This window comes from Lactuca saligna, chromosome 1, assembly GCF_052625555.1.
Source record: "Lactuca saligna cultivar CGN05327 chromosome 1, ASM5262555v1, whole genome shotgun sequence".
Lineage (NCBI taxonomy): Eukaryota > Viridiplantae > Streptophyta > Magnoliopsida > Asterales > Asteraceae > Lactuca > Lactuca saligna.
Window position 1 is genome coordinate 153,608,952 of NC_136417.1, and position 72,089 is coordinate 153,681,040.

Below are 72,089 nucleotides of genomic sequence, written 5' to 3' on the forward strand. Positions count from 1 at the left end.
GATTAAATGTTTTAGGTACTTACGGTGATCGTGAGAACAGGAAGGCATGACTGTGCACACTCATCTACAACTTTCATGTTTTGATAATTTGTGTTTATTTTATTATACCATGATTTTGGGATTACAACTTATTGAACAAATGGCTTTTATCAATATTATAATATATGGATATAGGTATTTTATCTTATTTAATTGAGACTTTATACGTTTCATGTGGTACATATACGATGGTTCACGTACGACCAAATTTTGAGATGATTAGGTCTCTATTTTCCAAGTATGGTTTATGTTTACTTATCTAACATGCTCTACTTGATCATCATCCCTAGAGGAGACCTTGGGAGTCCCTTAAGAGATAAAGGTATAGTTTAAAAGTTAGAAGTGACTTAGGGTTTTGTACATGTGAGTACATATCATGCATTGTATCCTTAACATTGTTATTATTTGATGAATTGTTCTATCCAACGTACTATTGAGACCTGTGTACATGTTAGAATCATGCACTACAACACTAATTAAGAAGACGAGATAAGCCACGTGAATATAAAGATGATGATTTTGGGCTTCAGATAACTTACAAACTTACTTGATAAATATTTGTCTTCAGGTTTAATTACGATTATCCCTCATCTACTTTTAAATTATTTAAATCTTTTTGAAAGCTTCTTATATATTGACACCTATACCTTAGATTAAAGATTTTTATGCTATTTTAAATTGGCCATATACAAGGTGTGTTACATACCATTTACATTGATCATGATGTTGCAAAGCAAGATCGAAGACAACCTCTAAATATAGGTTTGAAGATTTAAGCAAATGTCTATAATATGCATCTAAAGTTTAAACTAATTTTTGTTTCTCATATAAGTAAGAAAATCATTAGATTTTTTCCTTCTTTCGGTAACATATACTGAAACATGATAGAAAATCCCTCTTCGATAAACATGTGGCAACTTAACCTCTAATAGGTTGTTTGTTTCTTGTCTGCAATCTACATGATCACTTTTGTTTGCATCTTGGAGACCATGCACATACATATGCACTTGCAGACTGTTTGTTTTTTTGGAAGTGCACGGATCTAAAAACGTCAGTGTGAGGTCTTCTTGGCACAAACATGGACCAATGTCTTCTAACATCTTCACAACTCATTTAACCCTAACCAAAAAACAAAAAGAAAGAAAGAAAGATTGAACATGCTCTTTTCTTTTAGTGCCTCTATATCTCTCCTCGCCATCAATTATTCCTCCACCGGTCGTCCTCCCCCTTCCGACCGACCACCAGAATCATTGTCCACCATACGCACTAGAATACCGACGATGCTCCAACGGTCAGCCACACCTTTGTTTCCGACCAATGCTCACCCAAACCGACATCTGCTTGCCTCCTTATCCGTCCACTACGAGAAATTTGTTCTTCCCTGAAATCAGATGTCGTTTTTTTTTTCAACGTCCAATCTGATTGAATAATAATCACGTGAGTTTGGGCATGTGATATCCTTCTAATTTTGTTTTTTGCTCATTTGAATTGCTTGGTTTTGGTATGTGAAATCCTTCTAATAATCAGGTTCATATAGAGTTGATTTCATATTACATACCAAGTGTTTAATAAAAGTCTTCAAAGAAATCAAAAGTTTTATTGGTCAAGAACAGGGGCTGATGAGCATCTTTAACACATCCACGTGTTTGGAAAACCTCAAGTAGTGTATACAGAGGTGTATAAAGAACGGAATACCGCTTTTGAAATTATTAGTAGATTATCTATTTTAACTCAAGTTCTTTGTGAAAACAAGATAAGAACCTCCTTTTGAATCAAATTATGGTGTTGATGTCATGTTACGTGTCAATGACAATGATAACAAATGATTTCAAAACACATAGATTGATTATCAAGATTGCTCAATGCTCAAGCAAGAAACTAAACTTTGTTAATGACAATTAAATAAATGACCATATTATGCTAGATGTTGCAGTTGCATCTCAGAGAAGAAATAAGATCAAGAGGATGGATTTTTAAAGTTGTGTCGTTGTAAAAATATTGATAGCATATGATTTTGTTTGTTGTAGTTATTTATTATTATCTATTATAAATATTGATTATATATGATTTGTTTATTGTAGCATTTATTTATCTATTATGATGAAAAATATAATTATACAGATGCTGTAAAACTTAAATAAAATGTTGTAAAATTAGTTTATTTAAAGTTCAGTTTATTTCAACAGCCTGCAGACGTTAAAAAATAAACAGACTTTTTATTGTAAACTACAGATGTTTGGTTCACATCTTTTGTTACAGATAATTGCAGATGTGATCTACAAACTGCAGACATTTTAGCTTTGGAAAAACAAACACCATCTAAGTAGCAACATACAAGCTAATCTTCTCACATAATAAAGAGAAAACTTTACATCTCCTTGATCGATAAAAATTGATCCATAAAATGGAATTTTCAAAAAAAAGAAGGTGACTTTTTCGATAACCGACCCAAAGTAGTTGAATTTTTTATGTGGCAGCAAACCACATATCTAGAATTCTAGATCGACCTACAAAAATGCCAAATTTAAGATGTTTGACACAAATATTTCACAAAAGGAAAAAACATATAACAAAATAACAAACCAAAAATTTCTTCTTCTTTTTTTTTTTTTTTTTTTATTTTTTTATTTTGTCCCATAATATATATAACCACCAACTTGATAGGATCTATTTTGGTATAGGTTAGGCCGAAATCCCATTTCTAAAGCAGAATTATTTTACATTAATGGGGTATAATCTTTAAGGCCAATATGTATCTAGAACACCAAAAGTAAAGCCATAACAACAGATTTTGCAGCCCTTGAGAGTTGAAACCCATTAGCCATTGGCCAACTAGTGGCCTAAAGCCCAAATTTTGCAGGTTCTTACATAAATTCCCAAGGTTGCTGACCTGTTTTCGGAACTTCCAAAGCTCTCCAACGGCACACACAAAGACAGCGATATAATTCAGCTTAGTTATTATCGAAGCTTTATTACCATATATAACCAACCAAGGTGCAAGTAGAGGAACTCGAAAGATTGATTGATTGTGCAAGGTTTTCGCAGATCAGATAGGTCAGTGACACTCGACCCTTGTTTCTATTCGAAAATTGTCCTTCCGATTTGGTGCATTGCATTTGATCGTGGTTTTACTTTCATAACTATGCGAATTTATTGTTACCTTGATCTAAGTTCAGGTTTATCGTTGTGGGTTTTAGGGTTTAACTAAACGTTGATGATTTTTATCGGTTTTTGTTCCTGATATCAAGTTGTTTTCTTCGAATTCAAAACTGAAATGATTTTGACTAAATGCACCACTCTGAAATGAAATTTATGATCTTGAAAAGGGCGAGTTTTGGTGAATCAAAGCAGCTCAACTGGCGTTTTCAAACAGAAAACAAAACGGAGTTTTTTCAAGTTTATGTAACGAATATTTTGCAAGAATGATGTTTTCGATACTTGAAGTTGAATCCGTGGTCTTTTGGCCACAAACGAAGATTTCAAAGATATCAAGTTTGATCATATTAGATCCAAGAAATATCAACTTACCTTCGTTTCTTCCTATTCCAACATTACAGTTTGAAAATTTTATACAAAATACTTTCATGGACAAAATGAACCATTTGAATAAAAGTAAATGACCATGTTACCCTTCTTTAACACCTCCTATAACAATTCATTTACTTCCATGACTGCAGTTTTTGATATTCAACATATAGTGAAATGGCAACTGCGACTTCAAACATGCATGTTGCTATAGCAAAACCCTTCACTTTTGCTTCATGTGAAGTTTCAAAGCCAAGTGTTGCAGTTTTCAGCAGTGGGATTAAAGAGGCGCCATGGATGAAGCTTAAGAGCTCTTGTCACATCTCTTCAACACATGTAATATCTCAGAAACTTACAACCAACACCCTGAAATTTAACCGAATTGTCACAAAAGCAATGTCTGAGTCAAATGACACAAAACCCCTCCCTGGATTGCCTGTTGATCTCAGAGGTTAGATTTCCAATCTTGTTTTCTTTTGGCTAAATGCAAGAAAAAGCAATTTGCTTTCTTTTATTTCTTTCTATTAAAAGCATTATAGTTCCAATTTTATTTATTTATTGAATGAAAAACATGATTGATTTTAATTTTTATGAAATTATTTGTAGGAAAAAGAGCATTCATTGCTGGAATAGCTGATGATAATGGATATGGATGGGCAATAGCAAAATCTCTAGCTGCTGCTGGAGCTGAAATCCTTGTTGGCACGTGGGTCCCGGTAAGAATTTATAAAAATTGGTTAAATGCAAGAAATAACAATGTACTTTCATTGATTTTTTTTTTTTATTGTAATTGAAAGCATCCTACTTTCATTTCTTCCTGTTAATTTTGCATCAAAAATTATAGCAATTCCATGATCTAAATACAAAGCTAATTTCATTTCTATGATTTGTAATTTTTTCAAAGTAATAAGAAAAAAAATATGTTTTAAATTGTTGTTGATGAATGTTCATTTGTTGTAGGCACTCAATATATTTGAGACAAGTCTTCGAAGGGGAAAGTTTGATGAATCACGTGTGTAAGTCTCTACTTTCTACCAATTAATTTTAATAAATATAATTATAAGTTTTTTTTTTTTTTTGTGACTTAATACAGAATGAATGACTTAACAGAGAAAGTCAAGGAAATGAAGCTTTCCCCTTTAAGCCTAACTTTTTACAAATTTGCCCTCATTTATTTTTCCTTCCATTACACCATTGGTCTTTTCAATTTTTCTCTTATTACTAATAAGGTTGAAAAATATCCAATTACACCATTTTAGCACTGAAATTTGCTTTGTATGAATTGCTAAAATTAGTAAGATTTTCAAAGTACAGTTGATGTAATAGGAAGAAATGAAAGTAAGACGCTTTAATAAAACAAATCAACAAAATTTTATTGCTATTTCTTGCATTTATAACAAAAAAAAGGTCTAAAACAAGAGTGTGATTTCGTAACTAACTAGAAGTTTTATTTATTTATTTATTTATTTTTTGTTTTTTTTAGGTTGCCAGATGGATCTTTAATGGAAATTACTAAAGTTTATCCCTTAGATGCAGTTTATGATTGCCCTGAAGATGTTCCTGAAGATGTATGTTTAATTTTCAAGATAATATTCCTCCAATTTTTTGGCATTATAAGCATCATATCATATATTTATATATGTATCTATTTATATTTTATAATAATACTAAATTATGCAGGTAAAAGCAAATAAACGTTACGCTGGATCCTCAAAATGGACTGTTAAGGTATGAATTCCCCTATTATCTATGATGAGGATGAGGAAGGGTATTTACGTCTTTTTGTTAAAACTTGTTGAATAATTGGATTTTGTATTTTATGTTATGCAGGAAGTTGCTGAATCTGTAAAAGAGGACTTTGGCACCATTGATATTCTTGTGCATTCACTAGCTAATGGACCCGAGGTATTTTCTAATATAATCTTATTTTATTATTATTATTATTATTTTTTTTGTAAATTTCAAAATTAATTAATTATAATTAACAAATGTACAAAGTAGAGTTAAAATTAAACATTCTATTTACATGTAATATAAAATTTTCTTATGACAAACCCTTATTTTTTATCCATTTGCTTGTTCTTTCTTGTATTAAGTAATAAAGAAACAATAGTGTTGAGGGTATTTTGGTAATTAAACAATTCACAAACAGGTTAGCAAACCACTATTGGAAACATCAAGGTATGGGTATCTTGCAGCTATCTCAGCATCCAGCTACTCTTATGTATCTTTACTCCAGCATTTTATCCCAATAATGAACCCAGGTATTTATTTATTTATTTATTTATTTATTTATTTATTTATTATTCTTCAAACTACAAATATAAATAAAAAAAAGTTATATATTTCTTACATTTATAGTTGATATCTTTTATGTAAACAGGGGGTGCTTCAATTTCTTTGACCTACATTGCATCTGAAAGAATCATACCAGGGTAACTAACAGCTTATTATTTACAAATTTGCCCTTATTTTGTTTTTCCTTAAATATTTTTAACATCATTTATTTGTTCAGAGAACATTTTATAATTGTATTTTTCTTTTTTATGATGCAGATATGGTGGAGGTATGAGTTCAGCCAAGGCTGCTTTAGAGAGTGACACAAAGGTTAATAATTTTTTTTATTTTTATTTTTTTTTTAATTTTTATAATAATGGTGGTGTTTTTTTTTTTTTTTTTTTTTTATAGAATTCCATTAACTGTGATTGGTCATCAATTTATTTTCAGGTACTTGCTTTTGAAGCTGGAAGAAAACATAGAGTCAGAGTGAACACTATATCTGCAGGTAATTACAGATTTACATTTTTGCCCTTTTATCGATTTATAGAATTACAATAATGCCCTTTTCCGACACCAGGGTAACTGAGAAAAAGGCTTTTTTTTAATCGAACAAAAAAAGTATATAATGGTTTAATGACTACAAAAAAAAAAAAAAACAGTTTGAGTAAGTAAATCAATAAAATAATAAAAGTAAGTTGTTCTTTTGTGATATTTGCCATTTTATTATTGTTAATTTTATTAAATAATTAATTAAATATGTTTTAACAGGACCTTTAAGAAGTCGTGCTGCTAAAGCTATCGGATTCATTGATATGATGATTGATTATTCATCCGAGAATGCACCTTTAATGAAAGAGCTATCTGCAGGTCAGTTTAGTTGTGTTAAATGACCATTTTACCCTTATAAGTATGTTGCTATTATGGGTCCTATTTTTAGTCCGTGCTTGCTAAGCACAAGCACAGTACAACTTTTTCTTCCCTATTCTTGCTAGGAAAATGACCATTTTACCCTTGTATGGTTTTGAAAAATTAAATGTAAGTAAATGACGATTTTACCCTCGCGTAGTGATAAAAAAAAATGGAATTAAGCGCAAGCAGATGCATAGTACAACTTGTTCTTCCCTATTCTTGCTAGGAAAATGACCATTTTACCCTCGTATGGTTTTGAAAAATTAAATGACGATTTTACCCTCGTGTACTAATAGTGATAAAAAAAGGGAATTAAGCACAAGCACATGCATAGTACACTTGTTATTCCCTAATCTTGCTAGGAAAATGACCATTTTACCCTCGTATGGTTTTGAAAAATTAAATGTAAGTAAATGACGATTTTACCCTCGCGTACTGATAAAAAAAATGGAATTAAGCGCAAGCACATGCATAGTACAACTTGTTCTTCCCTATTCTTGCTAGGAAAATGACCATTTTACCCTCGTATGGTTTTGAAAAATTAAATGACGATTTTACCCTCGTGTACTAATAGTGATAAAAAAAGGGAATTAAGCACAAGCACATGCATAGTACAACTTGTTCTTCCCTATTCTTGCTAGTAAAATGACCATTTTACCCTCGTATGGTTTTGAAAAATTAAATGTAAGTAAATGACGATTTTACCCTCGTGTACTAATAGTGTGATAAAAATGGAATTAAGCACAAGCACAGGCATAGTGTTCTTCCATAATCTTGCTAGTAAATGACCATTTTATTACCCTCGTATGGTTTTAAAAAAGAAAATTAAATGTTAAGTAAATGACGATTTTACCCTCGCGTACTAATAAATGGAATTAAACAGAGGAGGTGGGAAACGCGGCTGCTTTTCTGGCATCCCCATTGGCTTCAGCCATCACAGGGACAGTTCTGTATGTGGACAACGGTCTGAATGCAATGGGAGTTGGAGTCGATAGCCCGGTGTTTAAGGATTTGAACATTCCAAGAGACAACAACAAAAGTTAGAAAATAGCGAGTCAACTCATTGAGAGCACATTTATGTTTTCGCTTTTTTTTTTTTATTCAAGTAAAACTTGTGTAATGGATTTTCGGATAGTTGAGTTGTGTTGAGTTGAGTTGGGATTCTCATTCGGAGATATTGGTGTTTAAACTTAGCTACTCTTTCTTGACTTAACTCGGTAAAACTATATATGAAGAGAGTATCCGTTTAAATAAAACATAACATTTAGGTAATGCATTAAGATATGTATTTTGAGCTTTCATATGAGAAAAGTAATTGCTCATTCGTCTTATTCTCTTATTAAGATAAGACAACTTGAAATCCATTGAGGGACAATGTGCGCTTTAATGGTTGTCTAATGCAAAGTGATAAAAAACGAGAAAATCATGCATAATAGCAAGAGGTATTTTTGGTTTCATAGCAATGAGATGCTATAAAATCCTCAATAGAGTTTAATGGGTCAATAATATTAAGTTTTATCTGTGAATGAAGTTCTAAATGAGTTAATTTTGCAATCCATAGAGGGTTAACAGTAGCCTTGTTGTTAGTTTGTCTCGATGCAATTTATGCATTTGGATTAAAATTAAAATACTCTCTCATCTTCTATAAATGTTGATCTAGAGTAATATATCTCTCTACTTGCAAAACTCTTAACACCTAGAAAATCATTACCATTATGATCAAATTGCAAACTCTATACAAGCAAATGTTATGCGATCATATGAATGAATTCTAAGTCGTTTAAAATTGGGGAACAAATTAGCAAATACCTGCCTAAATAAAGGAAACTACAATTAGAAAACGTATCATTGACAAGCCTCGAAGTCGCGTCTATTTGTTGTATCTCAAACAACAAACATGTCACCTAATTCCTTAGCCATTGGCAAATCCAATATATTGGATGGACCCCACTTGGAATTGGATTTCATCATATATTTTACTTAGAGATGAGCAAAAGGACCGAACCGGCCTGAACCGGACCGGAATCGGAAACCGGCTTCGGCCAAAATCAAGAACCAAACCGGCCCGGCGGTTCTACCGGTTCTTGTCGTGTCTTCAAATGTTGGAATCGATCTTCGAAAAATAGCATCATACGGTTCCGGTTTTTGCCGGTCTACCGGTTTTTACCGGTTCTACCAGTTCCGGTAATATTGGTTTCGGTTCCTACCGGTTCCGGTTCCAAAAATCCACAAAAATAACATCCCGGCCCGACCCGACCCGACCCGACCGGTTCCATCGGGTTCCGGTTCCGATTCCGGTTCCGGCCAATTCCCCGGTCTATATGCTCATCCCTAATTTTACTGAGCTAAACTCATCTTTTCGTAAAATAATATGAGTAAATTACTGAAATCGTCCCTGTGGTTTGGTCAAAATTGCACGTTTGGTCCCTAACTTTTTTTTGGACTCAGATCGTCCCTATGGTTTGATTTTGTTGCGTTTTTCGTCCCTGTGGTTTGATTTTATTGCATTTTTCGTCCCTTACATACATAAAGTTAGGGACCAAACATGCAATTTTTACCAAACCATAGGGACGAAAAACGCAACAAAATCACGAGTGCAAAAAAAAAAAGTTAGGGAACAAACGTGTAATTTTGACCAAACCACAGGGACGATTTCAGTAATTTACTCATATAATATTTTTGTTCACTCTATTTTGCTGAAAACCCCTCTTTTGCATCATTTTTTCCCCTGTAAAAACCCAAAAAAATCTCATACTTTCAAAAATTAAAATAAAGTAAGGTCCCGTTTGATAGTTTCTATCTGGGAAAGTGCTGTCTGGTAAAGGACTATTTGGGAAAGTTTTCTGACTGGGAAAGAAACCCTACTGTTTGATTGTACATCTAATTGATTGTGCTGAATGATGAAAAAAAGTAATAATTCCATAAAAAATAAATTTAAAAAAAGTTATTTAAAAAATTAATAATCCAATAAAGAAAGAAAGAGATGGGGTTTAGTGTATAATTGTCTTTCCAGCCAATTCAGCCAGAAAGATATAATTTTGGGGTTTTCTGGGAAAGACATATCTTACCGGGAAAGACCCATTCTTTGGTGCAAATCAAACAGTCTTTTCAGTCCATTCAGTCAGAAAGATTTGTTTGGACCTGAAAAGATGAGTATCAAACGAGGCCTAAAATCTCTCGCGTAGCCACCGGTAGCTTCTACCTTTGCTTCATTTGAATAAGGAATCACAATTACAAAAAATCCAAATGTCAATTTTGGATTTTCAAATTTTTTTTTTTCACAAAATATAAAATTTATGCCCTCCATGACATATATCTTAATAGTTTCAACAATAGAAATCGAATTGTCCATCAATATATTCTTGAAAGCAATTGTTTCTACGATAAATCTACAGAAAAGTCTCAGTATTTTGGAAAAATTTTTAATAAAGTCATAAGTTTTATTTTTTGAATAGAAAAGTACTGACTTTTTAACTTTTTGAATAGAAAAGCTCATGAAACCGGTTAATTTATTCACTTTAGCCATTTTTGACATGTTCAGCAGGTCATAGGACCAAATCGTTAATTTCTCCAATACAATATGGTTTTTCTGCAGATTTCGTCAAAACTTATATATAATGTATAAACGTATTTCTTTTACGTATTTATATCTATTATTACGTACTTTTGTATTTTTTAAGTTTTTATATGTATATGTTTACGCATTTTCATGTGTTTTAAATGTATAAACATATTTTTTTATGTATTTATATATATTTTTAAGTATTTACACAATTGTTTATGTATTTTTATGTATTATGTATTCATTTATATTTTTACATATTTATGTCTTTTGGTAAGTTTTTATATGTATATGTTTACATTGTTTATGTATTTTACATTTATAAACATACCTTTTAACGTATTTATATGCATTTTTAAGTATTTTATAGATTTGTTATTTATTTTTATGTGTTATTGTTATATATATATATATATATATATATATATATATATATATATATATATTATGTATTTATGTATTTTTTTTTTAAGTTTTTTATATAGATGTTTATGTATTTTTATGTATTTTAAATGCATAAACGTATTTTGTTACATATTTATATGTATTTTTAAGTATTATATATATATATATATATATATATATATATATATATATATATATATATATGTGTGTGTGTGTGTGTGTGTTTTTATGTATTACATATTTATATGTATTTTTATATATTTATGTATTTTTTTTAAAGTTTTTTTTATATTGATGTTTATGTATTTTAAATGTATAATTGTATTTTTTTTTTATGTATTTATGTATTTTTTTACTTCAAGTTGTCTTCACCATTTCATACAATTCATATGACTTTTTCGAGTATGTCTAAATGGTTTTCCTACATACCCATATATTTTAAGCTATTCCCATTAACTTGTCTTGAAATTAAACATTGAATGGAAAAAGCTTAAAATATATGGGTATGTAGTAAAACCATCTAGACATACTTGAAAAAACTGTGCGAATTAAATGAAATGATGAAGATGACTTGAAGTAAAAAAAAAATACATAAATACCTAAAAATAATACGATTAAATATGAAAAATACATAAAAATCTATATAAAAAAACTAAAAAAAATACATAAATACGCAAAAATACATACAAATACATAATACATAAAAAACACATAAAAACACACAAAAAATATGTAAAATACTTAAAAAAACTACATATAAATAAGTAAAACAATACGTTTATACATTTAAAATACATAAAAATACATAAAGATCTATAAAAAAAAACTTTAAAAAATACACAAATACGTAATACATAAAAATTACATGAATGGTCCCTATGATTTGGATTAATTTGCGTGTTTGGTGCCTTAACTTATTTTTCAAACTCAGAAAGTCTCTACTGGTTGTTTTTGTTACATGTTTGGTCTATATCTTATCTAAAAAAACTATTATTTAAATAGAAAAAAAATAATAGGATAGGTAAAGTAAGGTCGCGGGGGGGGGGGGGGGGGGGGGTTGAGGGTGTGTTTATTTGAATAAATTAAAAAATCACTGACAAAATACTTTTTTTAGGTAAGACAGGGACCAAACACGTAATAAAAACAAACAGTAGGGATCTTCCGAGTTAAAAAAAATAAGTTAGGGACCAAACACGCAAATTACCCTAAACTGTAGTGATTTATGAACATGGTTTGACATGCGGAATTAAAGAACACACAATGAACATAGTGATTTGGGTGGTTAAGAGATGCATTCGATTATGTATGGTGTTACACAAAAAGGGATCTAGATTTAAATCTACATAAATAACACACACACATACACGCTCAATGTTACATCTCTTAAGCACCCCTCTACAAGTGGTATGAACCCACCTTATATAGAGGTGATTACATGTCTCTCTCTCTCACTCTCTATCTCATAAGTCAAAAGACTAATGCACCACATGCAAGTGGATTTTACAAAAATCAGCACATTTGCAAAGTCATACATAGATAACTTTGCACCCAACATAAACCATAGGGACCATTCGTGTAATTTACTCAAAAAAATATGTAAAATACTTAAAAATAGATATAAATACGTAACAAAATAACACATAAAAATACATTAAAAAATATGTAAAATGGTTAAAAATACATATAAATAAGTGAAAAAAAATATGTTTATACATCTAAAATACATAAAAATACGTAAATATATACATATAAAAACTTAAAAAGTTACACAAATACGTAAAAATAAATATAAATGCATAAAAAATATGTTTATACATTATATACAAATTTTAATGAAATCTGCAAAAAAGTTCCATTATATTCGAAAAATTAACAATTTAGTCTTATGACCTGCTGAACAGGTCAAAATAACCTAAAATGAATAAATTAGCCGATTTCTTGGGCTTTTCTATTCAAAAAGTGAAAATGTCAGAATTTTTTTGTTCAAAAAATAAAATTTATGACTTTATTAAAAAATTTCCCAAAATATTAGGATTTTTTTTTTTAGATTTCCCTTGTTTCTACATCACTATGCAATATCAATTATCTTTCAAATATGGTCTCACAACTCAACTACTATATATTTTTAACAATTTCTTAATTATTGAATAATAGAATAACATGAATATAATTATTTATAATTTAAATAAACAATAATTATTAATATCTATTATTCAAATAATAATAAATTTTTAATTAAACTAACTAAACATTTCAAAAAAGTTAACATCGGAAAAGCACTTTATCTTACTCTTAGTTATAATATATAAACAATTGATTTTAAAAATATAAAACTTAAAGGATATCTAATTTATAAATACTTTTATATAATAAAAAGTTAATATATTAAGTATATTAAATAAAAAAATAAAAAGAATTAATATTATTACAAGTCTTTCAAGTTCTAAAGATGTAATCATAAGACCATTCTCATCATCTCTTTCAAACATAATTTGCAATGACACAATGTCACTAAGCAAGTATTTAATGTCATTTAGTACTTCATCTTTCTATATCTCAAAGACTTCGCAAGTGCTTTTATATTATTATTTTAATCTAATAATCATATTTAAATATTAAAAACCAATCTGTTTTGCCATTATTTTCTCTTCCTAAAAATTAAAGATACGTTGAGTTGGCTCACCATTTGCTCAATATTATTACTAGTCTTAAAGGTTAAAGACAGAGATTTGGTTAGTATAAAAAATAAACAATTTTAAACTTCAATTCCAATAATTACCAACCTTGTATCGATATATTTTTCGCACGGTTGATTGCATACATATATATATATATATATATATATATATATATATATATATATATATATATATATATATATATATATATCGTGTATCAATTTTTTTTATTCAATTTATACAACAAAATAATGTTCATAATCATGCTTCGAAATATTATTAAAATAATATGATTATGTCTATGTTTGTGATGCATTGGACTGAGAGTAAAATTAATCTCAAGAAAACAAATATTACAACTTTTGTCCACCCAAATAAATAATTTTTAAAAAAAAAACACACACACATACAATCTCGCTTTCTTTCCAATATGTGAAAGACATAAATACCCTTCTCACCTTCTAACCATCAAATATTGAAAGTAACACTCAACCATTTTGAAATCTAAAGTGGATAAACAAGCATCAATTTCCATATTGTATAGCCAACAAAGGGTAACCCCCAAAAAAGACTTAGAGAAAATTTTGTTTTAGTATCCAACAAATTTGCTTGTAATAAGCAAAAGGATGATGTTATTCATACAAGAATCCAAGAAACATGTTTTTATTTGAAAACCAACACATAAAACAAGACTTAATCATGGGGATTGAGATGTTCATTAGTAGTTGGAATTGTAGAAATTTTTGAGAAATGGAGATAATCCTTCATCCTTTGTATCCACATCTTGAACAAGCCCTTTATTACCAACCACATATTGGCCAATAATATGATGTCGTTGCTTTGCATGTTCTGTTATGTTGCTCAACTCTTCCATTCCCTTGAATAGCAGCATATCAATCACCTACAAAATGACCATTTTACCCTTACATTCCCAATCAAAACAAATGTCACAATATTCATCAATTTTAACATGAGAGGAGTATTATGTTCAATTATCAATAGATCAAATAACTTTTACTTGAATAATTTTTGCCATTTGGACTTTTTTATTCGGAATAAATATGATAGTCATTTTACATTAAACAATTATTCTAGATAGATGCGTAGATCACTATGAAATACCTCAACATAGGTTTTTGAAAGAAATTTCTCCAAAATGAGTTTCTCAAAATTTAAAATTTTTGTTTTTTCACGTTTCATTCAACATGCATTTCTCAAATTTTCATTCTTTCTCTTTTCAAAAGAATTTCTCAAACAAATCAAGGAAGATGAGGTTTTTGGAAGGATCAATTAAAATAAGTTAATAAGAATTATACACGAGTAAGTATATAAAAAAATAGATAGATTAGGTAATATGTAATGATAAGATCATAAGAATAAAGGGTTAAATCATTAAAGAAGCAAAAAAGAGATGAAAAGTACTTATTTTGGGTGTCAAGTTAGGTTCTTTTTTTGTTCTAATGATTTTTAAGTTTTTGAAGGAGATGGAGGATTGGAGTGTAGTTTTGTTTGTTAACGAAAGAAAATTTTGGTTGTTTAATGGAGGGAAAAAAAAAACTAAATATGAAGCTTATATGTAGAGATATTAATAGGAGAAAGAATGGAATGGTTGATTCCAATAAAATAGTCATTAAGTTGACTGAACTCCCTAAATGATTCTTAGGCTTCATACTCCCAACAAATCCAGGATGATAAAGATGTTGCAACAAAACCTTAGTGAGCTAATTTTCATTTAAATGATTTTTAACAGGAATTTGTAAGTAAATTACTTGAAAAGGACCAAGAAATGAGAAGAGTAGAGGATAAATCTTTTAAAAAGATGTATACAACACAGCATTCTAGATGGCATAACCATTAAAACCCTTTAGGCATTTGACAAAATCTATAAAAGCTTCAAGACTCTTAAGAAGTGAATAAACAACTTGATGTGTATTTATAAACGAGTTTCTTCAACTTATAGCAAAGCTTTAACTTATCAACTTAAAGCTAGAACATTTTACATACACGATTAGTATAGCTCAAAGCGACAATGACAGAATTTGACTGAAGTCCAGTGGGAGGAACATTACTCTAAATCCCCAAAACACCAAAACCCCTAGAGAATTTTGAAATCCAAACATACCCATCAGATAAATAGCTAGAACGACAAATTTACTTAGTCTCTTACCTAGATTGGAGATATACAACAACAAAAATGAAATTAAAGGCGATATGGGGTTAGGAGATACCTTAGGGTTAGTGATATGGGCGTTCTTGCGGATTTGGGCAGCGATGGTGGAGCGAAGCTCAGAAGGGTTTACAACATCGTATAGGTTATAAATATCCATGATCGAAGGAATAGATCTGCAAGCTGCACGGAAGAAATCAAAGGTTCGATGCCTAGCTTCTTGTAAATTCGCTGAGTTTGGTGGAACCTTCACTCTCATCGCGAACGCCATTTTCTCTTTCTTGTTTACTTTCGATTCGTCGCTCCAAACGAAAACAAAGCAGTGAGGAGGCGGATCAATGTGGTGTTGCAAGGCTGATCTTCCAAATGGTCTTTGTTTGTTATATTTACCTTAACAGCCCTTAAAGTTTCTTTGTTGTGCAAAAATACTTCTTCTTAATGAACTTAATGCAAACACCCCTTCTTTTTTCAATTATGTCTTTTCTTTTGCTTGCTGCAAAATTCCATAAAAACCACTATCATTTTATATTTCTTTGTTTAACTACTGAGAAAATATTTTTTTTCCTGATTTAATAATTCAGACTTTGGAATTAAAAAAAAAACCCACAAAACCATGAATTTTGGAGAAACTGACTAAAATTTGCAATTGTTAACCGTCTAATATATATATATATATATATATATATATATATATATATATATATATATATATATATATATCATTTAGCCATAAAAATTATAAATAGCGTGGGGCCATTTTAATTTTAATAAATAATAAATAGTAAACGATAAATAAATAAATTAAAAATTAAATTATTAAAGAATAATAGTCTTTTTTATTTCATGGGAAGAGGAACAACGCAACAAAAGCAATACCATATGAACTATCGATAAAGAAAACATTCAATGCTTTTGTTAAAATTATTAAATCAGGGAAAAAATATTTTCTCGGTAGTTAAAGAAATATAAAATGACAGTAGCTTTTATGTAATTTTGCAGCAAGCAAACGAAAAAAGGCATAGACAAAATTGCAAAAATGGTCCTTGTGGTTGGCAAAATTCTGCAGATTTAGTCCAAAATTAAATGTTGGTGCACCATTGATCCAATTTTAGATACTTTGTGTGGTTTTGGTCCTTATGGTTGATATTTTGTGTGTTTTTAGTCCAAACTCAACCTAAAATGACGAATCTGCCCTTTAATGATTCTTATTTATTTATTTTTAACTTTTTATTACTATTTTCATTAAAAAATAAAAAGAAAATAATACCTCTCTCTCTCTCTCTCTCTCTCTCTCTCTCTCTCTCTCTCTCTCTCTCGCTCTCTCTAAAAAAAAACCCAAATCTTCACTTCATCGGTTTCTTTATCAGTTTATCTTCTTCATCAGTTTCTTCATCAAATCACATTTTCAGCCTACCATCCCACAATACCTAAATCTTCACTTCTCTTTGTCCCTATTTCGTCTTTTTCTCTCTCTAAAACAACAGTCTGCATATTTGGAAGAATTCTTAGCTCATCATCGCTTTAGTAAGGATTCACACACACACACACACACACTTTTTGAAATCAATTGAGAAGTTGAATACATATAAGGGGACGAAATCGATTTCAAATCTGTCAAGAGTCAACCACTTTAAACCCGGTAAACCTTAATCGCTCGATTAATAGGTGTGTATATGTATTTTTGATCGCAACTCTCAAGGATCCGATTTAAGGGTTGTCTGGTGGTTCAGGAAAGGGGTGAAGGAAGGTGTTCGATTGTGGGTGATTAAGGTGTCTTGGGAGATGGTTTATCAAGAGGAATAATGGTAGTGATAAGTTGTTAGGTTGATAATCGATGATGATTCTCGAAATTGATTGAGATGGTGGGGGTTTTGGTATGCTGAATCAGGTTCTGAAATGGTTGAATAGGTATCACGTTATCTGTTTTATCATTCACGATTTGCTTTACAATTTGTTAATCAATTCTACCTCACATGATGTTGATTCATTCTTGTTTATGTTAGACTAATCTCGATGGTGATTCTTGAATGATTGAGATTTGTGAAAAAAAAAATCTAATAATGTATGAAGGTGATGGTGGTGAGACTGAATTTGTATGGTGGTGGCGGTGGATAGATGGTGGTTGATATGATCAGAGAACGGAGATGGTGGTGGAAGAGAAAGAGTGAATCGAGTCTTCCTTTGCAACCATTTTCTTTTCCTGGACCCATTTCTCTGCATCTCTATCTCTCACACAATCCCGTTTTCCTCTCAAAGAAGACGATGTTCATATGTTTTTGTTTTTAGTTGCAGGTTGTGGATAGAGATGCACACAAAAACCGGTTTCACTATTCAAAATCGGATCCAATCCGAAACCGGATTGGGTCAAAACCGGTTTTGACCAAACCGGATCGGATCGGATTTAAAACCGGATTTTCAATCGGATCCTAATCCTATATTCCAAATCGGATTTGATACCGGATCGTAAACCGGATTCGCTAAAAACCGGATCCAAATCCGCCCCAAAATCCGATTAAAACCCACTAAAATCGATTTAAACCGGTTTCAAATCGGATTAGAATCGGATTCGGATTTTGGTTAGAACCGGATCGGATTTTGACCGGATTCGGATCGGATTTTGACTGGATCGGATTTTTGATGACGTAAGCGAAACCGGATCGGATTCGGATCCGGATCGGATCGGATCGGATTCGGGTTTTGTGCATCTCTAGTTGTGGAGAGGGAGAGATGATGAACATGCCCTATTTCTTCCTCTAATGAATCATGTAGAGAGAGAGAGAGAGAGAGAGATTTCTCAATTTAATTAATGAAAAACATTTGAATAAATATAAAAAAATTAAAAAAAAAAAATTTAAGGGTATAATAGTCTTTTTATGCTGATAGGGACCAAAAACAATAGAAAGATCCAATTTTGGACCAGTGGTGTACCAAAATTTTGTTTTGGACCAAAACTGCAGAATTTTGCCAACCACAGGGACCATTTTTGCAATTTTGTCAAAGGCATAACTGAAAAAAGAAGAGGTGTTTGCATTAAGTTCATTAAGAAGGGGTGGTTTTGCACAACAAAGAAACTTTAAGTGCATAATTGAACTTAAAATCTTACACAATATGTTTTTTTTTACAAATTTACCTATAAAATCATTCTGTTTGCATTAAAATGCCTTTGTTAAAATTCAAACAAAAGGTGTCTCAAATATGACAAAGAACAAATTAGTCGCACATAATAGACAAAATTATAAAAATGATCGAAAATGTTGCACCACTTGTTTAAAATTGGATCTTTCTATTATTTTTAGTCCCTATCTTCTTAAAAGGACCATTATGTTCTTATATTTTGTTTTTCGATTTTTTTATTATCTATTTTTATTTAAAAAAATAATAAAAACAAAAAACAAAAAACAAAACCCACCATACTCGTTTTCCTTTCCCGTTCAGACCCTTAGCCCATTCCCAAATTACAAAAAAACTGGTTGTTGTCTGCAACCTTGATTGAAGAACCTCCACAGTCGTCGGTGCATCTACACTCATCTTCCACCATCGGCAATCTCCTCCACCGCCTCCCCCTCCCTCCTTTAGCCTGTCGACGCCTTCTTGATGGGGAATGGATTTCTAAAACCATTTTCAATTTTTTGGATCTGAGGGGGGCAATTATTGGAACTAAAAAGACTTGAAAAGATTTGCAGGCTTTGATATTAGTTGCAGGTTGCGGGTTTGTTCTTGATTTTGATTTGGTATGGTTTGGTGTTGAATTTTAGTTTGATTTGAGGATATAAGTTTGTGGTTGTCAAAGATGAAACGTGAATAGTGGTATGAGATGGTATCGGTGGGTAGAGGTTAATCGAAAATGGTTGCAGATGAGAAGAGGTTGAAAACACACATACACATATTATACCTACTGTGCCCACCCCTTCTCTTTATCCCTCTTTGGACCCTTTTTGTTCATAAGATACATGTACTTAATACACACATACACACTAGTATAAATCGATAATAAAATTCCCATCTTATTCGAACAGAAATCAAACAACAATGAAAAAATTGAGTATCACTAGAGAACGTTCTTAAATTGCTGAAATCCTCTAAGTTCTTGAAGTGCTTTGATGTATTTCATATTCAATCTAATATTTTTTCACTTCTCTGATCTGTAATTTTCTAGTTATTGTGCTTTGATTTCCACATCGAGGAGACAAAATTAAACAGATATTGGTGGTGTTGACAGGTGGTAGTGGTTGTGATTGGAATATGAACGTTGGCTTTCAGTCGCTTCTATGGTGGAGATGAAGATATGGTGGTGACAATTGATTAAAGATTTTGAGGTTGTAGTGGTTGACGATGGTGGATTGAAGTCCGGTGGAGAGAGAGAGAGAGAGAGAGAGAGAGAGAGAAAGAGAGAGGGATGTTGATTAAAGGGAGGTGGGGTGGGCTTTTCGGTTTTTTTAATTAATTAAAAGAAATTAAAAAGGAATCAATTAAGGGCATAATTATCATTTTAGGTAAGGTATGAACCAAACCCACAAGAAAATGATAACCATAAGGACAGATCCACACAAAGTATCTAAAATTGGACCACTGTTGCACCACCAAAACTTTTTGGACCAAAACCATAGAATTTTGTCAACATAATATTATAAAAAGTTCAAAAGGGTGTTCAAAAATATCTGAATCCGAAAATCCCATCGATACGTTATCTAAAATTTCAAATATCCAATTGTAAACACCCTTTCTTTGGCTTAGCTAGTAGTGCTCTAAATTTGATCAGGGTTATTTTAGTCATTTCGTTTTTTGGTATGATAACTAATGTAATAGATCACATCACATCACATCTCCCCATCACATCTCCCCGCATTCAGCGATAATGCATGGCAGTTTAGGGCGGTTATTTGGTCCAGTCGCCACATTCTCAATTTTCCTCACCACCAAAAGACCATCACCAAGAACTCTCTGTAAAAAAAAATAAAAAATAAAAACAATTAAAGTGTTTATTTACTTTCATTTAAATACAAGAATTGCTATAATAGGGTAAACTTTTTGAAGCATAATGTTTTATCAAGAAAAATAAATCAAATTACAATAATACTATTATTAGGTAGATTTTTCAATGTGTTAATAGGAAAAGAATTGCAAGTAGAATGTTGAAATAGAAAGAAATGAACATAGGATAATCTAATACGCAAAAATAATGGAATATAAAGTAGGGTTAATCTCATAAAAGATCTTATATTTTTGTGTTTTTTCTGGATTAAATCTCAAATTTATTTTTTGCCTGAAAAGACCTTGTAATTTTTTCATTTTTTTCCGAAAAAGCCCTCAACTTTGTATTTTTTTGTTTTTTTACGAAAAAAACCCCTCAACCTTCCAAATGCTTCCAAATAAACCCTCGACTTTTTTAGTTTTTCTCGAAAAAACCCTCAATTTTACAACTTTTTTTTGGCAAAAATGACAAAGGGCCATATCGGAAAAAAAAAAAAAAAAACACAAAGCCTTTTTCAGGTAAAAGAATAAATTTGAGGTTTAATCTGGAAAAAAACACAAAAATATAAGGTCTTTTATGAGATTAACCCAAAAAAAAATGTAAAATGTGAGGTTTTCTAGAAAACTAAAGAAGTTTGAGGTTTTATTTAGATGCAGTTTAGAAGGTTTAGGGTTTTTTTTTTCGGAAAAAATGAAAAAAAAAAAATACAAGGTCTTTTTCAGGCAAAAATTAATGTTGAGGTTTAATCCAGAAAAAAAACACAAAATATAAGGTCTTTTATGAGATTAACCCTATAAAGTATGTTGCATTTTCTTACATTTAGCCCTAATATTTAAAAGAAAAAAAAAAAGGTTTGATGTCACTAATGAAAATTGTTTCATATTTGAATGACATTGCTATAAGTACATGGTAAATTTATGATGAAAGTAGTTATTATTTATTTTTATTTTTATTTTTTCATTTTGCAGAAGGAGAAAAAAGGAACATACCCCAAATACCACATGCTTATTGTCAAGCCAATCACATTTAGCACAAGTCAAAAAAAACTGCAAAAGAAATAAAAAAACATTACAAGGTAATTCTTTATTACAAATAATATGTCATATTATTTTAGTAATAAATATTATAAAGAAAATAAAAAAATTACAAGTACCTGGCACCCATTAGAATTTGGTCCACTATTGGCCTGCAAAGATTTAAAAAAAAAAAATGCATAAATCTTGTGATATTATGATCAATATTATAAAAGCATATCAACTTCGGTAAAAATATGAAATATTAATCTAAAAAAATACCTTATATGTTGTGTTTTTTCCGGATTAAACCTCAAATTTATTTTTTGCATATCAGTTTTTCCGAAAAAGCCCCCAACTTTGTTTTTTTTTTTTTTTTGGGAAATCTACAGAATAGTCACAAACTTTTGGAAAAAGTTTTAATAAAGTCCTAAAAGTTTTTTTTTGAACAGAAAAGTCGCATTATTTTGAGAAAATCATATAATCTGTCATTTGCTTCTCAAATATTAAAAAGGAGTTTTTCGTTAATTCAAGCAAAAATGTTAAATAATCAGGACTTTTTCAGTTTTTTGTTTAAAAAAAAAAAAAAACTTTTAGGACTTTATTGAAACTTTTCCCAAAAGTTTGAGACTTTTCTGTAGATTTACCTTTTTTTTTTCCTAAAAAAACTCTACCTTCTAAATGCTTCCAAATAAACCCTCAACTTTTTTAGTTTTTCTCAAAAAGACTCTCACATTATACAAATTTTTTTTTGGAAAAAATTACTAAAAGGCCCAGATCGGAAAAAATGAAAAAATACAAGGTCTTTCAGGCAATTTTTATTGAGGTTTAATCCAGAAAAAAACAAAAAATATAAGGTCTTTTTTGAAATTAACTTTTTTTTTAATACGAAAAATCTATTTTTTGGTGATAGAAACCGAATTTCTTCTGTTTGTTTTCAGCTTTAGTTGTCATCAAAATATCTTCCAATTTCATTAAGTTGATATTACTCCCTATGTTTTGTGCTCATATGTTTTATAGTAATAGAGTATTTAGATTTATTGTTAAGTGATTATGTATTTATGTTGCCACATTTACACTATGGTTTTTCAATTGAATATTATTCCAATGTTTATCTCTATGAATGAATGTATGCTTCCTATTCTCAAGGGGTGTTATATAAAAATTGCTTAAGTTTATTGATTTATTCTTCAACAAGTGTACTCCATCAATTTAACAAATAAAAAAGAAAGAAAACAAGAGAATATAAACCAAATTCTACATATGAATGAGTAACAAAAATATAATGGTAAAATTTTACTTACCATTGACAAAAGACCAGGTCCAGTATGTTTAGCAATAAAATTTTCATCTTCAAATTTACTTCCATATATGGATACACATCCACTGCCATCACCCTGCATACAAGTCTTCCTTTATTATTTTCTAATTCTCTTCTGATTATAAGCAATTTCAATGTGTAAATTACTTATTATCATGAATTCATGATTCATGATGTTTCTTTCTTTAAAGTAACAGATACATAATTTGAGCATCAACAGTTGAGATGCTAAGAAGTACATAAATAAATAATTGTCATTCAACTTCAGGAATTCCATTAGCATTATAGTCACACTTCAAGATAAAATGGAATGAATAGTGATTTGAAGCATAATGTGTGTGGAAAGAAAAGAAACAAACCTTTAAGAAATCACCAGCTTGTATCATAAAATCCTTGATTATCCTATGAAATTGGCATCCTTTGTATCCAACAGGTAGTCCAGATTTCCTGCAGAATATCCAGTAGATAAAGTAGATAACAAATTAGTAGAAACGACTTGATAACATGGAAGAAAAAAATTGAGGGTAGAAAAGATGAATTGTGTAAAACTATTCACAAACCAATTTCTTTAGTAAAAAGAATAGTCATGTTTTACAGGTTATCAATTATGTCACTCATATCTTTTGTAATTCCATATGAAATGTGAAACTCTTTCCACTTTGGAAGGGTGTCCAAATGCCATGAATATGAACATTAAAGACAAGTCTAAAACCCTAACCCAACAAAATTGAATGCATAAAAAGGACTGTAACATTGAAGAACATAGAAAGGGAAGATATAGATACCACTACCATCAAAGAAACAATTTAAACAATAACAATCATCAAAGTAATACTCGTAATCTGCCATAGTTACAGGAACTTTTGATTTTAATGATTCAACCCTAAGTCCTTTATTAGACTCGAAATCCACTTTTGATATTTTGAAAATTTTACCTCAGAATTCTATCTATCGTAATGACTTTGTCATTTACTACGATTATCAATTTTGTTCTTGGTTTTTTGTATCATGAGAATCCAACATAAAGCAACATATTTGAGACCTAAAAGTGGATTTTAGTATCGAGATGGATGGAGCAATGAAAATAATTGTGTAAAAGTAACTTGCCTATACTCTCCGGTACAGAACTGCCGGAAGTTCTCGGCCGTTTTGGGAACGATGTCGGCGAAGAGCTCCATCTTGATACGGCCGGCGGGTATACTTCCGATGGTTACGTCGAAGAAGACGATCGGGTTCCTAGCATTTGGAGGCCTCTGGTGCCACTCCACTCCCCCGCTCCCTCCTCCCCCTGCTATTCCACTCGCCATTCTCTTCTGCTTCTGCTTCTGCTTCTGCTTCGACTATGTTTCCTGTTTGTTCTTCTAAAACCCTGTTTTAAGTCTAACCAATTATTTGGGACAAAATGTGCCAAATAAGATCGCAACCTACTTGATTTTTTATTTAATGGTCGCCCTTCTCTAGTTTTAGCAAACAAAAAAGGAATATTTTTTTGGGATTTTAAAATTTAGTCATAGAAAAACAAAAAATTCTAGCTATAGACATACATTTCGCGGAGCTCCCCTCTACGAGTTCCGCGGACCGACGAATGCTCGGCGAAATCAGGGTGTTTTGGTAAATTCGTTTCTCCCCTCATTATAAAAACGGGTCTCCTCTTTGATCCCCCTGCTCCCTCAACTTCAATTCAATTCTCCGCATCGATAGCAACTCCCCTTCTTCCGTCAGCAACCCTCGTCGGCATCCCTTTCTTCTGACATCAACTTCAACCTCACTTTGGAACACATTTTTCGGCAACAACAGATGGATCGATATTTCCCCAACATTTCCGCCGATGGATATGGCTCCTGGGTAATCCGTTATCACGTTCTTTATATTAATGTTTCCTTTTTTTCATATTGACTAGATTTATGATTAAAATAGTATGAACATGCAATTCATAACCTGCAAATAGGCGCAAATGGAACTAAAATGGATTTGAAATTGCGAAGATCCATTCCGCGGAGGGATAGGTCACTCTACATAGGGCGCTCCGCGGAGTGACCTATACTCTCCGTGGAATGACCTAATATTTAATTGAAATGGTGAAGATCCATTCCATGAAGGGGATATGTCACTCTACATAGGGGTTTCCGCGGAATGACCTATACTCTCCACCATATTTGACCTAAAATTCCATTTTTCCTTTTTTTGGCCCTTTTATATCAATTAATTTCAAAATGAACCTTTTATAGCAATTAATTTGAAAGTACGTTGGTATTTAGTTTTTAATGTACATTGATGTGAATGGTATAATCGGGTATTTTTTTTAATTTTATAATGTAAATTGAAATTACGTTGCTATTTATTACCTTAACCGAATTTACTATGTAATTTTAAAACCTTGTTTTTATTTTCAGTTACTAATGTTTTATATTAAATTAAATGAAAACGTTTTGTAGCACAATGATCTCCAACAAAAAGCTAATTTAACTTTAAAATGTGTGGTCGGTACAATCAGTAAAGACTATTTTTCGCGGCTAAGTCAATCACAACGAGCATTATTTGAAGCTTCATCATTTGGAAGATTCTTAGGAATGCATGTCCCCAATGGTGACCCCTTACTCGTGCATTTGATGATGTTTACATGAAGTACGGTCTCAAGAAGTGTTTGAATCGGGGAGGTTTCTGTTTAAGATACAGGGGATGCAGTTGGATTTTGGTGAAACTGAGTATATTTTGATTAGTGGGTTAAGATTTGGTCCTTATGTGGATTTACTCCATGACGAAAGAGGTCAGTCAAATTCAAATCTCCGGGCTCGGTTGTTCCCAGACATTACAGATTCACGTTTGCGGCCCAAAGATTTAGAAGAGTACATTATGTCTCCAAATTATTTGGCACTTCAGGATAAAGATACGGTAATGCTTATCCAGCTTGTTTTTATGTTGAAAGGTCTCCATGGATGGGACGTTAAATCGTGCATTCCCACGGCAATATACAAGCTTGTTGATAATATATATGATTGGAACAGTTATTACATTTAAAAACTGTGTATAAATACAATAATAATTATAATATATAGATTGAAAATTGCAGGTTTGCATGGGATACATATTTTTGGACCTATACTTCAGGGTTGATGCATGGAATGTTAAAATAGAAAAATTTAGAATATTTAAGCAGGTCAATCCCGAATCGACGAAAGTACACAACTATACTGTTGCTGGTTTTATGCTTCCGTTTAAGGTTAGTTTCTAATGTATTTAAATAGTTATCATACTTTTGTATTTTATACCATAATAGCATTGTACTTCCGTTTGTACTATATAATACCGTTGTACTTTAATTTTATACTATAATAGCATCATACTTACCTTTTTTTCCATAGATATTGATTTTGGAGATGTACCCAGAGGCAAGACAATATTATGTTTGTATGCTGTGATGAGTTGAGAACTCTTAGATCGATTAGATCTTCAACGGGTTAATTAATAAAAACAAACAAACACAGTAAACACGAGATGGAATCAAAGTGTTGCTTAATGATTCAAGAATAGTCACGCCTCAGCGGAGCTCGATAAAGAATTTCCACTGTAGAGGCAAGCTAGGGTTTGTAGTACAATTATGAGAATAATAATGAAAGCGATCATTACAAAGGATGCATGCATGCACCTTAAATACTAAACCCTAATAAAAATAAACACGGTTAGACAGGCCCATACCAATAATAAACTTAGGCTAAGGAGCAAGCCAAAGACGCAACACTTCAGGTCCCAACAATCTCCCTCTTTGCGTCAATTAGGGCGAGACTTCACTTATGTTGATTTCTTGCAGTACGCTTCACCACTTTGAACAACTTCAGAATGATAGCAAGTAGGACTTGATGAAAATCGATATACCATCTAATCATATCAGTGAAATACTTCTTGTCACCTTCACTGTTCTACTTGCACCTATGTATGATATCCAAAACGTGTTCCAAGCAAGTTGTAGTGAAAAGATGTTTATCAATTAGACCGAACAAGCACTTTTGACCTTCGCCTCCAGTGAACATCACAGAGTTGAGCTTCAGGTCTATCTTCCCTATCTTCATTTTGTTGATGTCGCTAGATGAACCAATGGGTACCACCGTTGGCTTCTTTTTAAGGACCGAAGCAATTTCTTGATCCAACTTTGCCACTTCTAGAATGTAGCACACCAACATCCTCTTGATGTGATCGATGATTGGCTCATATTCAACTGGATTGGTGAGCAAAAAGTTGTATAGCACAATCCAGTCATGGGGATTGAGATTTGGTAGATCAGCCAGAGAAATTGTATGCTCAGAGTTAGTTGAACCTCTGGTCACCTTGAATTTAACATTGATGAATTTCCCTTCTGCAGTCGGTTTTAGTACGCTGACAGTCGTTATCTTTTGAGCGCTCCAGGTAAGATATTGAGGCTGAGAAAACTCAAGATAGTAGTCAATCAGATCCCTGTCGACTTTTGGGTCAGGATGGGGAACTTCAACAATAGGAAGCAAACAATGAAAGACAAATGGCTTTTGGGTTATAGGCATTTCAAACTAAGAATCCCTACAGTTCTCACAGTCTAGTGACACTACTGGCTCAAGTCAATGTGTGCTTGGACATTCGATAGCTTCCTTAATCAGCTTTTCCACCGACCAAAGAGGAAAAAGCGTTTTCCTTCTTTCCAAGAGATCGCGAGCTTCTTTCATTTTTCTCTCCTTCTCTTCGGATTCCCTAGCAGCCTTAGCATTGAGATCAAGTTCCCTGTCCATTTAATTTCTCTTCAGATCCTCAACAATGGTCTTTTCTTCTTCGTCACTATCTTTTAGAACACCTTTTCCCTTGTCCTTCGCACTAGAACCGAAGCTTCATTACCCTTCGGTCGTTCAGTGGTGACCTTCGGTGGAACAGTTTTGCTTGTAATAGGAGGCTGAGTAGTGCTTGTAATTCCTTCTTCCCCTTATTTTGGAGGGACAACAGTCTACGAAACACCCTCTATGCGACTTAACATTTCAAGTGTCGGACCAAGCTTTTCTACAAGATGACGTCTGACAGAAAGAGTGAGAACTGAGTCGTGAGCTTCCAGAACATTGGAGAGAATGGCATGAACATCTGAGACACAAGTCTTGACGAAGATCCTCTCAGAGCGAAGGTTGCCAACCTTCTTGTTTGCCTGAGAAAGTTGCAGTGACTTAGTCTTTAGTTGAGTTGTTTTGAGAGCCACTTCATCCATGATCCTGCTTTCCATGGCCAAATCTTCTTGGAGTTTATTGAGACGCTCATTTATAGATGTCTGCAATTAAGTGTTATCTGTTTGGATATTTTGACAAATGGTGGAAAAGTACTGCTTTTCAGTCTCAAGAGACACAACAAGCTTTTCCACACTGGTGTTCACCTTGTTTGCATTCAACTCCGATGCACCCTGTAATAACGCCAGAAAAATGTTAGCATCATGAATTAGTTTTTCGACTTTTCCGGTCGCTTCTTTGCAGGACTTGGTGGAGGCATCTATAGCAGAGGTTGCCTTAGCAATTGAAGCCTCATGCTCTTTTACAAATGTGGCTGTGACAACCCGAAATTTCCATTCTAAATCAAACCACTTCAATCCAATAGAAGTAGAGCAGTTACAATGAAAATTCAAACTTTTGGAATAAGTTTGGCGGATTTAGGGTTTTACCCCAAAAAGGGGTATTAGGAGAGTGGTTGCACTAGGATTTTGTGCAACACTATAAATTCCATTATCCTAGAATCATTAGAATCCATTCCGAGATCAGAAATATTTTCTGCCAAAAATCTCAGGACTATAAATAGAATTCTGAACCAAATTAGTTCATTAGTTGAATTCCATTTAGAGAAAAGCCCATTTCTCTCTGACGGATCTTCGGGTTTTCATCCCAGATTGTGAGTCTACTTCCCTAGATGTGTTTTAATACTTGTTAGATGCTTTATAACATTGTTACATGTCCAAAATCATCCAAGATCACCACACTTTAGGAGTTTACGGCCAAGGAGTTCTTGGGCCGTAAACCCCATTTCCAAGGGACAAATGTGCCCTAGCTCACCCCTAAAGCTTAAGGAATTTAACCCTCATATGCTTGTGACTATTTTAGACATCAAAACACTTCAAAATCACAAGTTTATAGGAGTTTACGGCCAAGAACATTTCTTGGGCCGTAAACCCCTTTTCCAAGGGCTAAAGGTGCCCTAATCACCCCCAAAGGCTTGGATTTCATGTTAGACAAATACCTTAAAGTGTTTAGGACCTAGGAAACTCATGAAAAGCTCAAGTGTTGAAGAGTTTACGGCCAAGAGCATTTCTTGGGCCGTAAACTCCCATAAAGGGGTCAAATGACACCCTAGACACTTCCTTAGGTCAAGAAACTTTTAAGGCAAGTACCTGGATGAGTTATGGACTAGCTAAAACATTTAGAACCCCATGTTTGAGGGAGTTTACGGCCCAAGATGTTCTATGGCCGTAAACTCCAAGAAATGGTACCAAATGGTGCCATAAATCCTCTTAAGGCCAAGTACAAAAGCCTAGAATTGTTCCTAGTTATTTGAGAGACTTGAAGGCACCATAATCACCCTCCCAAGGGAGTTTACGGCCGTAAACTCCAAGGGAAAGGGTCTTTGGGCCGTAAACTCCCCAAAGGAGTCAATATGGTGCCCAAACACTTGTATATGCCTTGAAACAATTCCCACTAAGGTTGTAGTAATTGAAAGTACCATCCCAAACCTTGGTTGGGAGTTTACGGCCAGGAACTTACTTCCTTGGGCCGTAAACTCTAATAAATATGATATTTTGACCTTAAACTCACATTAGGGGCATTGCACTCCTTTGTTGCAACCCTTTAGCCTCCTAGCACTTGACAAAAAGTGTTATCCTCGCGCTTAAATGTTATTACTTGTATAATTAGTGTTATAATCACTAATTATTTATATACATATGTTTTCATATGTAATTAGGATCATTGTGTGTGTCTAAGTCTCCACTTGACACCAAGCACTTGTTCGATCCTTCCGTACAATAACAATCCGTTCAATTCCAGTCATTTACCGCAGGTGAGTTCATACCCCTTAACTAATGTTTTAAACTATTTCAAATGTTTTATTGGGGGGGGGGGGGGGGGGATACAAGTAGAATCATGCTACTTATTATGTCAATCACATGTGATTTGTAGGTAGGACATTATTACTTATTACATCAATCACATGTGATTAATATACAACATTCAAAAGATTTGGCTACTCATTAGCCGTTTTACCAAACAGTTTCCTTCAAATGATTTTTATAAACATTTTATATGTTTTCAAACTACTTCTTACACTGTACTTCTTACTCTGTTTTTCATACTTCAAACTTATTTACAACTGTGTTTCAAACAAATGTTCCTTTGTACTCAAAATTGTTTTATTATACTTATGCCTCCAAATTGTTTTAGAGATTGACATCAAGTCGATCTTCTCTTAAAATAATATTTCTGTTTCAATTGTTTTACAAAACTTACTTATGTTTTTATTTTATTATAAATTGCATGCCTCTATATGTATAGTTATATAAGAAATGTTTAAAAGACATAGGAAGACTATCCACCCTATTTCCTTTTTGCGCCTTGAGATGTGGTCTGGTGGGACATTGGGTATTCGTCCGAAAGTCATTTAAAGATTTGTTATATATCATGTGTACATATATAGTCATAAAAGGTCCTTCCAGTTCATCCTATGCCCTTGGGTAGCAAGGGTATACATCCACGTCAATACGTACCACTTAGTTTACTAGTAAGCTACCATATGGGTAGTTCAGGAAGATACTAGAACCATTACTAGGATGCGATATCATACAATGAGTCAGTTCATTCATGAGTCAATACTTTCTAGAACATTACAGTACATTACTATACTTGCTAGATAGAGAGAACACACATTACAGCTAGCACTTTTACACAAGCACATATACATGATTACTTTTACATGATTACAATTACATGAGCACATTTACATAAGTACATATACATGTTTACTTTTACATGATCATGCTTATAAGAGCACTGTTATATATATATATATATATATATATATATATATATATATATATATATATATATATATCAAGAGGAGTCCTATTACATTTTATATGTATCGACTCTGTTATCAAAACCCTCATTCTTATCCTTACCTTGTGATTTCAATCACATAACCGACGAGATAGATTGGGTTTATTATCCTAGTACCCAAGGATACAGTTGTGGAATTGACCATTCCTAAAATCTCTGTTAGCCACAGAGGTGAAAGTACATCCACGGATGTCAAACGGTTGGTACCATTACAGGTATACGATTAAGGGATTAACTATTCCTATACCCAGCTGTTAGCAACAGAGGTAAGAGTACGTCTACGGATGTCTTAAAGTTAACAATGATAGTTACCCTAGTACCAAAGGGTAATATTCAGAACAGTTAGGTCTTGGTAGAAGACTACATTCAGAATAGTTAGGTCTTGGTAGAAGACTACATTCAGAACAGTTAGGTCTTGGTAGAAGACTACATTCAGAACAGTTAGGTCTTGGTAGAAGACTACATACAGAACAGTTAAGTCTTGGTAGAAGACTCCTTTTGTTATTAATAGGAATCATAGGGATTCTAGGGTTTTTCAAACACTTACAGTTCATATACACTTTCAATACTTTTAAGTACATATACTTACGTTTTCTCACATACAAATTAAGACACTAAATACTTATGATCTCACCAGCTTTAAAGCTGATACTCGCTTTCAAAATTACTTGTATCCTCAGGTCATCATAGACAGGTACCGATGCAAGGAGAAAGGAAGATGGAGCTTGTTCAAGACTTATCTTTCATTTTGATTTATGCTTTAGTGTTTATCAAAATTTGACAGAACACATTTGTACAATAATTATATTATTAATGCAATGGATGATGTTGTTGCTTGCTTACTACTTTACATTGTTGTTGATATTATACATGACGTCCTCCGCCCCAGAACGTTTCCGCCGTTCCTGGTTTTGGGGTGTGATAGATTGGTATCAGAGCATTGTTTATAGTGAATTAAGTATATCAACCCATAAAAGATATACTAACTATAAATACATAAGGGATTAAAAATACTCTGATCAAGAGTTTATACTTTAAATAGTAAAATATTTAAGTAGGTATACGTGCTGCATTCATACTAAAATCAGTGTCACTAGGACAGTACAAAAGAATTACGATTGTTGGACAACAAAAGTGGGCTTAGAGACATATGGTCAAAACTGGGAAGATATAGCCTGATCACCTATATTATCCGAGGGTTGACTAGCATGTGCCTAAGTTTAGGTGTGTGGTTGCAACAATGCTAAAATCTTACCAACCCTACCACAATGAGAACAATAGAACATAACAATAAATTTAAAATACTATAGGAGTATTTGGTGTTACTATAAGTACTTTATACTTGAGAATTAAAATGGGATCTTCATTACTAAGTTGATAGTTGCTAAGTGGATACACTGAGGCTACATGTAATTAGGATGTTATAGACTCAGAATCTGTGATAATTTTGCCTTACCCCTATTTCTGTGTGAATTTGGAATTAAGGTCACTTATTCGAAGGTCTATCCTATTTAGATTACACATAGCTGGTATGCACTTCACAAATAGCGATGTAACTGATGAAGATTTTCTACATAATTATCTAGATAGATCGTCTAATAATTATTCTTTTACCCTAATATTCTCGCAAAGAAATCATAACTGGACTCCATCCCCTTGACAACCAGTATCTTCCGAATGAAGTCATAGCTGGTTGGTTATGATGGAGACTTTTCGTCTGATGCTAACTCCGAACCAGAGGTTGAGAACCTACCCCAAGCAGCTCCTTTCCAATTCCTAACCCTCTTCCGGCTTTTCATGGCCCGACCCTGAGTAAGTGGAATGCTTGGAAATATGGAGCCAAGGACAAGATCAGTCTATGCTATTTGATGGCGACCGAAGCTTTCATGACTTGAGCAAAGAGGGCTTAACAGATATAGTCTTGTCAATCTTGGTCCGCAGAGTGGCCCGAAATGAGATTCAAGGCAGGACAACCCTACATCAAATTACAGAAGTTGTCGCATATACTAGAATGCATACCCTCCACACCATCCATCTAGAAGATGCACACGAGAGATCAGAGAGAGACCATGAAATCCTGCTACAAGTACTGGCCGAATCACGAGCCGGAGTCATAGAGCTCCGGGTACGCCAGATGGTGCGTGAAAGACACCTACTTGACATGGAACGTCAATTGGTTGAACTACGAGTTCACCAGAGGGATGACCGCCGTCAGTAGTAGACGCTTTACTTTATTTCCCTTATACAAAGGAATCGTATTTTTCTGTCTATGCCGGATGTGGCATTTTCTATGAAATTATCTTGTACCGTAAGTATTCTAGTTAGGTCTTTATGCTGTCAGGAACTATCTTTAGTGTATATGATGTAAGACCTTTCCAAGGTCATTTTCCAGAATCTTTACATCGTGAATATCACAGATATTGACAGCCGGCTAACTTCTGTGTCATTCTTCATTCAAGTACTCTTGTCATTCATTCATAAGAGTCTATCTGAATCATGCTTTAGTCAAATCATTGGACTATAGCGATTTATCACCAGAGGCATTTCCAAGTCTCTTTCAGTGGTTGGATCTTGTTATTCACTAACCCACTATACCTCAGCTCGAATGACAAACGTCTTGAGGCCATACTACGAACTTACTTCCACCCGTGACTAGGACTGCATCATGGGGATGTAGGTCCAACTTTCGAGAACATACTTCTACTCTTTACATGAACAATCCAAGTACATCAGGGTCAACTAAAGTCGCTCACAAATCCTTATCTTTCGTATTACAGAATCATGTCGTCATCCGGAAACGACCAGCCAAGCAACGAGACCTATACTTTTTCGATGGACGCCGCTACCTTTCAAACGACATTAACAGCTGCTGTAGTGGCTGCCGTAACCGCGGTCATTGCGCACCGTAGCGCTAGCAACACAGTCGATACTGCTGATGGGAATGAAGTTCCCAATCGTGATATCCATCCAGGAAGTCACCAAATCGTAACAGTCACAGGCTCACAAAGCCAGAAAGCAGAGAACAAGAAACGAAAGCGTCAAGCCCGGAAGGAACGCAAGAGAGCCCAAAAGCTAGCTATACAACAGCAGCAAGTGGAAACCCCTGCCGTTCCCGTACCGAGTAGGCCATATGAGGGAAAACTCCCTAAGTGTGATAAATGTAGTTTCCATCATCATGGGACTTGCCATGAGATGCAATGTTGCAATTGCCTAAACATAGGGCATCATGCTCGTGACTGTGGAGCGCCGAAACGACCCATCACTCAAGTCCCTTTCATCGAGACTAACCATGCACGCAAGACGAGTTATAGTGCAGAACGATTTAGGAAACAATTTCCAAGGTGGAGTAACGAGGAAGGCACTCGTGTCCACATAACTTTGGCTAAACACCGAAATCCCGTCGCCAAAGCTAGTACTACCCAGGCATGCCACCAATGCGAGGAAATAGGGCACTTCAAGAAAGATTGCCCGATAGCAATGAACTCTGGCGAAGATGGGAGAATTCTCAGGATCACAGCTGCAGGAGAGCCTGCTCCGGAACCACGTTATATATAAATTAGGCGTTTCGTTGTAACAGACTTATAAACTATCTAGAACTAGTGCAACTAGAGTCTTACCATTTGCGAGATCCTATCTGTATAGGGACTCTCGTGCTACGTATACTTGTCTTTTGTAGTATACCTTATTCGCAGCAATAGTCTTCTGGTAAACCTAAAGTACTGTAACTCTGTTCATGGTTGCACGGTTGTGTTTTGTCTGTAAACGTCTTATGTTCAAATCTAATGTCTTTAAGTTTCGGTATGATTTCGACATTATCATACGACTCGATCCAATTTGATCCTCATGAAAACAGCTTCATACGTACACCCCTTTCTTCTAGATCACTTTTCCAGCGAAACCGTCACATCAGAACGCCGAGGTACTCATGCCAGGAGTACCTATTAGTTATTTTCTTTCCGAAGAAATCCCCGAAGTACCACTCGTGCAGTACGTCAAGTTCAATCCAGGGATTCATGCGGTTGATCTATCACTGAAAAATGTATGCATAAGAGTGATATATAATCAAGATTCTACAGGTTTAGAATTGATGATTCCACCTTAAATTCTTTTTCCCCGATGGGATGTGAACTTAAAGAAGAACCAGTTATTCGACTACCTTTTCAACCTTAATTATATATGACTCGTATACACGAAAGAGTGACTGTGAAACTAGGTATGAATTCTAAAATGAACTTCAGGATGGAGAACTGCTTAAATACGAGTAATCACATCGTCATAAGAACAAGCATAGAACCCAGTACGACTCCCGAAAACAGGTCGCCCTATAGTTTAAACACCCACGGAGATACAAGGACAGTTTGGACAACTTAGCAAACTACACATAAATAGAATTAGAAGACTAGGTTTCTCACCCTAGAGAACCTCGGTCATATTCTTCCAGAGATTGACGGATCGCATTGTATGTACCTCGATTATTGAGGACCCCATCGAGATTTTTCATTAGAAATCATTATCTCTGCCGCGCGTAGACAAAATGGTTGAGCAATCGCAAAGAAATAAACTACTTCCAGGAATAAATCCGGGATCCGAATATCACCAGTTCGAGTGTTAGGGAAAGATGTCCGGAAGACTATCTCCCGAACTCGATGCGGACACTTCGAGTCCGTAGTGATACCCTCCGGATAGGACCAATGCGCCCATAGCTTTCATGAGCTAAACGAGTAGAGTACGTCTTTCTTACCTAGATCAGTTCGTCATTTCTCCTTGTAATGACTTACTTATCTACCCTTGTAGTAAGAAGGTATCGATATCAGAGACGCCGACATTCCTTCACCAAACTCTAGGTCTTACCGACCTACCGCCTTAGTTCATTCAGAACTCCTCGCAAACTACAGAAACTCGTACGACTTTGACCCATCAAGGGGTAACCTTGAGTGGGAAGTTATTCAAGAAAAAGGAACCTTTGAGATTCCAAGTGAGTGACCAAGTTCTTTAGAATAACTCACTCTGGGAATGGCTTTATACGCTTCGTAAACCGTGGAAAGCTAAATCCAAGTTAGACAGGACCTTCGAGATTCTTATCAGAATCGGTCCTGTGCCTCACACAAACTAGATCTACTCCGCCAACTCAGTAACATACTTTCTACTCTTCGCATCTCGATCGTGAAACTATACCTTTCCGTTAGGACTCTTACAAGTCCACTCGTCGAGATCCTTGCCTTCGTATTAGAACCGTAGTGACCCTCGACCGAGAGGTCAAGCGGACAAAGCAACGTCGTCGCTAGTTAGTGAAGGTTCGTTGGGATACCAACCGAGAGCCCGATTTCACTTAAGTGCGCTAGAACCAATCGATTAGGAAGTTTCCTCCTCACGTGTCGATCATTCGTGCATACTTCCTTGCCTAAATTCTAATTTCGGGACGAAATTCCCTTAACAGGGGGATGATGTGACAACCCGAAATTTCCATTCTAAATCAAACCACTTCAATCCAATAGAAGTAGAGCAGTTACAATGAAAATTAAAACTTTTGGAATAAGTTTGGCGGATTTAGGGTTTTACCCCAAAAAGGGGTATTAGGAGAGTGGTTGCACTAGGATTTTGTGCAACACTGTAAATTCCATTATCCTAGAATCATTAGAATCCATTCCGAGATCAGAAATATTTTCTGCCAAAAATCTCAGGACTATAAATAGAATTCTGAACCAAATTAGTTCATTAGTTGAATTCCATTTAGAGAAAAGCCCATTTCTCTCTGACGGATCTTCGGGTTTTCATCCCAGATTGTGAGTCTACTTCCCTAGATGTGTTTTAATACTTGTTAGATGCTTTATAACATTGTTACATGTCCAAAATCATCCAAGATCACCACACTTTAGGAGTTTACGGCCAAGGAGTTCTTGGGCCGTAAACCCCATTTCCAAGGGACAAATGTGCCCTAGCTCACCCCTAAAGCTTAAGGACTTTAACCCTCATATGCTTGTGACTATTTTAGACATCAAAACACTTCAAAATCACAAGTTTATAGGAGTTTACGGCCAAGAACATTTCTTGGGCCGTAAACCCCTTTTCCAAGGGCTAAAGGTGCCCTAATCACCCCCAAAGGCTTGGATTTCATGTTAGACAAATACCTTAAAGTGTTTAGGACCTAGGAAACTCATGAAAAGCTCAAGTGTTGAAGAGTTTACGACCAAGAGCATTTCTTGGGCCGTAAACTCCCATAAAGGGGTCAAATGACACCCTAGACACTTCCTTAGGTCAAGAAACTTTTAAGGCAAGTACCTGGATGAGTTATGGACTAGCTAAAACATTTAGAACCCCATGTTTGAGGGAGTTTACGGCCCAAGATGTTCTATGGCCGTAAACTCCAAGAAATGGTACCAAATGGTGCCATAAATCCTCTTAAGGCCAAGTACAAAAGCCTAGAATTGTTCCTAGTTATTTGAGAGACTTAAAGGCACCATAATCACCCTCCCAAGGGAGTTTACGGCCGTAAACTCCAAGGGAAAGGGTCTTTGGGCCGTAAACTCCCCAAAGGAGTCAATATGGTGCCCAAACACTTGTATATGCCTTGAAACAATTCCCACTAAGGTTGTAGTAATTGAAAGTACCATCCCAAACCTTGGTTGGGAGTTTACGGCCAGGAACTTACTTACTTGGGCCGTAAACTCTAATAAATATGATCTTTTGACCTTAAAATCACATTAGGGGCATTGCACTCCTTTGTTGCAACCCTTTAGCCTCCTAGCACTTGACAAAAAGTGTTATCCTCGCGCTTAAATGTTATTACTTGTATAATTAGTGTTATAATCACTAATTATTTATATACATATGTTTTCATATGTAATTAGGATCATTGTGTGTGTCTAAGTCTCCACTTGACACCAAGCACTTGTTCGATCCTTCCGTACAATAACAATCCGTTCAATTCCAGTCATTTACCGCAGGTGAGTTCATACCCCTTAACTAATGTTTTAAACTATTTCAAATGTTTTATTGGGGGGGGGGGGGGATACAAGTAGAATCATGCTACTTATTATGTCAATCACATGTGATTTGTAGGTAGGACATTATTACTTATTACATCAATCACATGTGATTAATATACAACATTCAAAAGATTTGGCTACTCATTAGCCGTTTTACCAAACAGTTTCCTTCAAATGATTTTTATAAACATTTTATATGTTTTCAAACTACTTCTTACACTGTACTTCTTACTCTGTTTTTCATACTTCAAACTTATTTACAACTGTGTTTCAAACAAATGTTCCTTTGTACTCAAAACTGTTTTATTATACTTATGCCTCCAAATTGTTTTAGAGATTGACATCAAGTCGATCTTCTCTTAAAATAATATTTCTGTTTCAATTGTTTTACAAAACTTACTTATGTTTTTATTTTATTATAAATTGCATGCCTCTATATGTATAGTTATATAAGAAATGTTTAAAAGACATAGGAAGACTATCCACCCTATTTCCTTTTTGCGCCTTGAGATGTGGTCTGGTGGGACATTGGGTATTCGTCCGAAAGTCATTTAAAGATTTGTTATATATCATGTGTACATATATAGTCATAAAAGGTCCTTCCAGTTCATCCTATGCCCTTGGGTAGCAAGGGTATACATCCACGTCAATACGTACCACTTAGTTTACTAGTAAGCTACCATATGGGTAGTTCAGGAAGATACTAGAACCATTACTAGGATGCGATATCATACAATGAGTCAGTTCATTCATGAGTCAATACTTTCTAGAACATTACAGTACATTACTATACTTGCTAGATAGAGAGAACACACATTACAGCTAGCACTTTTACACAAGCACATATACATGATTACTTTTACATGATTACAATTACATGAGCACATTTACATAAGTACATATACATGTTTACTTTTACATGATCATGCTTATAAGAGCACTGTTATATATATATATATATATATATATATATATATATATATATATCAAGAGGAGTCCTATTACATTTTATATGTATCGACTCTGTTATCAAAACCCTCATTCTTATCCTTACCTTGTGATTTCAATCACATAACCGACGAGATAGATTGGGTTTATTATCCTAGTACCCAAGGATACAGTTGTGGAATTGACCATTCCTAAAATCTTTGTTAGCCACAGAGGTGAAAGTACATCCACGGATGTCAAACGGTTGGTACCATTACAGGTATACGATTAAGGGATTAACTATTCCTATACCCAGCTGTTAGCAACAGAGGTAAGAGTACGTCTACGGATGTCTTAAAGTTAACAATGATAGTTACCCTAGTACCAAAGGGTAATATTCAGAACAGTTAGGTCTTGGTAGAAGACTACATTCAGAACAGTTAGGTCTTGGTAGAAGACTACATTCAGAACAGTTAGGTCTTGGTAGAAGACTACATTCAGAATAGTTAGGTCTTGGTAGAAGACTACATTCAGAATAGTTAGGTCTTGGCAGAAGACTACATACAGAACAGTTAAGTCTTGGTAGAAGACTCCTTTTGTTATTAATAGGAATCATAGGGATTCTAGGGTTTTTCAAACACTTACAGTTCATATACACTTTCAATACTTTTAAGTACATATACTTACGTTTTCTCACATACAAATTAAGACACTAAATACTTATGATCTCACCAGCTTTAAAGCTGATACTCGCTTTCAAAATTACTTGTATCCTCAGGTCATCATAGATAGGTACCGATGCAAGGAGAAAGGAAGATGGAGCTTGTTCAAGACTTATCTTTCATTTTGATTTATGCTTTAGTGTTTATCAAAATTTGACAGAACACATTTGTACAATAATTATATTATTAATGCAATGGATGATGTTGTTGCTTGCTTACTACTTTACATTGTTGTTGATATTATACATGACGTCCACCGCCCCAGAACGTTTCCGCCGTTCCTGGTTTTGGGGTGTGACAGTGGCCATCATAGCCTTCACTGCAGCTTCTGAAAATGAGTCTTGGGAAGAGGAGGAAGATGCCACAAGCTTGTCAAGCTTCGCGTGCAAATCCTTGAGGTGCCTCTTGGTTACAGGAGCATCATCATCATCATCGCTCTGCACCATGTATGGACTGTAGTAGAAAGTATCGAAATCGACATCCTCACCACCAAGAATGGTATTGATTTTTGTCGATTGGGTAGGGGATGGAGGTTTGGTGGTAACAGGAGTTTCGGGTGCTGAAGTATGAACCCCCGTATTAGATACGTTGGTCTGAACTCCAGTAGTGGTTGTGGTTGTAGCTTCATAGAATATAGGAGTAGGAATGGGAATGGTGGTAGTAGGTTGAGATGTGATGATAGGGGAAATGGGAGGAATGGAAATGAGGATGGAAATAGATGGAGGAGAAGGTTCTTGGGAGCGAACTGTTACCTCTGGTGTAGGCGAACGAGGTGGTGTTTCTCCACAAACCAAACCTTTGTCATCTGAGCTTTTGCTCTCTGATTCGCTTTCGTTGGGTTGAATGATGGGTTGATGACCAGTAGGCACGTACTCAGAGTTGCTTGATGAAGAAAGAATGAGCTTCCTAATTGCTTTCTTGGCTTTCTTCTGCTTGGGCTGGGATGGTGCTGCCTTCTCAGACTTTCGCTTCTTTGGAGTCTGCACCTTCGATACTTTAACTCCTTTTTCACCCCTTTTTGTTTCTTGCTTTTTGCCCCTCTAAGAAGGTTTGTCTGCTTCTTCAATAGACCTTATCATTTCCAAATTGAGTTCCCATGGACCAGATGAAGGGAGCTTCTTGTACTCATGAATAATCTTGCTTTCAGTGGGCACACAAGCATACATTGACTCTAGAATTGAGCCAATGAAGAGATACTTCGAGGGATCAGTGACAATGATTTTCATAGTGTGAAATGTAGCGATGGAGGAGAGTAGTGAGTCTACCATAATGGGGACATGATAGCACTCAATTGTCCATTGAGTGACAATGGTCCAGAACCAGGCACAAGAAATTTCTGTGTGGCGAGAGGTAGATGACAAACTTTGAACCAGTTGTAGCCATAGAACCGAACCATAATCCAGGTTGATACCACTGTGGAACCCATAAAGCAGATTGATGAATGACTTGCTAGCACCATCTGAGCTGACACTTCGTTCTGAAAGCCCTTTGAAAAGGAGGGTGAAGAGTCCATTCCATTGAGGAGGAAGACATGATTTCTTGACCTTGGTCACAGTAGTTAGCGTTTCAGTATACCCGATGTTGTAGAACATCGAAAAGAGTTGACCTGTGGAGATGGAGTCATGATTCACCATGGATGCTTCATAAGTAAGCCCTAGTAACGAGAAAAATCGGTTCTTGGAGACTGAGGTCTTCTGGTTGAGAATCTCGAAATAAACCCTTTCTGTAGCTTTGTCATAAGAGTAGATTTGTGAGAGGCAAGCCATTGGTACGACTTCCACCTTTGATAGAGCGATGACGAGTGGGGAATACTTGAGACATTCCACCACTTGATACATGTAAGTATCGTAGGTGAATGGTGTGAGATCGATCAGCAAGTTTTGGTTAGGCGTGATTATGAGAAGAATGGAGCGAGCAAAGGTTTCTTGAACTGAAGAAGAGTCTGCAGTTGTTGAAGCTTGATGAAGAGGAAGATGAACAGTGAACACAAAATCGCCTGGAATCGCTTTCTTTTTCTTTAGAGAGTTGAAGAGTGGTAAAGAGTAAGACCACGATAATCAAAAGCCTTATATACGATTTTATAGAGAAAGAAAAATTTGGAGCAATGATTCCACCTTTTTGGGATACGACGCCTAAAAAGGCGTGATTAGACAACAAGCAACCTCAAGAAAGTAGCTGATGAAGCATGATTGGGTAAACGATTCAAATTCATGTGCCTTTCCATACTTATCCCCTTTTTCAAATATGCAATCGATTAGACTTCCTGCTGACTCACCTCTTGTGCCTTTAATTTAATCGTCACCACCATAATTAACCGAGGCTATATACTGACTCATCCCTTCGTTTGTAAATAACTGCATTACACCATTAGAAACCGAAGTTACATATTTGTGAATAGCTTGTGAGTAACCGAACTAGACTTATGGAAAATCCAAGATTTTCGTGCAAGATAGTGTCAAAGATAAAGAAATAAATCAAACTATTTGTGGGATTTTGTGATGTCATTTAAGACACAAAGCAGTGGATCCCAGGCACAAATCGCTTCCTTCAAAGTCAAGAGAGACTTCAAAGTGCTTGTTTGGACTCCCGTTGAATTACGATCAAGTACTTATTAAGAAGCATTGAAATGCATATTTTATATATAAGGCTATTAAGGGTGGCTTTCGCTTCAATTTAGGTTTCGGTTCTTGACATAAGACCGAAATAGAACGAAGTACTTGTGTAACCGATGTGGCCTGTTAAACAAGTACGCTTGGAACATATTCAGTGACTTGTTGACATAAGTTTATTAGAAATCTCAAAGAAAAATCAAAACTGGATCCTTTGGGAAGAAAAGTCGTGGTGATAGACATTTTCATAAGGATCTCTCAAAATAAAAGGAGATTTCAAGGTACTTCCACAAAAGTGGTTTCGTTAATTCAAAGGTGAAAACTAGAACATTTAGTTGTTCACCGTTATTGCATTATATGTATTGAATTTTGGGTTTCACTTAGCACGTAGTGGCATGAAACTAAGATCATTAACACAGAAGTTGTGTAACCGTAAACCTCAGTGGTAGTTGCTGAGAGTATCAAGGGTTACTTTCATGAAATGAATTATGATGGAGAGTAAGTTTAAGGTGGTTAAAGAACCGAATGTACCTCTGCTATAAAAGATAGACCAAGCAGAAAAACTCTTAACTCAATTGGAGAAGAATAAGGTAGCTCATGATTAGAGTGAATTTGACAGCCTAATTGGGAAGACATGATTTGTATATATCAAGTCATTAAGGCGTCACTCAAAATCTTTGGAGGCTTGGGTCAACATGCAACAACATGCTTCTAGGGACACTTAGATAATACATAGATAAAGAATTATATTTGCCCCAACTCCATCATTGAGAATGGTCCTTATACACGAATTAGATTAAGACTAAAGTAAATTGAAATAAAATGAAAGAAAATATTTTTTGAATTATGATTTGAATTTTCCGAAAAGAAATAAAAACATAAATGAAAAATATTTTTGGATTTTATAAGATTTTCTTGAAAAGAATTAAAAACAGAAAGAAAAATATTTTTGGATTTTATAAGATTTTCTAAAAAAGAATTAAAAACAGAAAGAAAAATATTTTTGGATTTTATGAAAATAAATGGAAAAACATAAAATAAATTACGAGAAAGAAAAAAAATGTACATACTATACAACCGAAACCATCACTTGGAGATAAGAGGTGAACCGAGCCCGGTAGGACCGAACCCAAAATAGACCGAGCGTTTGATTTATTTTGGTTCCTGGGAGAACCGAACCCGAAATGGATTGAGCGTTCGCTCTATTTCGCTTCCAACTTTTATTGAGGAGAAAGTGATTTCGGTACAGATTCAACTTCCATCATTCCTAAGCCTTGTAGGATTTTATTTAAACTTGCTTCAGGAAAGGCCTTAGTAAAGATGTTAGCCAATTGATCAGTGGTTCTTACGAAATGAATTTCTACATTACCATCTTCGACATGATCCTTGATAAAGTGATACCTCAGTGCTATGTGTTTCGTCTTTGAGTGTTACACTGGGTTATGATAAATCCTAATAGCACTCTCTGAGTGACAATATAATGGGATTTTCTTCATGTTCAGGCCATTGTCTCGAAGTTGACTTTGTATCCAAATAACCTGAGATGTGCCCGATGTTGCAGCTATGTATTCTGCTTCGGCTATAGAGAAAGACACACAAGTTTGTTTCTTTAACTGCCAGCTAACAAGTTTGCCATCTAGAAATTGGCATCCTACAGTGGTACTCTTTTGGTTCACTCCACATCCTCTTAGATCAACATCTGAAAATGCTTGGACAAAGAACCCTGATTTGGCTGGGTACCATAGACCGAGAGAAGAGGTTCGCTTCAGGTATCGAAAGATATTCTTCATAGCTAGCATGTGAGGTTCGCGTGGATTAGCTTGAAACCTAGCACAATAACAAACAGAGAACATTATATCTGGTCGACTTGCTGTTAGATACATAGGGACCCTATCATATGATGAGAGGTGTCATGTCAGCAGCCGGTTTGTCCAGAGAAGGTGTTAACTTCGTGCTAAACGCCATATGAACCTTTACCTTCGAATCTCCCATCATTCCAAACATGGCAAGCAAGGTCTTCGTGTAAGCCTCTTGATTAATGAAAATGCCTTCGGGTCCCTATCTAATATTCAAGACAAGGAAAAAGTTAATAGGACCCATTGAGCTCATTTCAAATTTAGTCTCCATCAACATCCAAAATTATTTGTTAAGCCAGGATTTGTGGAGCCGAAGATGATATCATCAACGTAAATTTGAACAATCATAAGGTGGTCACCCTCTTTCTTACGAAAGAAGGTTGGGTCAACCGAACCTTGTTTAAACTTTGACATTTTGAGAAATCTAGATAGCGTTTCATACCATGCCCTTGGTGCTTGCTTGAGACCATAGACTGTCTTGTCCAGAATGTAGCAGTGATTTGGATACTTCTTGTTCATGAAACCCTGTGGTTGCTCTACATACACCGTCTCTTCCAGTTCTCCATTTAAGAAGGCACACTTCACATCCATTTGGTATACTTCAAAGTTCTTGTGTGCAACATAGGCGAGAAAAATACGAACTGATTCTAGCCTTGATATTGGAGCAAAGGTCTCTTCGTAATTTATGCCTTCTTCTTGACAGTAACCTTTCACAACCAATCTTGCCTTGTTGCGAACCACAATTCCTTCCTTATCCATCTCGTTCCTGAAAACCCACTTTAGTCCAACGACAAAAGCATCCTTTGGTGCTGGAATCAGTCTCCACAATTTATTTCGCTCGAACTCATTGAGTTCATCCTGCATCGTCTGTACCCAATCAGAATGATCTAGTGCAGTGTTGATCGTCTTCGGTTCAACCTTGGAGACGAACGAATTAAACATGCAAAATTCCACTTTAGAGAATCGTGCAGTTTGTTTCGCTTTCAGTTGTGATCGTGTGAGTACCTTTTCTGTTGATTCACCAATAATTTGTGTTTGTGGATGATCTTTGGTCCATTTGGTGAGAGGAGGGTAATTAGGATCATATGAGGGATCCAGTTTAGCATTCACTTCTTCGAATTCTGACTAAGTTTTGTCATCGTATGTATTTGCATTCCCCCCCTCGAATGATGATACTTCCTCAGCTTCAGGCTTAGAATTCTCCCTCTAGACTTGACTTTCGGTTGGTATTGATGATGATGAGCTCTCCCCCTGGAATGGTGAATCTTGGTTATCTAGAAAAGACGAACCCTCCCCTGAATATGAGAACTATCTTTTGGAGGTTCCTTTGTGTCAGGCTATTCGGTTGTTATCGGTTGTTCTTTTGCCATTTTCTTTGCAGCATCATCAATTATCTTCTTTAAGTTGTCTATGTTGTTGTCTGCAGCTTTGGATTCAGAGTGAATAGCCTCATCTGGTTCATCAAATAGCAACATGTATTGCTCAAAGAGGTTTGAAATTGGTACCGTAAGTTGATCAGATTTTGGAAATATTTCCTCCACAGAACCTTCGGTTGTCTTCAGTTTCTTGACATAGTTATCATCGAAGGTGACATAATAGGTCTCTTTAATTTTCTTTGAACGCTTGTTGAGAACCCTTTCAGCTTTGGATTTTAAGGAATAACCCATAAAGATTCCTTCGTCTGCTTTGACATCAAACTTGTTTTTGGTGCTCCTTTGAATTGAAGATAAAGCCTCTTGAACCGAACACATGGAAAAACTTTACATTAGGCTTTCGGTTGTTCAAGATCTCATAAGGAGTGATGGAGAAACGTTTGTTGAGATAAGATTTGTTCTGCGTGTAGCAAGCAGCAGCAATGACATCAGCCCATAAATATAGAGGTAAAGAAGCGAAACTAAGCATGGTTCAGGCTGCTTCACACAAAGATCAGTTTTGCCTTTCGACAATTCCATTATGTTGTGGAGTATATGGAGCCGAGAAGTTATGAGTTGTCTCCTTCTCTGCAAGAAAATCTTCAAGGTATTTGTTCTTGAACTCCAATCCATTGTCGCTTCTTATGTTTCGAACTACCTTTCGTAGTTGAACTTCTACCTGCTTGATAAAGAGTTTAAGCTTGGGAGTGGCCTCTGATTTCTGCCTCAAAAAGAACACCTAGGTAAACCGAGAGAAGTCATGCACTATTACATGTACATACTTGTTACCACTAATTCTCTCGATTGAAGATGCAACACATAGATCAATGTGAAGTAATTCTATTAGTTCAATAACTTTTGTATTGACTCGAGAAGGATGACTATGTCGACTTTTCTTTCCTATTTCACATGCAGCACACAAGTGTTCTTTGTCAAACTTCAGAACAGGAACACCTCGAACATAACCCCTAAGCACTAGCTTGTTGATGTCTTTAAAATTGAGATAGGAGAGTCTTAGGTGCCAAAGCCAGCTTTCGTCTGAGTGAGCTTTTGTTAGTAAGCAAATAGCCGGTTTCCCTCGTATGGGATTGAGATTCAGAGGGTACATCTCTCCTTTTCGCTTTGATTTCAGCAGAATATTGTTCATCTTCTTTTTAGTAATCTCTGACCCATCGTCATCGAATGAAACTTTTAACCCGGTACCAACCACCAGTTGAGAAACACTGATAAGGTTGTGTTGTAAGCCTTCAACGTACACCACCTTTCGTATCGTGAAATCACTATCGGTGATCATACCATAACCTTTGATCATGCCTAAAGAATTATTACCATAATTGACACATCGACCATCTTTAAGGGACCGAAACTCCCTCAGCTCTTCTCTTCTTCCTATCATGTGACGCGAGCAACCACTGTTTATGTACCATTTATTGTCGAACTGCTCGTCATGCATAACCTGCAAAAATTAAGCAGATTTAGGAACCAAAGTTTATTGGGTCCTTGTGAGCCTTTTACAGAACAAGGAATTGTAAGAGAAACATCAACTAAAAAGGTTCTTTTTATTAATGTTGTTTCATCTTTTCTTTTTATGGTGAAAACTTTGATTTGATTAGATTTGAGTACTTTAGGCTCAGTTTTTGGATCTGTGAATTTGATGGTAGTAGACTTTCGGTTCTCTACTTTGGGTTTAAACGTTGTCTTCTTTTCGTTTTCTGGAAAGAGCTTTCCTTTTCCCTTTCGATCATTCTGTGAGTGAGAGTGAGAATGAGAAAGATAGGACTTGGGAGCAGAATTAAGTTTTTGGTCATTGCTCTTACTTGGTTGAGAGCCGAAACTACCTTCCCTTCGGTTCTTCTCATTGGTTGGTCTAAGACCGAAACCATCCTTTCAGTTTCTCTCACTTTGAGGACCGAAACTCGCTTCTCGGTTGTCATATGTCTGAGGACCGAAACTCCTCTTTCGGTTGTTATTCTTTTGTGGATCGAAACTCTATTTTCGTTTGTTTTGATTTTGGGGATCGAAACTCTTCTTTTGGTTGTTTTCATTATGTTGAGTATGAGAAGCTGAGTTTGATTTTTCTTCTTCCTTTGACTTAGTGGTCTTTTCATAGCGAACGTAATTAGGGTTTTGAGACCGCCAAAATTGTTTCCTTTCAGTGAGATTCTTCTTGTATCTCAAATTATGTTGATGCTTTCTTTCTAACACCTGTTTTGGAGTTTTGTGGATGTTGGCCTTTTGCTTCGGTCTTTGAGCACGAGTTTCGCTCTTTAGCGAAGAGGTTTCGCTTGACACCATGACCGGTTCGCTTGAAGGAATTTTGGTACCACTTGTGCTTGGCACATTAAAGTGTGTAGGTTTATTAAATGGTTCTGCCACATACCTACCTTTAACCTTCCATGATGTTTTCATAGATAGACCTACTAATTCATCAACATTATCAATCGGTGCTGACCAGAAAAAATCATCACAACCATCAACATTATCTTCTTCTACAAATGTTGTCAATTTGGCTGTCTGTTACTGAGTAAATCCTTTAACTGTATAAACTTGATTTGGAGTTTTTTGGACCTTTTGATATACAACAACCTTTTCCTTGAGGACTTTGGTCTTGTCTTTGTACAAACGAGCCAACTCAACATAAGTTTCAGAAATAAGATTTTTGTTGGTTTTGGGTTCGCTCTTGACAAATTCGGAACGATCCACCTCATTTTCTACACATATTTCACTCATATCATTTGTAACATCCATAAAATTTCCAATAAATTAAAACTTTTCAAAAACAATCCAAATCCATTAATTATTACAAAAAGGTTTTGAATTAGTTTATTATCAGAGTATCCCAGAAACATCAACATAAAAATGAGGAGCGGTACGATCATGCCTTCACCTTGCCACGATCTCCTGATGTACCTGAAACAATACACTGAAACTGTAAGCCCGAAAGCTTAGTGACTTATCCCCCAAATACCCACACACATACAGCCATACACTTACTATAACAAAACAACATACTATGGGTCGAGTCAACCATCAGGTTGGAATACCCCTGGCTCTCAACCGTCGGGTTGGAATGCTCCTGGCCCTCAACCGTCGGGTTGGAATGCCCCTGGCCCTCAACCATCGAGTTGGAATACCAACATACTACGAGTCCAATCATCCTACTGGAGGGAATACTCCCAGCCCACAACCATCGGGTTGGAATGCTCACGTCCCTATACATACAATAGCTACTATGGGTCCAATCTGTTGGATAAGGTGTCTAAGTCCATAACTATTTCTGGTATGTACTTGACCCGACCCGGCATGGTCCATTTGGGTTGCATGGCACCATGCAATTGGATAGACTAAATGAGAGAAATAACACTTGGAGATTATTAATATATTATAAGTTCTAATATATTAATAATATTATTTGATTAGTTTGATCAAGAATTAATTTAGAATTAATTATGTGATCAAAAGATAACTAATTAAATATATGGGTTGATTATGTAAATCATCCATATCTTGTATAGTGGGCTAAGAGGCTCCATGGGTTATTAAGTTGGGTTCCACCCATTGGATGCTCCATGGGAGTTACAAACCCATGGGTCATGGAAATGAAGAGTCATGACACATTAGGGTTTAACCCTAGATGTGTCAACACTATATAAGAAACATATTCTCCACCAAAAACGGCTACACTAAGAAACAAGAGGGCTTGGCCGATTTTGGAGAAGTGTGTGTTCTCTCATAAGTTCTTCCAAGAGTATTTGGTGTTGTGTGAAGCATTAGAGGCATCACACTTGGGGTGCTAGGCTCACAAGGTTTCAAGGAACACAAACAACAACAAGGTAAGTTATTCTATCTATACTTTAAGTTAAAATTGTTCCCCATGTATGCTAGATAGGAATATAACCTTGGAATTCAACTTTGCATGATAATTAGACAAACATAGATCCAAGGTTATTAGGGTTGCATGTACACTTAGGAAGTGTTAGAATGCTCAAAACCCATCAGTGGTATCAGAGACTAGGCTTGTTTGTTTTTTTTTATTTGTGCTTAAAAGTTGGAAAAAATCGAAAATCTTGCTGTCTGCGAGTGGACTCGTCGAGTCTATAGGGGGGACTCATCGAGTTCATGTGTATCTTCAACCAACTCGACGAGTGAGTTCATGCACTCGACGAGTAGGGTCGACTGATTGCAGAATTTCGATTTAGTTGCTGGAAATGAATTAGAAACATTACCCTAAACTGTTTTGGTAATTGAAAACATGTTTTTGGTGGTGTAATGTCTTTGCTAATTCATTTACAACAACTTGTTATCAAAATTACAAAGTTTTAAGTGTAATTTATGAATGTGTTCATATTCATGTTCTTGTTCTTATGATGTTTTAGATGATCATTGGAATTATTTGTAACCTATGTGGTAGATTAATTCTTGATCATAATGTGTTTTAATGGAGTCCATAACTTGTCCTCAAGTTATGGAAAACCAAGAGTCACACTTGAATTAAAACCATTAAAACAAACACAAGAGTTAGAAAAATGAAGAGTCTTCATTTTATTACTCTATTAAACTCATAAGTTACAAGAAATGAAAAGTTTTGAAAGTTACAAAACTTGCCCTCAAGTTTTGGAACAAGTAAAGTTAAGTTAAAACTTTAAGTTCCAACCCCTAGAATTTTAAAAGTTAAAATTCAACCCTTATACTTATATTATGCTGATTTAATAATTATATATATATATATATATATATATATATATATATATATATATATATATATATGTATGTATGTATAAGAATAAAGTCGTCTTACCGCTAGTACGCCTCATTCACGAAGCCGGTCTGTAAGGTGGGTATAAGGTTGTTGCCTATAAAATGGTGACTTAATGGGTGTCTACTCTCACCCACCGCTTGCTTGACTGGTGGAGGGTCGTTAGCCGAACGGGTAAGACAAGGACTTATAAACTCTCATTCAAAGTATGATGAATATTATAAAGTAACTAAATGTTTTATTAAATTCCCAATCTTAGTTACTTTAGGAAAATGTGAATAAGGTGCTAATCCATGAAATTACACTTTACACTTTGTCTGAGTCGTTGGTGGAGCGTGTGTGGTTAACCGGCACACTAACGTGGACTTAACAAGGTAGGTAAAGGGTGACTTAAGGTTTATTATAGTATCGGTGGAGCGTGTGTGGTTTACCGTCACATCGATTGAGTGATAAACTTTAAGGGTACCAAGTGATTTTCATGGTTACTTCACACCTCGTTTTGTGATCCTCGGTATCCCTGTCACAAAACTTGGAGGGCACTCTCGAGATTGAAACATGCCTTTGAAAAGTTCATTGAATCTCAAAGAATCTAGGAATTTCTAAGAACCAATCATAAAACCTAATATTTAATATTTCGGTTTTCGTGGTGGAAATTGGTGAATCGTCATTCACCTACCTTTCAAATATGGTATAGCTTAGATTACGACATACCTCTTCTAAGTTATATTATATTGTGATTGGATCCTAGCCTTAATATTACATTTGGGTGTTTTATTAAGGACTCTCTTAAATCTATACTAAACTTGTTCTCCTCTTTCAGATGTCTTTAAATAATGCTTCTGGCTCGAATCCTAATGGCTCCTTTACTCTTATGAGTTTGTGTGGGAAAGTCACCTTTGATGGATCCAACTTCAATGAATGGATCAGAAACATCAGGATGATTACCCGCTACGAGGACAAAGAATATGTCCTTGACAAGGAGCTTAAGGAGATTGATGAGACCACTGCAACTCCTCAGAAGATCGCTGACTTTCAGGCACATGAAAGGGATGCTACGAAAGTAGCATGCATCATGATGGCCACAATGACAGCAGAGCTCCAAAAGTCCTATGAGGATTTCTACCCTTATGAAATGCACCAAGATTTGATGGAAAGATACCATCAAAGTGCACGACAAGAGAGGTACGAAATCATCTGCTCCATGATAACAACCATGATGAAGGACGGGGATTCCGTCACGAGCCACATGCAGAACATGCAAAGATATGTGGATCGATTGCTGAAGCTTAATGTGAACCTCCCTGAGGAGCTTGCAATAGATATAATTTTGCGCTCCTTACCATCGTGCTATGATCAATTCCGCATGACATATCACATGAATAAGGAAGAGGTCACTCTCAGTAAACTTCAGGGACTTCTCAAGACTGCAGAAACAGGTCTTAAGGGGAAGTCGGTTGCTATCACTCCTACTCCAAAGTCAACTCCGGTTTTGGCAATCAGGAAAAGTCGAGGGAGGAAGAGAAAGAGATCTTCGAAGGGTACCAAGGCTCGGACCCTTGATGGCTCTTCTTCAAGTGGAACCAAGAAAGGTTTCATTACTCCTTCTTCTGACCCAAAAGAGGCTGAATGCTTCTATTGCCATGAAAAATCACATTGGAAGCGAAACTGCCCAAAGTACCAGCAGGATGTGAAGGATGGGAAAGTTAAACCCAACCATGCAGGTATTTACACTATCATTTCTAATAACTCACTCCATTCGAAATCTTGGGTCCTTGATACCGGTTGTGGTATTCACATTTGTTGTGACTTGCAGGGACTAAGAAGTAGTGAGTTGCCGCAGGCTTCAAGGATGAAGCCTAATTTAAGTGGGGGAGAATTGTAACGCCTCGTTCTTGATGTTCCTGAGAGCAAGAGTAAGGACGTTTCGGTCCTTGATGTGGATATAGAGTTTAGCGGAAACGGCTTGATGGAGGGGATGTTGTAAATTGTGGTTAGTAGCAGCAATGGTCCCTAAGGGGGGGGGGGAATTAGCAAAGTGGTCCCATGCATGCGAAGCATGCACGGTTGTGGTTGGTTGGGTACGCCCAGCGTAAGCTGGATGTACGCCCAACGTAGTGGAGGAAAGGAACGCAGAGGCCCCTCGGCGTACGCCCATCGTACGTCTATCATCCAGAAACCCTAAATTTAGGGTTGGCCACTATATAAGGAACATAATGGTTCTTACCCTAGCCTCCATAAGCACTCTCTTAACCTCAGAAACCCTAGATAGTCGTCCCACCTCCATTGTTGGTATGTTTGACCTTGGAAAGCTTGTTTTGGCAAAAGAGAAGCTAGAAGAAGAAAAAGGAAGTTGTCAAAGAAGGAGTTTAGTGACTGGAGCTTGTAGATCTGGAAAGACATCATATTATGAGGCTCTTTTGAGGTAAAAAGTCTCTAGCTTGGAAATCATATTGTGTAGATCTATGTGTTGTGAAGTTTTGATATCATTCTTGTCCCAAAAACCTCATCTTGATTCATGTTTCGAGTTGGTTGAGATTAGCTGTCCTTTTAGACCTTAAGAGAGGTGTTGAGTAAGAAAAATGAGGTCCCAAGGGCTTTGGTTGTCTCTCATGTGTTATAGATAGGTCTTAATGGATTAAGACCTTGGATTAAGAGCTTTATGGACGTCCCAAGTAATAAAGTTTGAGACTTTATGAATCCAAGGCATATTTGGTCTATGGATCTCAAGTTTGGACTTAAGAGCTAAAGCCATTAAGATGTTAAGAGCATATTTGGTCTATGGATCCTTTCTAGATCCATCTTTCATGGAGTTTTAGGGTTTGTTTGGGGATAACATGACGAGATTTTGGTGCATGATTTAGTTCTGGAGTTGAAACTGTAGATCTGAGTTCTATTTGGATCTAATATACAGAAAGCCCTTTGAATTGCTATGCAAAAGCCATCCCCCATGAGTTAAGTTCCTTTCTAGCTTGGTTTTTGAATTATGGGACATGAAAGCATGTAAAGGTAGCAACTTTATGTTGCTAATTCACTCTAGGGACCCAGATCTATTGTTTGGAGCAAAGGAGTAGCTCTATATATTTTGATTATGGGAATGCCCGTATGAACTCGGCGAGTCTGGGAGATGACTCGGCAAGTTGGTCTAGGGTTTCAGGCATTGAGTCGCGTAGAGACTCAACAAGTCTCATGGGTTGACTCGGCTAGTCATGTAATGATGGGCATGGACCCGACGAGTTGGATGAACAACTCGACGAGTCTGTTGAAGATTTTTGTGGACTCAGTGAGTTTGTTCTTGGAATCGGCGAGTCATAGCACAGAACCCCCCAAACTCTTCTGGTTAAGGCTCAGATCAGTGAGTTGCGTGGTGACTCAGTGAGTTGGACAGGATAGGACTTGGAGATTGATGGACTCGATGAGTCATGGGGTGACTCGGCGAATCGAGTCGTGTATGGTGGGTTTCAAAGTTAAGTGAACTCAGCGAGTCACTAGGTTGACTCGGTGAGTAGGGTCAACCAGGAAGGTTGACTTTGACCAGGACTGAGACTTTAACCAAGAGTTTACCGGTTAACTTTCGAGGGTATGTTGGTAATTTGGGTTCTAATGGTTATGGTTTCATTGGAGTATTAGGTGGTAGTGTTCGTGGTGGTGATCGAGAGTTTTGATTATATCCCTCCAGCTCAACAAGTGCAAGGTGAGTTATCCTCACTATACTCAAGGGTCTAAGGCACCAAGGTCGGCCCTTTGATTTGTATTTGAGATAGTTACACTATGATCTGATGGCTTTGTATCCTAGTAGATAGGATGGTTGTTATGCTGGTACGATTGGTTAGATCCATATTTTGGTAGAGTAGAAGCGGTTATGCTTCATGACCTATAGTTAGGTCTGACTGTCTGTATGCTGGTAGGAGATCACCTATTATATTTGCACATGATTGTTTGCTAGTTGTGAGGTATTCCATCATGAGGAAGATAGGACCCTAGTATATCGAGTTAGATTGTTATATTGTTATATGATATTGGTGCACATGTTTGATTGATAGTATGTGGGCAATCCAACCTGATGGTTGTGGGCCAGGAGTATTCCATCCCGGTAGGATGATTAGACTCATAGTAGGTGGGAATTTCAACCCGATGGTTGAGGGCCTGGGGTATTCCATCCTGATGGATGATTAGACCCATAGTAGTTAGAATATATGTAGGAATGTGGGCATTCCAACCCAACGGTTGTGGGCCAAGAGTATTCCATCCCGGTAGGATGAGTGGGCTCATAGTATGTTGGCATTCCAACCTGACGGTTGAGGGCCTGGGGTATTCCATCCAGAAGGATGATTGTGATGGGTTTTGAGCATTCTAACACTTCCTAAGTGTACATGCAACCCTAATAACCTTGGATCTATGTTTGTCTAATTATCATGCAAAGTTGAATTCCAAGGTTATATTCCTATCTAGCATACATGGGGAACAATTTTAACTTAAAGTATAGATAGAATAACTTACCTTGTTGTTGTTTGTGTTCCTTGAAACCTTGTGAGCCTAGCACCCCAAGTGTGATGCCTCAAATGCTTCACACAACACCAAATGCTCTTGGAAGAACTTATGAGAGAACACACACTTCTCCAAAATCGGCCAAGCCCTCTTGTTTCTTAGTGTAGCCGTTTTTGGTGGAGAATATGTTTCTTATATAGTGTTGACACATCTAGGGTTAAACCCTAATGTGTCATGACTCTTCATTTCCATGACCCATGGGTTTGTAACTCCCATGGAGCATCCATGGAGCATCCAATGGGTGGAACCCAACTTGATAACCCATGGAGCCTCTTAGCCCACTATACAAGATATGGATGATTTACATAATCAACCCATATATTTAATTAGTTATCTTTTGATCACATAATTAATTCTAAATTAATTCTTGATCAAACTAATCAAATAATATTATTAATATATTAGAACTTATAATATATTAATAATCTCCAAGTGTTATTTCTCTCATTTAGTCTATCCAATTGCATGGTGCCATGCAACCCAAATGGACCATGCCGGGTCGGGTCAAGTACATACCAGAAATAGTTATGGACTTAGACACCTTATCCAACAGTCTCCCACTTGGATAAGTCTAATAACTATTACTGCATGTATGACTTCAGGAACCGATCGACAATCGTAGCTCTTTACAAGGTTTCTCGGAACTGAGAAGATGATGGTACGCCATTTAAGATAAGTGATCATATAGTCCTCTATTCTAGATATCAGTCGGACAAATACACGGAACAATGTCTTACTTATTGTCCAACAGTTTGTTTCCCGATTTCCGATTTGTTTGACAAAGAACTTCATTGAACACATCAATTTAGTTCTGACCGGGCCCGGTACATAGGTCAAAACAAAATCATCGAGGGGCCCAAATATCAGCTTCTAATCCAAGAAGGAATAGATAAACTTCGACTCATATGTTTGTTCTACTACTCGTTGAATTACACACAAGAGCGCGATTTATAACATCGAGTTACCAATGCGTTTTTCGTACAATCAATGCATAACCAACTTGTAAGTAACAAATCATATCTCTAGGTTTGAAGACTTATACGATATTACCGTCTCACGATCACTCGAGATAGAATTCCATGAAGTGATTCCAGTGAGCGTGGGTTGAGTCCAATGCTCAGAACTTATGAGCACTCATGATTGCTGTAGCCTTGTCCAAGACCTCTACAACCAAACATGACAGTCTTGATTCATACCTACTTCCGACATATGACCGACTGTGGAGGTTTGAATAATATGTTATACCAAACAAAAGTTATTCTGGAAGTCAAAACATGCAAAAGAAATATAGTAAACGATCGACAAGAGATAGCAACACTTTACTCATAAATAAAACACTTTTATTCATCATCAAATGTCAATTACACTTTACAAATTTCGAGGTTATCTAACTACTAAATCTAATATCATCCTTCAGCCCTATGCTCCGAGCATGCTGGAGATGCTTAACCCGAGTCAGTCCCTTCGTGAGGGGATCTGCCGGATTCTCATCTGATGATACCCTCTTTGCCACGAGGAGTCCTTCTTCGATCCGATGTCTGATGAAATGGTATTTTCTGTCGATGTGTCTGGATCTCCCGTGATCCCTTGGTTCCTTGGCTAAGGCAACAACACTTTCACTATCACATAAAATTTCCATTGGCTCTTTAATAGCTGGTACAACTCCATGGTCTCCAATGAAGTTCCTCAGCCATAACGCCTCCTTTGCCGCCTCGCTAGCTGCAATATACTCTGATTCACAAGTAGAATCTGCCACTGTCTCTTGCTTGGAACTCTTCCAAGAAATTGCTCCTCCATTTAGGGTAAAGACCCATCCCGACTGAGAGCGGAAGTTATCCCTATCAGTCTGGAAGCTAGCATCACTATACCCTACAACTCTCAAGTCATCACTCCCACCGAGGGTAAGGACCCAGTCCTTAGTCCTTCGTAGGTACTTGAGAATATTCTTTACCGCAGTCCAGTGTTCCTTGCCAGGATTCCCCTGAAACCTGCTAACCATGCTCAGGGCAAAAGCTACATCAGGTCGAGTACACGTCATAGCATACATGATCGATCCTACAGCCGAAGCATAAGGTACTCGACTCATTTGTGCTATCTCAGCCTCAGTGCTAGGGCTTTGTGTCTTACTCAGTTTGGCGTTACTCTGGATGGGCAATTCGCCTTTCTTGGAGTCTTGCATTATGAATCTCTTCAGCACCTTATCCAAGTAGGTACTTTGACTAAGTCCAATTAGTCTTTTACTCCGATCTCTCAAGATTCTTATCCCCAAAATATAGGCAGCTTCACCAAGGTCCTTCATAGCGAAACACTTTCCAAGCCAGGACTTTACTTCCTGCAAGGTTGGAATGTCGTTTCCTATGAGTAGTATGTCATCCACATACAATACCAAAAAGCTAACTATACTCCCACTAGCCTTGACATATACACAAGATTCATCTTCACTCCTAGAAAAGCCAAATTCCTTGACCTTTTCATCAAAGCAAAGATTCCATCTGCGAGGTGCTTGCTTTAATCCATAAATGGATTTCTCAAGCTTACACACTCTATTAGGGTACTCGTTACTGACAAAACCCTCTGGCTGACTCATGTAAACATCTTCAGCCAACTTTCCATTAAGGAAAGCGGTTTTGACATCCATTTGCCAAATTTCATAGTCATGAAATGCGGCTATGGCTAACAGAACCCGAATAGACTTAATCTTGGCTACCGGAGAAAAGGTCTCATCATAGTCCACTCCAGGAATTTGAGAGAAGCCCTTTGCAACCAGCCTAGCCTTATAGGTGTGTACTTTACCATCCATGTCGGTCTTCTTTTTGAAGACCCATTTGCACCCTACAGTCTTTCGACCTGGTACATTCTCAACCAAGTTCCAAACTTGATTGTCATACATGGATTGTATCTCGCTATCCATAGCCTCTTTCCATTTAGCAGACTCGGGGCCTGCCATGGCTTCCTTGTAGCTGTTAGGGTCATCTTGACTTACTAGTGTTCCATCACTAATAATTTGTTGGAATAGTGTCTAAGGCTGTAACTATATTCGGTTGTGCATGGTCCTTTTGGGTTGCCTTCACCATAGCAACTTGATGGATGATTTGTTAAGAGAGAGTAAATATTATAAGGAATAATATATGGCTATTTGATTAATATAAGTCATAAATTAATTGGTATTAATTTGGTGACTTAAAGAGATTAATTAAATAAGAGGGTATAAACTGTCAATTGTTTGATAGTTACACTTTAGACTATAAATCCTTATCCTAGATAGGATGGACGATTTCTAGGGCTTGGATAAGCGAAAATCGTCCATAGGGTTATCTATGGAATGGATTTGGATAGCCTTAAGAGAAGATTGTCCAATTAGGGTTTAGGTTGAAACCCTTAAGGAGTCTACAAGTATAAATAGACCCTAGGGGTGAGGGAATTCGACACACAACCTAAAGAAAGGAACCTCTGGCCGAATTCCTCCCTTCTCCTCTCTCCTAAATCATCTTGCTTGCTATTGGTGTTTGTAAGCCATTAGAGGAGTGACATTTGTGACTCTAGAAGCTCTAAGACAACAAGATCAACAAGGAACTCAAAGGTATGATTCTAGATCTGTTTCAATGTTGTTATTTAACCTAATTAGCCATTAGAAGTCTTGGATTCAAAGCATGTTTAATTAGAAAGCCTAGATCCAAGCATTAGGGTTTTGCATGCGCACATAGGAAAGTTCTTATGGCTAAAACCCATCAGTGGTATCAGAGACTAGCTTGGTTTTCTTTAAATTGTTGCTTGATTAACTGAAACAAACCTGCAAAATTCGATTTTTGGGTTTATGAGTCACTGACTCGGCGAGTTCCAAGGTGGACTCGGCGAGTAGGCCTGACTCGGCGAGTCCAGGCGTCAGGAATGGCCAGATTCGGGATTTTTTCATAATTATCTTATGGAAACTTACCTTAATCATATTAGATCAATCTAAATCCGATTTTTTGATAAATATGGCTATTATCTTGATCTAATTAAAGATATTTATCATCTAATAAAATATTTAATTTCCTTATATGATAATGATTAATTATTTTGATAATTATCTTGAAAGAAATCTTAGATAAATCAAATAAAGATAATTAGGATATTAATTGTTAATTGGAATTATTTGTTATTTGATCCTCCATGTTTTAAATGTTTAAAACCTACCCTAAAGTTTTGAAATTTATATTTGTGATTAAAAGTTTTAATTTAGACAACTTAAATTTCAAACCCTAGATTTTGAAAAGTTTAAAATGCGACCCTATACTAATATGATATTACTAGAATAATATATATATGTATAACTAAATGTTAGTCTTACCGCTAGTAGGCCTCATTCACGAAGCCGATCTATAAGGTGGGTATAAGGTTGCGGCCTATAAAATGGCGCTTAATGGGTGTACACTCACACCCACCGCTTGCTTGATTGGTGGAGGGCCGTTAGCCGAACGGGTAGGATAGGGCAACCTCGTCCTCTCATTAAAAGTATAATAAGAAATACAAAGTAACTACACGTTTTAAAAATTTCCCAATCTTAGTTACTTTAGGAACAGTGAATTGATGCAATCCCATGAAATTACACTTTGCACCTTGCTAAGATGTTAGTGGAGCGTGTGTGGTTTACCGGCACACTAATTGGTTCTAAGCGAAGGTGGCAAAGGGTGATTCATTGTTTATCATAGTTTGATGGAGCGTGTGTGGTTTACCGGCACATCGAATAGGTGATCGTTACAATGAAGGCACCATGTGAATTTGCATGGTAATTCACACCCGCTTTGTGATCCTCGGCATCCCAGTCACAAACAAGAGGGGCATATCGAGATTTAAACATGCCATTGAATAGTTCAATGAATCTCATCCGAACCTAGGAATTCTCAAAAACACTTAGGACTAATAGTTTAAGTTTTGTAATGGAGAATTAGTGAATCGTCATTCACTCACCTTCAATTTATTTGCATGTTAGATTACGGCATCCCTTTTCTAGTATGTAAATGTTATTGTTGGATCCTAGCCCTAATTTTTCTTATTGGGTGATAATTAGGGATTCTTGTTCTAATCTATCTTTGTCCTTTCTATAGATGTCAAACGCAAACAACGCTGCTGCTAGTTCTTTCACGTTGATGAGCCTTTGCCAAAAGGTCACCTTCGATGGAACGAACTTTAGCGAATGGATAAGATACATTCGCACCATTGCTCGCTATGAGGATAAAGAGTATGTCCTCGATGAGAAGCTCGAGAAAATCAACCCCGAAGTTGCTACTCCCGCCGAAATCACCGCCTTTGAAACTCATGAGCGAGATGCAACGAAGGTACATTGCATCATGATCGCCACCATGAACTCCGAATTCCAAAAGTCCTACGAGGACATGTATCCATACGAGATGCATCAAGACTTGTTGGAGAGGTACCACCAAAACGCGATACAAGAGCGTTACGAGATTTTCACTAACATGATCTCTGCTAAGATGGGCCATGGAGAATCTCTTACTGTGCACCTGCAAAAGATGCAAAGGTATGTCGACCGCCTTCGCAAGTTAAATGTTGACTTCGGCGAAGACTTGGCGATCGACATGGTGCTTCACTCTTTGCCTCCGATGTACAACCAATTTAGGATGACCTACCACATGAACAAAGAGGAGGTCACCCTAAGCAAACTCCAAGGTCTCTTGAGGGTTGCTGAGAGCAACTTCAAGGACAAGTCTGTTGCACCAACTCCCAATCCATCCGCTGCTCCTGTCTTGGCTATTGGTCAAGGGAAGGGAAAGAAGAGGAAAGCTTCATCGAATAACTATCGAAAGGTGAAAGCCCGAGATGGTTCCTCTTCTAGTGGGACCAAAGTTGATCCCTCTAAGCCCTGTTCCAACCCAAGGGAGGCAGAGTGCCACCACTACCACAAGATAGGACATTGGAAGAGAAGCTGCCCGGATTACCTGCAAGCCATCAAGGAAGGAAACATCAAGCCATCTTTCGCAGGTATATACACAATCTAATCTAACGATTCTAATCATGCTATTTCTTGGGTTCTTGATACCGGTTGCGGTTATCACATTTGTTCTAATGTGCAGGGACTAAGAAGAAGTGGGGATGTAGAGCAAGGAAGGATCAATCTAATCATGGGGAACAGAAGATCGTCGCCTGTGACCAAGATTGGAGTGTATTCTTTAGTGCTTAGGAATAGTTTAATTTTAGATTTGAACAATTGTTGCTATTCGTCAGAAATGGCCAGAAACATCATTTTCATGGTTTATATAGACAAGGATTTAGATTTTCTTTTAATAATGAGAATGGTTCTATTTTGGCTTATCTAAATGGTGTCTTTTACTTTGAAGCTATACCATGTAATGGAATATATGAAACTGTTATGATTGTTGATAACTTAGGAAATGATGTTTTGAATATTGATTCTTCCACTAGTATGGATAAAGCATCCTTGTGGCATTGTCGTCTTGGACATGTCAACAAGAAACGCATAGCCCAACTCCAAAAGGATGGAGTGTTGGAGTCATTCGACCTTAGGGAAGATGACACATGCGAGTCTTGTTTACTTGGAAAGATGACTAAGTCACCCTTCACAAGTACTTGTGAAAGGGGTGAGGGACTATTGGACCTAATACATACCGATGTATGTGGACCTTTTAGATCAACCACGAAGGATGGGAACCGCTTCTATGTGATTTTTACCGATGACTATAGTAGATATGGGTATATCTACTTAATCAAGCAAAAGTCAGACACCTTTGAAAAGTTCAAAGAGTTCAAGAATGAAGTGGAGAATCAATTGGGTAGGAAAATCAAGATGCTTCGATCCGATCAAGGAGGAGAGTACCTAGGTCTTGAATTCCACGATTATCTCAAGGAGTGTGGAATAGTTTCGCAATTGACGCCTCCTAGGACACCGCAGTTGAATGGCATGGCAGAAAGGCGTAATCGAACCTTATTGGATATGGTTCGCTCTATGATGAGTCGTGCTTCACTACCTATCTTCTTTTGGGGGTATGCCTTAGAGACTGCCGCCCATATCCTTAACCGAGTCCCTACTAAGAAGGTTGCCAAAACACCTCACGAGATGTGGGCGGGGAAAGCTCCCTCGTTGGCACATATCAAGGTTTGGGGTTGCGAGGCTTTCGTAAGACGAGATACTCACGACAAGCTAGAACCTCGAAGTGAGCGATGTATTTTCATCGGCTACCCACAAACATCCTTTGGATATCTCTTCTATAGACCGAAAGACAATGTTGTCTTTGTTGCGAGGAGAGGAGTTTTCCGAGAGCGAGAACTCATAAGCCAAGGAGACAGTGGGAGGCAAATCGAACTTGAAGAGATTCAAGAGCCGATAGATGAAGGAACCTCTACCGCTAGCATTCAACCCAAGGAGGAAACTCCGGTTGAACCGATTGACGAATCCTTACCTCTTAGACGTTCCGATAGAGTTAGAGTTCATCCCTAGTTTTATGGTTTTCATATTACTACCGAAGGGGACACGTATATTAGTGATGGTACACTGTAACAACGCAAATTTTCAAATAAAATTTTCATTTAAAATAAAGTGATTTCATTCAACCAATAGTATTTATTCCATGTTTCATATCAAATACATATATAAAATCCCCAAGATCTCAAATAGCAGCAGTGTGTATGCATCACGCCGGCGCCTTCCCACGGTCCTCGCTAGTACCTGAAACACATACATAACAACTTGTAAGCATAAATGCTTAGTGAGTTCCCCAATATACGACTTACAAATATATGCCTTTCCAGGCCCTGACCTTCCGGTCCACAACACATTGCCTTCCGGCCCAAAACATATTGCCTTCCGGCCCGTAACATATCGCCTTCCGGCCCATAACGTATTGCCTTCTGGCCCATAAACATATACAACACATAATACATATACTCTAACACATATAACACATATATCATATACCATACCTGACCTTTCTGTCACATAACATATTGCCTTCCGGCCCATAAACATACATAGCATGCATAGCAACTATCTTTCTATTTATAGCATAAATAAAACATATCATATCCGACCTTCCGGTCACACAGTCAAACCCTTCCGGGTGTAGTATAGTGAGAAGACTCACCTCGTGGTAATGAAAACTATCAACCCTTGAAATCACACGCACTCGATCCGCCGATCTGCAGACTCCCTATAATACCATATACCCTTATTAATACTCTTATCATTCAAGACAACTGACCCTAATAAATTATATGCAGGTCAACTCTGGTCAATGGTCAACTGGACCGGACTCGTCGAGTGCAAAGGTGACTCGACGAGTCGAGACGTCCTCTCAAACTTTCCCTGATGTTCCCTTTCTACTCGTCGAGTATCCCCCTTGACTCGACGAGATCCATGTGGAAGAATCGCAGGGCCACCCCGACTCCACTCACCGAGTCTAAAGAACAACTCGGCGAGTCCCAGTGAATCTTCAAGCTACTCGCCGAGTCTGTTCATTGGACTCGGCGAGTCCATGCCATGCAGTCGATCAACTGCTTCCTGAAATACGTATGGTCCCGAAATACACAATCATGGGACTTTCTGGACCTCTAAACATCCTATTACTGGGGTATAAACGTTTGGGTAACAACATAATAATCCATCTAATCACCAAATGGGTTTCATAAACCCTAAATCCGTGTACACATCAAAATAACAGGAATGATCCGAAGTATTACCTGAAAAACGTATTCTCTGTGTCCCCAAAACTCAGAACTCGATCCCCTTGATCTTCCTTTGGCCAAAACCCTTCCTCTTCTTGCCTAACAAATTCTTCAAGGTTCCAATAGCCTTCACTTCTGCTCTAGATGTCCACAGACGCTTAGGTTCTTCTCAATCGGCCAAAAGACGGACAATGACGGCCTAAGAGACGTTATATACGATCCAAAACCAAACGGCTAGGGTTTCTGCTGAACAGCGTCGACTCGCCGAGTCCATATCTGGACTCGTCGAGTCTAGTCGCGAACCCGCGACCAAGTCTGTGGTCCTACTCGGCGAGTCTGGCTCCAACTCACCGAGTCCCTTCCTAAAATGCCCCAAAAATAGATTTAAAGCAATACCTGAAATTCCGGGCTGTTACAACTCTCCCCCACTAGAACTAGACTTCGCCCTCAAAGTCTCACTCTGCGAATAACTCTGGATGTTGCTCCCGCATCTCCCGCTCCGGCTCCCAAGTCATCTCTGATCCTTTCCGGTGTTGCCACTGAACCAACACCAGAGGTACCTCCTGTTGGATAAGGTGTCTAAGTCCATAACTATTTCTGGTATGTACTTGACCCGACCCGGCATGGTCCATTTGGGTTGCATGGCACCATGCAATTGGATAAACTAAATGAGAGAAATAACGCTTGGAGATTATTAATATATTATAAGTTCTAATATATTAATAATATTATTTGATTAGTTTGATCAAGAATTAATTTAGAATTAATTAAGTGATCAAAAGATAACTAATTAAATATATGGGTTGATTAAGTAAATCATCCATATCTTGTATAGTGGGCTAAAAGGCTCCATGGATCATCAAGTTGGGTTCCACCCATAGGATGCTCCATGGATGCTCCATGGGAGTTACAAACCCATGGGTCATGGAAATGAAGAGTCATGACACATTAGGGTTTAACCCTAGATGTGTCAACACTATATAAGGAATATGATCTCCTCCCAAATCGGTTACACTAAGTAATAAGGGGGCTTGGCCGATTTTGAAGAGTGTGTATTCTCTCATAAGTTCTTCCAAGAGCATTTGGTGTTGTGTGAAGCATTTGAGGCATCACCACTTGAGGTGCTAGGCTCACAAGGTTTCAAGGAACACAAGCAACAACAAGGTAAGTTATTCTATCTATACTTTATGTTAAAATTGTTCCCCATGTATGCTAGATAGGAATATAACCTTGGAATTCAACTTTGCATGACAAATTAGACAAACATAGATCCAAGGTTATTAGGGTTGCATGTACACTTAGGAAGTGTTAGAATGCTCAAAACCCATCAGTGGTATCAGAGCCTAGGCTTGTTTGTTCTTATTTGTTCTTAAAAGTTGAAAACAGAATCGAAAATTTGCTGTCTACGATCGGACTCGTCGAGTCCATAGGGGGGACTCGTCGAGTCCATGTGTATCTTCAACCAACTCGGCGAGTCATGTTCATGCACTCGGCGAGTAGGGTCGAATGAGTGCAGAATTTCGATTCAGTTGCTGGAAAATGAATTAGAAACATTACCCTAAACTGTTTTAGTAAATGTAAACTTGTTTTTGGTGGTGTAATGTTTTGCTAATTCATTTACAACAACTAGTTATCAAAATTACAAAGTTTTATGTAATTTTTGATTATGTTCATATTCATGTTCTTGTTCTTATGATGTTTTAGATGATCATAGGAATTATTTGTAACCTATTTGGTAGTTTAATTCTTGATCATAATGTGTTTTAATGGAGTCCATAACTTATCCTTAAGTTATGGAAAACCAAGAGTCACACTTGAGTTAAAACCATTAAGAAAACACAAGAGTTATAAAAATGAAGAGTCTTCATTTTATGACTCTATTAAACTCATAAGTTACAAGAAATGAAAAGTTTTGAAAGTTACAAAACTTGCCCTCAAGTTTTGGAACAAGTAAAGTTAAGTTAAAACTTTAGTTCCAACCCCTAGAATTTTAAAAGTTAAAATTCAACCCTTATACTTATATTATGATGATTTAATAATTATATATATATATATATATATATATATATATATATATATATATATATATATATATATATATATATATATGTATAAGAACAAGTCGTCTTACCGCTAGTACGCCTCATTCACGAAGCCGGTCTATAAGGTGGGTATAAGGTTGTTGCCTATAAAATGGTGACTTAATGGGTGTATATTCTCACCCACCGCTTGCTTGACTGGTGGAGGGTCGTTAGCCGAACGGGTAAGACAAGGACTTATAAATTCTCATTCAAAGTATGATGAATATATAAAGTAACTAAATGTTTATTAAATTCCCAATCTTAGTTACTTTAGGAAAAATGTGAATAAGGTGCTAATCCATGAAATTACACTTTACACTTTGTCTGAGTCGTTGGTGGAGCGTGTGTGGTTAACCGGCACACTAACTTGGACTTAACAAGGTAGGTAAAGGGTGACTTAAGGTTTATTATAGTATCGGTGGAGCGTGTGTGGTTTACCGGCACATCGATTGAGTGATAAACTTTAAGGGTACCAAGTGATTTGCATGGTTACTTCACACCTCGTTTTGTGATCCTCGGCATCCCAGTCACAAAACCTGGAGGGCACTTCCGAGATTGAAACATGCCTTTGAAAAGTTCATTGGATCTCAAAGAATCTAGGAATTTCTAAAACCAATAAAAACTAAATATTTAATATTTCGGTTTTCATGGTGGAAATTGGTGAATCGTCATTCACCTACCTTTCAAATATGGTATAGCTTAGATTACGGCATACCTCTTCTAAGTTATATTATATTGTGATTGGATCCTAGCCTTAATATTACATTTGGGTGTTTTATTAAGGACTCTCTTAAATCTAAACTAAACTTGTTCTTCTTTTCAGATGTCTTCAACTAATGCTTCTGGCTCGAATCCTAATGGCTCCTTTACTCTTATGAGTCTGTGTGGGAAAGTCACCTTTGATGGATCCAACTTCAATAAGTGGATCAGAAACATCAGGATGATTACCCGCTATGAGGACAAAGAATATGTCCTTGACAAGGAGCTTAAGGAAATTGACGAGTCCACTGCAACTCCCCAGGAGATCGCTGACTTTCATACTCATGAAAGAGATGCAACCAAGGTGGCTTGCATCATGTTAGCCACCATGACGGCTGAACTCCAAAAGTCTTATGAAGACTTCTACCCTTATGAAATGCACCAAGATTTGATGGAAAGATACCATCAAAGTGCACGACAAGAGAGGTACGAAGTCATCTGCTCCATGATAACAACCATGATGAAGGACGGAGAGTCCGTCACGAGCCACATGAAGAAAATGCAAAGGTATGTGGATCGGTTGCTGAAGCTCAATGTGAACTTCCCTGAGGAGCTTGCAATAGATATCATTTTGCACTCCTTACCATCGTGCTATGATCAATTCCGCATGACATATCACATGAACAAGGAAGAGGTCACCCTCAGCAAACTTCAGGGACTTCTCAAGACCGCAGAAACAGGTCTTAAGGGGAAGTCGGTTGCTATCACTCCTACTCCAGAAACAACTCCGGTCTTGGCAATCGGGCAGAGTCGAGGGAGGAAGAGAAAGAGATCTTCAAAGGGTACCAAGGCTCGGACCCTTGATGGCTCTTCTTCAAGTGGAACCAAGAAAGGTTTCATTACTCCTTCTTCCGACCCAAAAGAGGCTGAATGCTTCTATTGCCACGAAAAAGCTCATTGGAAGCGGAACTGCCCAAAGTACCAGCAAGATGTAAAGGATGGGAAAGTCAAACCCAACCATGCAGGTATTTACACTATCATTTCTAATAACTCACCCCATTCGAAATCTTGGGTCCTTGATACAGGTTGCGGAATTCATATTTGCTGTGACTTGCAGGGACTAGGAAGAAGTGAGAATGTGGAGCAAGGAAGAATAAACTTAATCATGGGGAATAGGAAAGTTACACCTGTCACCAAGATTGGAGTTTATACTTTATCGCTAAGTAGTGGGTTAAATTTAGATTTGAATAAATGTTGTTATTCGCCAGAAATGGCAAGAAATATTATTTCCTTTCATGCATTGTACAAACAAGGTTTCACCTTTTCGTTTGATAATGAAGTTGGTTCGATTAATGCTTTCTTTAATAATGTACTTTATTTTAAAGCATTACCTTGTGATGGTGTGTATGAAGCTGTATCTATTGTAGATAACTTAGGAAATAATGTTTTGTGTATTGATTCTACTAATAATAATAACTTGGATAAAGCATCATTATGGCATTATCGTCTTGGACATATAAGCAAGAAACACATAGGCCAACTCCAAAAGGATGGAGTCTTGGAGTCGTTTGATCTAAAGTCAAATGATAGTTGCGAATCATGCTTACTTGGAAAAATGACAAAGTCACCCTTCACAGGCTCATGTGAAAGGGGTGAAGGTTTGTTGGACCTTATACACACGGATGTGTGTGGACCATTCAAACATGCCACAAGAGATGCTAATCGTTATTATTTGACTTTTACTGATGATTACAGTAGATATGGATATGTCTACTTAATCAAGCATAAGTCAGAGACTTTCGAGAAGTTTAAGGAATTTAAACAGGAAGTCGAGAATCAATTGGGCAGGAACATTAAGATGCTTCGATCCGATCGAGGTGGTGAGTATCTTAGTTCAGAGTTCCTCGACTATCTAAAGGAATGTGGGATTGTCTCACAATTGACACCTCCCAGGACACCGCAGTTGAATGGTGTGGCTGAGAGGCGTAATCGAACCTTGTTGGACATGGTTCGTTCCACGATGAGTCGAGCTTCACTACCAATCTCATTCTGGGGGTATGCCTTAGAGACTGCCGCCCATATCCTGAATCTAGTCCCTACAAAGAAAGTTGCCAAAACTCCTCACGAGATGTGGACTGGTAAAGTACCTAAACTAGACCACATCAAGATTTGGGGCTGCGAGGCTTTCGTGAGACGCGAGACTCATGATAAGCTCGAACCCCGAAGCGAGAGGTGTATTTTCATCGGCTACCCACAACAATCCTTTGGTTACCTCTTCTACAGACCTAGTGACAATGTGGTCTTTGTAGCAAGAAGAGGAGTCTTTCGAGAAAGAGAGTTTATAAGCCAAGGAGACAGTGGGAGGCAAGTTGATCTTGAAGAAATTCAAGAGTCAAGTGGTGAAGGAACTTCAAACTCTAGCCCTCAACTTGAGGAGGAAACTCCTGTTGAGCCAACTGACGAATCTGTACCTCTGAGGCGTTCCACGAGAGTTAGGAGTGCACCTGAGCATTACTATGGATTCCATATTACTGCAGAAGGTGAGACACTTATTAGTGATGAGACACTAGTAAGTCAAGATGACCCTAACAGCTACGAGGAAGCCATGGCAGGCCCCGAGTCTGCTAAATGGAAAGAGGCTATGGATAGCGAGATACAATCCATGTATGACAATCAAGTTTGGAACTTGGTTGAGAATGTACCAGGTCGAAAGACTGTAGGGTGCAAATGGGTCTTCAAAAAGAAGACCGGCATGGATGGTAAAGTACACACCTATAAGGCTAGGCTGGTTGCAAAGGGCTTCTCTCAAATTCCTGGAGTGGACTATGATGAGACCTTTTCTCCGGTAGCCAAGATTAAGTCTATTCGGGTTCTGTTAGCCATAGCCGCATTTCATGACTATGAAATTTGGCAAATGGATGTCAAAACCGCTTTCCTTAATGGAAAGTTGGCTGAAGATGTTTACATGAGTCAGCCAGAGGGTTTTGTCAGTAACGAGTACCCTAATAGAGTGTGTAAGCTTGAGAAATCCATTTATGGATTAAAGCAAGCACCTCGCAGATGGAATCTTTGCTTTGATGAAAAGGTCAAGGAATTTGGCTTTTCTAGGAGTGAAGATGAATCTTGTGTATATGTCAAGGCTAGTGGGAGTATAGTTAGCTTTTTGGTATTGTATGTGGATGACATACTACTCATAGGAAACGACATTCCAACCTTGCAGGAAGTAAAGTCCTGGCTTGGAAAGTGTTTCGCTATGAAGGACCTTGGTGAAGCTGCCTATATTTTGGGGATAAGAATCTTGAGAGATCGGAGTAAAAGACTAATTGGACTTAGTCAAAGTACCTACTTGGAGAAGATTCTGAAGAGATTCAGAATGCAAAACTCCAAGAAAGGAGAGTTGCCCATCCAGAGTAGCGCCAAGCTGAGTAAGACACAAAGCCCTAGCACTGAGGCTGAGATAGCAGAAATGAGTTGAATACCTTATGCTTCGGCTGTAGGTTCGATCATGTATGCTATGACGTGTACTCGACCTGATATAGCCTTTGCCTTGAGCATGGTTAGCAGGTTTCAGGGGAATCCTGGCAAGGCACACTGGACTGCGGTAAAGAATATTCTCAAGTACCTGCGAAGGACTAAGGACTGGGTCCTTACCCTCGGTGGGAGTGATGACTTGAGAGTTGTAGGGTATAGTGATGCTAGCTTCCAAACTGATAGGGATAACTTCCGCTCTCAGTCGGGCTGGGTCTTTACCCTAAATGGAGGAGCAATTTCTTGGAAGAGTTCCAAGCAAGAGACAGTGGCAGATTCTACTTGTGAATCAGAGTATATTGCAGCTAGCGAAGCGGCAAAGGAGGCGTTATGGCTGAGAAACTTCATTGGAGACCTTGGAGTTGTACCAGCTATTAAAGAGCCGATGGAAATTTTCTGTGATAGTGAAAGTGCAGTTGCCTTAGCCAAGGAACCAAGGGATCACGGGAGATCCAGACACATCGACAGAAAATACCATTTCATCAGACATCAGATCGAATAAGGACTCCTCGTGGCAAAGAGGGTATCATCGGATGAGAACCCAGCAGATCCCCTCACGAAGGGACTGACTCGGGTTAAGCATCTCCAGCATGCTCGGAGCATAGGGCTGAAGGATGATATTAGATTTAGTAGTTAGATAATCTCGAAATTTGTAAAGTGTAATTGACATTTGATGATGAATAAAAGTGTTTTATTTATGAGTAAAGTGTTGCTATCTCTTGTCGACCGTTTACTATATTTCTTTTGCATGTTTTGACTTCAAGAATAATTTTGTTTGGTATAACATATTATTCAAACCTCCACAGTCGGTCATATGTCGGAAGTAGGTATGAATCAAGACTGTCATGTTTGATTGTAGAGGTCTGGGACAAGGCTACAACAATCATGAGTGCTCATAAGTTCTGAGCATTGGACCCAACCCACGCTCACTGGAATCACTTCATGGAATTCTATCTCGAGTGATCGTGAGACGGTAATATCATATAAGTCTTTAAACCTAGAGATATGATTTGTTACTTACGAGTTGGTTATGCATTGATTGTACGAAAAAAGCATTGGTAACTCGATGTTATAAAATCGTGCTCTTATGTGTAATTCAATAAGTAGTAGAACAAACATATGAGTCGAAGTTTATCTGTTCCTTCTTGGATTAGAAGCTGATATCTGGGCCCCTCGATGATTTTGTTTTGACCTATGTACCGGGCCCGGTCAGAACTAGATTGATGTGTTCAATAAAGTTCTTTGTCAAACAAATCGGAAATCGGGAAACAAATGTTGGACAATAAGTAAGACATTGTTCCATGTATTTGTCCAACTGATATCTAGAACAGAGGATTATATGATCACTTATCTTAAATGGCGTACCATCATCTTCTCAAGTTTCGAGAAACCTTGTAAAGAGCTACGATTGCCGATCGGTTCCTGAAGTCATACTTGCAGTAATAGTTACTAGACTTATCCAAGTGGGAGACTGTTGGATAAGGTGTCTAAGTCCATAACTATTTCTGGTATGTACTTGACCCGACCCGGCATGGTCCATTTGGGTTGCATGGCACCATGCAATTGGATAAACTAAATGAGAGAAATAACGCTTGGAGATTATTAATATATTATAAGTTCTAATATATTAATAATATTATTTGATTAGTTTGATCAAGAATTAATTAAGTGATCAAAAGATAACTAATTAAATATATGGGTTGATTAAGTAAATCATCCATATCTTGTATAGTGGGCTAAAAGGCTCCATGGATCATCAAGTTGGGTTCCACCCATAGGATGCTCCATGGATGCTCCATGGGAGTTACAAACCCATGGGTCATGGAAATGAAGAGTCATGACACATTAGGGTTTAACCCTAGATGTGTCAACACTATATAAGGAATATGATCTCCTCCCAAATCGGTTACACTAAGTAATAAGGGGGCTTGGCCGATTTTGAAGAGTGTGTATTCTCTCATAAGTTCTTCCAAGAGCATTTGGTGTTGTGTGAAGCATTTGAGGCATCACCACTTGAGGTGCTAGGCTCACAAGGTTTCAAGGAACACAAGCAACAACAAGGTAAGTTATTCTATCTATACTTTATGTTAAAATTGTTCCCCATGTATGCTAGATAGGAATATAACCTTGGAATTCAACTTTGCATGACAAATTAGACAAACATAGATCCAAGGTTATTAGGGTTGCATGTACACTTAGGAAGTGTTAGAATGCTCAAAACCCATCACCTCCTTGTTCCGCAGAACCTTGATCTTCCGATCCCTGATAGCTACCGGTCTCTCGGTGTAATTCAGGCTCGCATCCACCTGAATATCCTCTAAC

The 72,089-nt window shown here is 36.6% G+C and overlaps 3 protein-coding genes across 3 annotated transcripts; 1 reads left to right on the forward strand and 2 right to left on the reverse strand.

The window, feature by feature from the left end:
• Positions 1–2,835: 2,835 nt before the first annotated feature.
• On the forward strand, positions 2,836–7,928 carry LOC145045556 (enoyl-[acyl-carrier-protein] reductase [NADH], chloroplastic-like). Its single transcript, XM_078993878.1, has 13 exons — positions 2,836–3,093; positions 3,717–4,015; positions 4,171–4,280; positions 4,525–4,580; positions 5,048–5,132; positions 5,245–5,292; positions 5,395–5,469; positions 5,717–5,828; positions 5,948–5,999; positions 6,120–6,171; positions 6,292–6,349; positions 6,613–6,711; positions 7,637–7,928. The coding sequence occupies exons 2-13, from the start codon at positions 3,742–3,744 to the stop codon at positions 7,795–7,797; spliced, it is 1,182 nt and encodes a 393-aa protein (XP_078850004.1). The 5' UTR covers positions 2,836–3,093; positions 3,717–3,741; the 3' UTR covers positions 7,798–7,928.
• Positions 7,929–13,908: 5,980 nt separating this feature from the next.
• LOC145045563 (LYR family of Fe/S cluster biogenesis protein) lies at positions 13,909–15,926 on the reverse strand. The gene is made up of 2 exons (XM_078993886.1): positions 15,627–15,926; positions 13,909–14,299 (listed from the first exon to the last, which is right to left on the reverse strand). The coding sequence occupies exons 1-2, from the start codon at positions 15,834–15,836 to the stop codon at positions 14,117–14,119; spliced, it is 393 nt and encodes a 130-aa protein (XP_078850012.1). The 5' UTR covers positions 15,837–15,926; the 3' UTR covers positions 13,909–14,116.
• A 4,298-nt stretch (positions 15,927–20,224) lies between these two features.
• LOC145045571 (Cyclophilin-like peptidyl-prolyl cis-trans isomerase family protein) lies at positions 20,225–24,281 on the reverse strand. The gene is made up of 6 exons (XM_078993893.1): positions 23,979–24,281; positions 23,231–23,318; positions 22,855–22,947; positions 21,691–21,723; positions 21,527–21,583; positions 20,225–20,506 (listed from the first exon to the last, which is right to left on the reverse strand). The coding sequence occupies exons 1-6, from the start codon at positions 24,176–24,178 to the stop codon at positions 20,396–20,398; spliced, it is 582 nt and encodes a 193-aa protein (XP_078850019.1). The 5' UTR covers positions 24,179–24,281; the 3' UTR covers positions 20,225–20,395.
• Between the last annotated feature and the right edge of the window lie 47,808 nt (positions 24,282–72,089).

Excerpts from the sequence above, each read along its gene's own strand:
- LOC145045556 (XM_078993878.1), top strand. The coding sequence starts at position 3,742 with ATGGCAACTGCGACTTCAAACATGCATGTTGCTATAGCAAAACCCTTC. Across the intron at positions 5,470-5,716 it reads CACTAGCTAATGGACCCGAG|GTTAGCAAACCACTATTGGA; the intron begins GTATTTTCTAAT and ends ATTCACAAACAG. Across the intron at positions 6,712-7,636 it reads AATGAAAGAGCTATCTGCAG|AGGAGGTGGGAAACGCGGCT; the intron begins GTCAGTTTAGTT and ends GGAATTAAACAG.
- LOC145045563 (XM_078993886.1), bottom strand. The coding sequence starts at position 15,836 with ATGGCGTTCGCGATGAGAGTGAAGGTTCCACCAAACTCAGCGAATTTA. Across the intron at positions 14,300-15,626 it reads CCCATATCACTAACCCTAAG|GTGATTGATATGCTGCTATT; the intron begins GTATCTCCTAAC and ends GTCATTTTGTAG.
- LOC145045571 (XM_078993893.1), bottom strand. The coding sequence starts at position 24,178 with ATGGCGAGTGGAATAGCAGGGGGAGGAGGGAGCGGGGGAGTGGAGTGG. Across the intron at positions 22,948-23,230 it reads AAGCTGGTGATTTCTTAAAG|GGTGATGGCAGTGGATGTGT; the intron begins GTTTGTTTCTTT and ends ACTTGTATGCAG. Across the intron at positions 21,724-22,854 it reads GACCTGGTCTTTTGTCAATG|GCCAATAGTGGACCAAATTC; the intron begins GTAAGTAAAATT and ends AAATCTTTGCAG.